At 37.0% G+C, this 72,089-nt stretch overlaps 2 protein-coding genes and 2 pseudogenes across 7 annotated transcripts; 3 read left to right on the forward strand and 1 right to left on the reverse strand.

Annotated features, from left to right (window-relative positions):
- Positions 1 to 8,856: 8,856 nt before the first annotated feature.
- Positions 8,857 to 9,798, forward strand: LOC127689408 (olfactory receptor 7D4-like). Its single transcript, XM_052189053.1, has one exon. It carries the CDS (start codon positions 8,857 to 8,859, stop codon positions 9,796 to 9,798), a length of 942 nt encoding a protein of 313 aa, XP_052045013.1.
- A 6,281-nt stretch (positions 9,799 to 16,079) lies between these two features.
- On the reverse strand, positions 16,080 to 42,728 carry Znf317 (zinc finger protein 317). 6 transcript variants are annotated; one of them, XM_052189047.1, is made up of 8 exons: positions 42,532 to 42,728; positions 31,764 to 31,894; positions 25,965 to 26,171; positions 25,098 to 25,234; positions 24,470 to 24,596; positions 23,474 to 23,569; positions 21,572 to 21,654; positions 16,080 to 20,161 (listed from the first exon to the last, which is right to left on the reverse strand). In XM_052189047.1, exons 3-8 carry the CDS (start codon positions 25,993 to 25,995, stop codon positions 18,809 to 18,811), a joined length of 1,827 nt encoding a protein of 608 aa, XP_052045007.1. In that variant the 5' UTR covers positions 25,996 to 26,171; positions 31,764 to 31,894; positions 42,532 to 42,728; the 3' UTR covers positions 16,080 to 18,808. The 6 variants fall into 6 exon arrangements, with proteins under 6 accessions (XP_052045007.1, XP_052045006.1, XP_052045008.1 ...); XM_052189046.1 differs by lacking the exon at positions 31,764 to 31,894; XM_052189048.1 differs by lacking the exons at positions 31,764 to 31,894; positions 42,532 to 42,728 and adding an exon at positions 41,461 to 41,679.
- An 18,617-nt stretch (positions 42,729 to 61,345) lies between these two features.
- LOC127690143 (putative gustatory receptor clone PTE38) lies at positions 61,346 to 62,289 on the forward strand (annotated as a pseudogene).
- A 6,785-nt stretch (positions 62,290 to 69,074) lies between these two features.
- LOC127690144 (putative gustatory receptor clone PTE38) lies at positions 69,075 to 69,985 on the forward strand (annotated as a pseudogene).
- The last annotated feature ends 2,104 nt before the right edge of the window (positions 69,986 to 72,089 follow it).

Consider the following 72,089-nt stretch of genomic DNA (forward strand, 5'->3'; position numbering starts at 1 on the left):
ATCAAGAACCTCCACATAAAACCAGACACACTGAAACTAATAGAAAAGAAACTGGGGAAAACCCTTGAGGACATGGGCACAGGGGAAAATTTCCTCAACAGAACACCAATAACTTATGCTCTAAGATGAAGAATTGACAAATGGGACCTCATAAAACTACAAGGTGTCTGTAAGGCAAAGGACATTATCAAAAGGACAAAACGGCAACCAACAAATTGGGGAAAGATCGTTATCAACACTACATCCGAGAGAGGGTTTATATCTAAGATATACATAGAACTCAAGAAGGTAGACTCCAGAGAGCCAAATATCCCTCTTAAAAATGGGGTACAGAGGTAAACAAAGAATTTTCACCTGAGGAATATCGAATGGCTGAGATGCACCTAAAGAAATGCTCAACATCATTAGTCATTAGGGAAATACAAATCAAAACAACCCTGAGATTTCACCTCACACCAGTCAGAATGGCTAAGATCAAAAACTCAGGAGAAAACAAATGTTGGTGAGGATGTGGAGAAAGAGGAACACTCCTCCACTGGTGGTGTGGTTACAAGCTGGTACTACCACTCTGGAAGTCAATCTGGTTGTTCCTCAGAATACTGGGAATGATATTTCAAGGGAACCCCGCTATACCACTCCTGGGCATATACTCAAAGGATTCCCCAGCATGTAATAAGGATACAGGCTCCACTATGTTCATAGCAGCCCTATTTAAAATAGCCAGGATCTGGAAAGATCCCAGATGTCCCTCTATGGAGAAATGGATACAGAAAAATGTGGTATATATACACATTGGAGTACTATTCAGTCATTAGAAATAACGAATTCATGAAATTCTTAACCAAATGGATGGAACTGGAGAACATCATCCTAAGTGAAGTAACCCAGTATCAAAAGAACACTCATGGTATGCACTCACTGATAAATGGATATTAGCCTAGAAGCTTGGAATACCCAAGACACAATGCACATATCAAATAATGCCCAAGAAGAAGGAAGGAGTGGTCCCTGCTCCTGGAAAGGCTCAGTGCAACAGTGTCAGGGAATTTCAGGACAGGGAAGTGGGAAGAGGTGGATTGGGGAACAGGGGAGGGAAGAGGGCTTATTGGACTTTCAGGGAGCAGGAGATCCAGGAAAGGGAAAATCACTTGAAATATAAGTAAAGAATATATCAAATAAAAAAGTATAATTTTAAAAAGATTAAAAACAAAGCCCCAACTGGTTATCTGTTGTCTCCAAAGGAAGTTTCCAGTACTGAAAATGAATTATATTTAATTGTCTTGATGGCAAAATGTTTACCATGTAATCCCTTAAGTATCCAAGGTTTTGTCATTGATATAGGTTGCTCTCAATAGACTAACAATAAGCCATTTTGCTGAAGACAACACCTATTCAACAGGGTAAGTTAAGCTGCTATCTACCTAGAACTTTTACCACATATGGGCTAATGTTGTTAATATGGGAAAATACTGCACAGGAGAAAGATAAACACCAAGTCATTTACAAGCCCTTTGATCTACAGTTCTGTCCTGTCTTCAATGGATGCTAGTGAAATGGTGACACATAGCTTTTCAGAGGGACTGAATTTTTAAAATGATCTCAGGTTTTATTAAATATTTTGTATTTTTTTAAAAATTGAATTTAAAGTATTTGAGTTTTTAAAGAATGAGAATTTTTAAGTTTGAAAAACATTTTATGTTGTGATGTCGATGTTAATGTGTGATCTTGGAGATGTACAAGGAAAGAAAAGCTGTGGCTTAACAGTGATATGTTTGGATGTCAACTTTGCAAGGTATCAATTATGCTGGTTAGTTTTATGACAACTTGACACAACCTAGAGTTCTGTGAAAGGAAGGAACCTCAAATAAGAAAATGACTTCATATGATCAAGCTATTAGACATCTTCTTAAGTCATGATTGATTGAGAAAGTACATTGTGGGTGTTACTATTCCTGGACTGGTAGTCCTGGGTTCTATGAGGAAGCATTCAGTCTAAGCAATACATGTGGAATGAGCCAGTTAGCATCTCCTGCCTCCAGCTTCCTTCCTGATTTGAATTCATGTATTGAGTTCTTTCAGTGCTGGACTATAAGATGTGGAAGTGTAAGGCAAATAATTTCTTTCCTCCTCACATTGCCTTAGGTTATATTGTTTCATTACAGCAATAGAAACAATGACTAGGACATCTTTGGAGGTTCTTTATTTCATAATATTTTATCAAGGTTTTACTTTTTGTTGCCCCCTTCCTGAGATCTTTTATGTGCATATTATGGCTTCCAGTTTTGTGTTTTTGTGTGATTCCTCTGTTTGCAAATGTGTGATTCCATGTTTTTATGTGTTTCTTCCATTTTTCCTTTGGCCTTTTAATTTCTGTTTTTGTTCTATTATAATTGTTTTTGTTTATTTGTTAATATTGCCTATTTTGATTTATTATATTAATTATATTATAATATTAATTATATTATTAGTTATTATTTTCCCGGTTTTATTAAATGATACAGAAATGGGTAGATCTTTATTGGAGAGAAGGCATGTAGTAAATGGGAGGATTTGGGACAGGAGAACCTATTGTTAGGATTTTTCTTTCCCTCAGTGACTTAGAGACCAGGTTAGACCAGACTCAAGGTAGATAAAGGCAGGCTTTATCTTTAGGAGACAGTTCTCTAGCAGATTCACCAGTCTCACAGGGGGAGGTCAATGAAGTTGCCTATTTGGGTTAAAGCAAAAGGGTTTTATAGAGCTTAGGCGAGTAGTGATGATGTGTCAGCTAGGAGCTGGAACTACTCATACATTGTCAAAATCTAATCCCCTGAATGGGCACTCTTTGTGTGAGTTGCTGGGAATGTGGAGATGATGAATGCTGATGAATTGCTAGCCCAGAGTTTTCTCTGTGTGAGTTAGAGTCTTCTCCATTCTGGTAGAGATGAGAGAAGGATGGTAGATGAGGTTTACAAACTGGTGCAGGGGAAAAAAGGCATTCCAGCTTAATGATTATTGCTAGGATGCAGTGTTTGAAAAAAAAAAAACATTTGCAATGATTTCTAAAAGCAGCTATCACTTTTCAAATGACACTATTATTAAAAATTAGTACTTAAAAGGGGGAATAGAAGGTGTCATCTAAGAAATGACATCAACAAAGAACAGGATGTCCCCAAATTCCACATTAAGAACTAGAATTGAGAAATTTATAAAATTTGTATTTTTGTTACTTGCATCTTAATCATTCTACAAAGCTCATTTTTATTTATTTATTTATTTATTTATTTATTTATTTATTTATTTTTAAGATTTGAGCCCCAGTTCAATAGTCCAATATGGGGCATTCTGGAAGTCTCCAGATTATAAAGATTCTGACTTTATCAATTGGTTGGTCTATGGATATGTGCATACAGCAAGTTTTTAGAAACTATGGAATAAGTGACATGATTGGGAAAGTGAGCTGCTTGGGTAGACCTTGTAAAGTTATCTTATACTCTCCAAGTTACTTTCTCTTTTATCTGGCAGGAAGTGAACAACTTGGTTCTTATAAGTCCTCTATCATACTATGGTGTTGCACCATAAACTAAAAGCAATTTGTCAGCTACCCAAAAACTACAGAAAGAATACCACATAATCTTTCTTCCTTTATTTAAAACTATGTCACAAAAGGAAGGCTAAAAATTTTGTTTTAATCATGTATAAATATTCAGGGCCTGTCCTTTTATTCTGAGTTTACTTGTAGATTTCATAAAATTTAAATCATATGTTTGGTGTTTATTATAATTTAAAGAAAATTATATATTTTTGTCTTAGTTATTTTAGAAAATTCTCTAGGATCTTGATGTCAAAGGCTTTTTATGAAAATGGTTAGCATTGTAGAGATTCTAGAGACAGAATGGATGAGCTGTTCCTAAGGGAGCAACAGGTACTCCAGAGGCCATATGCAAGAAGAAAATTACTTTAAAAAGAAAAAGCTTAATTGAACTAGACTGAGCCACTGGAAAAGGTGGATCTTCTATGTGGTTCAAACTCCACTCCCCCAGGGAAAACATAGAAGAATAAATCACTTCCCCCACTTCCAAGTATGAAACTATAGAAACACACAATCAGTGATTTATTTAATGAGAGAAAATATAAGTAATTTTCCAAATAATACCTCTGTAACTATTTAAAGGGATAATAGCTGTGTCCAGGTATCGGTTTCACCCAGAACCTTTCTTGTATCTTCTCTGCAGGGCATATAATGCTATCCATTGAGAAAAAGGAATGATAGTAAAAGTCTAGTTTTCAGAATTTCCAAGATGGCATCAGAGCTTTGAAAAGAAGCAAAGGTAAGAAGGTCATCAAAGCTTCCACATGTACAGTTTCCTTATAGATTTCAAGAGATATTGAGGTAGATAACTTGCACCAAAATCAAATAAGCAGCAGTACAGGAATCTACAAGCTCAACTACTTCTACTATGCCAAACTGCCTTGTTTTTTTCACCTTCTATTTTCATATGACACACATTTTATTATCCTTTCTGATCCTGTCCATTAAGAGGTTTTTTTTTGTTTGTTTGTTTGTTTTTTTTTTTACTTTTCCTCATATGAATTCCTTTCTAGTTTCATGGACTCTACACACATGCACCTATACAAACACACACACACACACACACACACACACACACACACACACACGGCTAGGATCCTCATCTCTTTCCACTTTCCACAAGAATTTAGGGCCTCCTTTTTAAACTCTGTGTACAAACTCTCTTGAATGCATCTGCCTGAGGGGACATTTTTGTGAGCATAGTTCTATACTCTTCAAAGAACAATGGGAGTCAAATAGTCCTCCCTGTTAATTAGGAGTATCAACAAAGTGTAGCTGAAAATGTAGAAGGAGTGCAGGAATATAGCTCAGTGGTTAAATGCTTATCCTAGGTTCTATCTTCAGCATTGTAATAGTAAACAAAATTGAAATTATCCAGAATTTTTCTAGATAATTTAAGTGGAGACTCCAGAAGAAGATTGTAGGTAAGCACTGAGTTATGATACTGTTTACATTCTAGGATTGTGGATACTGAGTGTGGATTTTTTTCCTTAATTGCTTTATAAAGTAGTTATTTGTGGCCTTTTTGATTACATAAGTTGTTTCTAGTATCTACCTCTCTATTTCTTCATTTCACAATCTCCCCTCTAACTTATGCATTTCAACTCCCAGTATTTTGCATTCTGTTTTCATATGACATGCATTTTAGTACCTGCTCTGTTCCTTTCCATTAGGAGCCTTTTATTTTTCCTCTCACAAATTCCTTTATAGTTTCATGTCCTCAACAGACATGCACTCATACACACACACACACACACACACACACACACACACAAACACATGTCTAGTATTCACATATAGCATTATAGGAAACATGGAATACTTATCTTTGGAAATTTTATTACCTAACTTATTTTTTTTCAAATTCCATGTATTTTTTAATAATTTTATGATGAATGAAATCTAGTACTCAAATGCACATTTCTTCTTCCCTTTCATCAGTTGATGAATGCTGAGTCTGCTTCTATTTACTGGATATTATGAATACAATAGCAATGTGCACTGATATACAAAGATCTTGGTAGTGGAATCTAGAGACTTTTAAGTGCATGTAAGACTAGTATAGTTGATATGTATTGTTCAATATTAAGTTGAGAAATTTCCACATTGATGTCCATAGTAGACACTTAAGGTAAAGGTTTTGCTTTCCTCATGTTCTTTGTGAACATTTGCTTTCCTGATAAAAGATAATTTTACTGGGGAAGAGAAAGAATTTTAAAACAATCTTAATTCTGATTTTCAACAAGCTGATACAGAATTTCTTCAGGCTGAACAATTACTATTCCTAACATAATTAAGATTATTATTGTTAAACTATTCAGATAGATCTTGACCAGAACTACTGAAAACAAGTCAAAGACTATATTTATGTCACTGAAAGCTTCAGAAAGGCAGAACGGGCCAAAGTATCTTCTTCTGTTTAAGCCAGTGTCTATGGCTATGCTCAAACTTGCTATTCTCTCACTTCAGCACTCCAAGTGATCTGCCACATATGTAGAGTGAGCCATGGACTGGTCCATAGCTACTCTCTCATTGGCGGTTTAGTACTAGGAAACATGGAGGGATTTGGTTAATTAATACTCTGGTTATTTGTATGGGGTTGCAATCCCCTTCAGTCCCTTTTCCCATTCCCCTAAACCTTCCATTGAGGTCCCCAGGCTCAGTCCAATGGTTGGCTCTATCTGCATCTGTCGTAGTCACGTGCTGGCAGAGCCTCTCATAGGAAAGCCACCTAGCTCCTGTCTGCAAGCACATCTTGGAATTAGCAATAATGTAAGGAGTTGGTGTCTGTGAATAGAATGGATCAGACAGTGAGGAGGTCGCTGGATACCCTTTCCTTCAACCTTTGCTCCCTTATTGTTCCTGATCTCTTATCTTACTATCCATTGTGTTATTACATGGTCTGGCATGCAGTGGTGAGTCCAATAATTGTCAGTTACGAAAAAGAAGAAGAAGAGCCAGGCAGTGGTGGTGCATGCCTTTAAACCCAGCACTTGGGAGGCAGAGGCAGAGGCAGGTACATTTCTGAGTTCAAGGTCAGCCTGGTCTACACAGTGAGTTACAGGACAGCCAGGGATATACAGAGACACCCTGTCTCAGGAAAAGAAGAAAAGAAAAGGAGGAGATAAAGAGATTAAATCTCAATATATATACTACCCAATATATAAAGACTTTTATCAGTCAAGAGAAATGTTCTTTATGAGGGTTGAAAGTAAGACCATGTATTTCCAAAGGGCATTTTAACCCAAAGGAAGAAAACTCTTATATAATTGTTGGATAAAATTGAAGACAGTCATACTGATATTAAGAAATCTCATCACAATCCAATAATTATCTAAAGACAAATTAAGAACTTCAAAATGCAGTAAATTGATCAGAACTGCCCTGCCCTTTATGCTCAACTGAAAATCATAACAATATATGTACCTCTCTGGCTAAACAGGTTTTCATGATGGGTTTTGTTGTTGTTTGTTTGTTTGATGGGTTTTGTTGTTGTTTGTGTGTTTGCTTCCATGAAGCTAAAGATTGAACTTAAAGCCATACACACACTGAATACCCAGTAATACTGAGCTACATGTCTAGCACTACTAAAGGGTTTTGTCAATAATAATGGCCTCAGTGGGAGAGATATTCCTAGCCCAGTAGAGACTTGATATATCAGGGTACGGGGATACCCAGAGGGAGCTCCACCCTCTCAGAGGATAAAGGGAGGGATTGCTGGAGATGGTGACCATCAGGAGGGGCAGTGAGAAGGATGTAATGCAAATTAGTGAAAATAAAATAAAATAAAGTAAACATTTCCTCTAACTTTGAATGTAGAACAGAATTAGCTGAAGTGTAGAACTATCATCCAGTGTACAGATATTTGTTGAATAAGTACTTTTCTATAGCTAGTTTTCTGTAATTGCCGACATGGGACAACTTTAAATCTGTGGTCTTTAAGCCCCTTCTATGAAGTGATACAGTATTTCTGTAAATTTTCATACTCTTTTCTGTATATATTAAATAACTTTTAGGTGATATTGAGATATATATATTAAATAACTTTTAGGTCATTATATCAATAGGATATATATATATATATATATATTGATATAATGTAAACATTATGGTGGTATTACTGTGATTTTAAGGATGAAAATACAAGAAATATATCTATTACAAAAGAAATAATTTATTGTATATAATATATAATATATATTGTATATATGCTGTTTGTGGTTGTTCTTTGCTTTTACAAAGCTAAGATTTGAATGCAAAGTTTTACACATGCTGAGTACCCAATAACACCTAACTACATCTCTAGCCATACTAACCATTTTTTTTTAATAAGAATGGCTTCAGTGGGAGAGGATGCCTACACATATCCCCCATGTGTGTGTATATAATATATATTATGTTCGGGGCTTTTTCATTTTTATTTTTCTTGGAGATATATTTTTGAGAAGCCCTTGGCTGCCTCACATTTGAGATCCTTCTTAATTCTTTTCAGTTACTGCAATTAGCAAAATGTATTATCATGCCTATGTTTTTCTCTTCTTGTTTTATAGTTTTATTTTTGTTTTATTTTGTATTTGTCCTCAAATTGCTGAAGATCAAAATGAAGTCATGTGCATGATAATCAAATGAGATACTTTTGATGTGTAGTCTATGGAATCCATGAAATATATCACTCATTGTTTAATACTATATGCAGTGCATGAGATATGACATGAAATAAAGAAGACACAGTCGCATGAATATAAGAAAAATTGAGAATATAAACATGCAAGGGAAATGTACATGTATGGTGTAGAGCTTTTTAATTGATCCTTGGGATTAAGCATATTATAATTCAATGGATGAATTAGAGAGGACTAAAAACTTCTACATAACAATAGTGGCATTTCCTATACAATATTTTCAAGAAATCCTTCTTTGAATCAAATTAAAAAAGATAGTCTGGCAATAGCACAAGGTAATAAAATATCTTCAAATTCTACAACCAAAAATAATTGCCTGTCCTACAATTTCCTGGGACTCTAAGAGGCATTTACTACAAAGCAGAGGGGAGATGTTCATAAAAGTGGGTTCTATCTCAGAAATTATACAGAAGATATCACTTACTATCAGTCAGGAAAGTTGCAATGGGCAAAGCACTGTGGGTAGTGATTGAAACAGCAGTTTGGGGCAGTAAAGCAAATAAAAACTGAGGTAAAATATAATGCTCCATGAATGATTTTGAAATGAATGATGCATTCATTGTAACTATGCTTGTTTATTTCCAGGTAAAGGCTGTAAATTATATGGAGCCAGAAAACATCACATCTACCTCAATATTCATCCTTCTGGGACTTTCAGAAGAAAATGATGTCCAGCCTCTTCTATTTGGGTTGTTCCTGTTCATTTACTTGGTCTGCATCATAGGAAATCTGCTTATCATTCTGATCATTAGCTCTGATGCTCACCTAAAGACACCAATGTATTTCTTTCTCTCTAACCTATCTTTTACAGATATTGGCTTCATATCCACCATAGTCCCCAAGATGTTAGTGAATATCCTGACACAGAATAAATCCATAACATATGAAGGCTGCCTCGCTCAGATGTATTTTTTCATGATTTTTTCTGGATTGGATAGTTTGTTACTGACAGTAATGGCCTATGACCGGTTTGTGGCCATATGTCACCCCTTGCATTACATGATTATCATGAACCCTCACTTTTGCAGTAGTCTACTTCTACTGTCTTGGCTAATCTGCCTGGCTTATTCGTTGTTGCAAACTTTAATGTTTTTGAGGGTGTCTTTTTGTAAGAAAACAGAAATACCACACTACTTCTGTGAACTTGCTCAGATCCTCAAACTTGCCTGCTCAGACACATGCGCCAATAATGTTCTCCTCTACTGTGTAACGGGTCTGCTAGGTATTATTCCTCTGTCTGGAATTCTTTTCTCATATTCTAAAATCATCAGCACTATAGTGGGCATTTCATCTGCCAGGGGGAAGTATAAAGCCTTTTCTACTTGTGGTTCTCATCTTTCAGTGGTCTCATTGTTCTATGGCACAGGCCTTGGGGTCTACCTTACTTCTCAAACACCCTATAAATCCAGAGAGGGTTCAATCACCTCAGTGATGTATACTGTGGTTGCCCCCATGCTAAACCCCTTCATCTACAGCCTGAGGAACAAGGACTTGAATCAGGCTCTTAGAAGAATTTTTCATAGCATAGGAGACAAGTTTCATTAAGATAATAGAATCAAGAGGGGTGATGATTAGAGTATTTTTAGCACAAGTTACATTCTTCTATATTCTTAAGACACAGAGAAGAAATATTACTCATGAAGTACAAGAATAAAATATTTCATGACAATAGAATTGAAATAACAAAGTGAATGATGAGCAGTCAGTAACTAATAATAATTTCCAGTATATATATTTACGAGAATGGTGAGGGACAATGTAGAAAACAGTAAAAGAGATATAAGGGGGCTGGAGAGATGGCTCAGAATTTAAGAGCACTGACTGCTCTTCTGAACATCCTGAGTTCAAATTCCAGCAACCACAGGATGGTTCACAACCATCTGTAAAGAGATCTGATGCCCTCTTCTGGTGTGTCTGAAGACAGCTACAGTGTACTTTCATTATATAGTGTACTTAACACTTTATAATAAATACATAAATCTTTAAAAAACTTAAGATTTAAAAGAGAGAGAGAGAGAGCGAGAGAGACAGAGAGAGAGAGAGAGACAGAGACAGAGAGGACATATACTTAGATATCATTGGCCCGACTCCTTAAGTCACTGTCTTCAGGACAATGCTTGATGGATATTTTCGTTGGTCTTTGTTTGTTGGGGAAAAACTATATTAAAAATGCCTCAAATGACTTCACTTTTCCCTCACAAAATGTATTTACTCAGCTTTGCATTGATCATTATTATTAATCACAATGGTGTAGTTCAATCACAGGCTTTTGTATACTGTGTATTGTATACAGAGTCTCTGAGCTTGATCTGTAATACCTCAAAATAAAAAAAAAAAGTATTGTTACTCACCTATGGTTAGAATCTCATGGGAATTTTGCTTTACAATAAAATTCTAGGACTGGAACCATTATAAGCAACTCTCTCTTTCTCTTCTCCCCCCCCCATATATGTTATATAAATTTATATATATCAGCATAATAGATATGAAACAAAAGAACAAACTGCCTATTAGTCAGAAAGTAGAGGCAGAAAAATCAGGAATCAAAGTGGTTACCTTTCACGAATATGAAATAGAAGGTGCCTTGCATTTATTAACTTACAAGAGCTTTGATTACCTACAGATCAATCCAGTTAAAATTCCACCATGGATTGGAGATGAACGTTTGAGTCTCTAACCCAAATTCTAGAGCCATTGGCAGTTTATAGCAAGTATGATCAGGAGAGTTTTCATCTTTCTTTGGTGGTTCAGGCATTAAAACTTTGCTCAAGGCTAGGTGGCTCCATACACATGGGCATGTATGTAATACTATTTGAAGTCAATGAGTTATTTTTAAAGAGACTTGCACGTGTGTGGAAGACATATAGGGGAAGATTTGGTGGTGTGACTGAGACAGAGAAGTTGAAGATAGTCTAATCAAAAAATAATTTACAAATGTATGAAATGGTCAAATAATAAAATATATTTAAGAGCTCCATACAAGAATTCCTCTATACTAACAAGCTGACAGCATCTTCTTCATATGACTTTAACATCATAGAGGAATGCTCTGGAACTCAGATCACAAAAATTAAACTTATCTTGAGTTTTACTTGTACCCTTACCATTTATTAAAAAGAAATATGACTATGCAATAATTACTGGATTGATTAGAGAATCAGCAGTATGTGACTAATACACAGCCATCTGCTAAGTGGTAGGTGTGTGTGTTTGTGTGTGTGTGTGCACAGTGCTTGTCAATCCTCCTATCCCTTGTCAATAAAGGGGTTATTCTAATGGAAGACCCTCTGCTCCTGAAAGCTGGGCCCAGCTACATTCCCCATGAAACACTTGAGAGTAAGACATAAACTTACTGGCCCTCATAAGTTTTATTCAGCACAATAATATCTTACCCTTTATACCCAGATCTACAGCATTAGTTACCTGGCTTGAAATTGGAGGTGTGTGTATGGGAGGGTATCTGTAAAATGTAGACCTTCATGAATATGGATCAATAGTGAATTTCCCCACTTATTATTCACTTTCTGTTTTAGAAGTTATTACTATAATACAACGTTTATGAACTCTATGGGTATTTGAAGCCAGATCACATTTTTTTTCCATGTGGTGCAGGCTTCTCTGAGGATTCTATGATATTTAGCTATTGAACAGTTTATAGTCTCCATTCATTTTATGGCATTAACAAGGTGCTCTTCTCCCATTAAGTCATGGCAATTCACCCAAAATATCTTTAGAGTACTCTCAGAATAAAATCTCCTTTGATAATAACTACTGATCTATCATGAACCAGAAGTCAAGAAAAGGGAAAAGTAGGAAAAAAAAAACACTCAGAGGACGTCCAAACATGAGACCCAAAACTGGTCTTCAGTCATGGAATCCTTGCTTGGAGAAATGCTGAGATTCAGAAATAATAGCAAAGTGTTATAGAATGAATGTGCCTTCCCAGTGAAAAATCACTTATAGAATCTAAGAGCTTAAGATAGAAAAAAAAATAGCTGGGCAATGGAGTCACATGCCTTTAATCCCAGCACATGGGAGGCAGAAGCAGGTGGATTTCTGAGTTCAAAAGCCAGCTTGGTGTACAGAGTGAGTTCCCGGAGAGCCAGGGCTACACAGAAAAATGTTGCCTTGAAAAAACAACAACAACAACAACAACAACAACAAAAACAAAGAAAGAAAATAAAAAACAATCAAAAAAAAGAAAAGAAAAAATAAAAAAATTATTAGTAGCATGTGACTACTGGTTAAAAGAACACTAGCTAAAAGAACTAGTTCTGGCACAAAAGAATACCAGCCTTGGACAGGAAAATTAACCAGCATATGTAGGTCTTAGTGTTTACATACCACATATGAAATTATCTGTAAACCTCATTCAGGTCTTAGTCCCATACTATACTTTGAGCAGAGTCATCCTGCACTTTCCCCCTTATTCTGAACATCAGTCTTGCCTTCTTCTATTATGGGAATGGACATTATCTAGCAGTCAATGTTACCTATCAAACATTAGAAGAAACATTTGCTTGGCATTCCGAAACTTAAATTATGGTACATAATTCTCTTCACATTCTAAAAAGCCTGTTAATACAATGCTTATCTTCCAGTCATGAAAGAAATGCTCCTATAACTAAATTTTATTTTTTGTAACAAGTCCTAATTAAGATTTCACCCTGTACTGAAAAAGTATTTTTTTAATATATCATATTTTAAATGTCATTTCCCCACCTTCTATTCCTTACAACCTGCCCTCATAGCTGAATCCATCCACACTTTGGCATATAAGGAATAATGATATAATAATAATATAAAAATATTGGAGTAGTATAAAACAAACAGAAAAAAAAAGATCAAGAAAAGACACAAGGAATGGATACTATTTGCGCATTCAGAAACACCTCTCTCTCCAAAAAAAATACAAAACTAGAAAAATACCAAACATACACCCTGCTTTGTGGTAGCTATTCTTATTGCAGTCTACCATAAATCAGTTTGTCTACATTGTTCATGTCCAAGTAAGAGTGAATAATTTTACTGAGAGATCTTTGGCAAAGAAGAAATTGCACATAAATTTGAACATCTCTATTCCATAAAAACATCACTACCATTAAGATAGTCTCCAAAAAGTTTTGAAATTTGTCTATTATTTCTCCCCATTGTTCTCTGGCAAACCTACCATTTGTTTGAATACAAGCAAATTATGCTTCTGTTAGGGAATGTGTGTGTGTGTGTGTGTGTGTGTGTGTGTGTGTTTATGCTTTTTCTGAATGAGGACAAAGAAATATAAAAATAAAAAAAAGAAATATATATGCCTAGATAGAACATTGTGAGACAAAGACCTTTCAAAGATGTTGAGTCTGTTTTCTGTTTCCAAATATGCACTAAGCCAATAGTTACAGCTTATAAAATTATTCTGTCCAGAAATAAAGATAAACCAGTAACATTCACTAAATAACCTTGATACCTGTAAGGCATAAACTAGTTAATAGCATGGTTGCAATTTCTTTGCCAAGGTATTATGTCTTATGAAGTGGGGGGTTCTGGCCTCCTGGACAACTCTATCTACCTGCTTAGCATCACTTGCCAAGTTTCTTTCCAATAACCAATCTGACAGTCTCCAAATTCTGGACTCTAATTGTTTCTGCAGATCTGCTCTTTTTGCCTGTGGCTTGCACCAGAGAAACATATGAAGCTATATATAGGATAGGAGAGAAAGTGAGTTTCTGAAGCACGTCTTTGTTTCTTCACTGAAAAATACTGAGACTTTCCCTTACAAAATTCAGCATAGAAGCTTGATCTGCTTGTACTCAAGCAAATGGTTGGTTGGCCAGGGAAAACGGAGCAATAATAGGCAAATCACAAAACTTTTTGGAGACTATCCTGACAGTAGTGATAATTTTATGGGCACGGAGACATTAAAATTTATATGCAATTTCTTATATGATAAAGGTGTCTCAGTAAAATTATTTACACTTACTTAGATGTTCATCATGTAAACAGAATGGTTTATGGTAGATTGCAATAAGAACAGTTGCCACAAAGCTGGGGTAGACTAATTATTGCATGCTTGACACTTTGAGTTATATCTCAGCATTGTAAATGGTCATAGAGACAATGGGCTTGTCACCTTGGCACTTGTGAAGTGAGGGTGAAGGATCATAAGTTCAAGAACATCCTCTCCTCTTTAGCCACAAGTTGACCATTAGAAAAGAAAACAAAATAAAATCTTTATCTACACTACTTCCATGAAACTGAATAGAGTTCCATTCTGCAGTCAGTCAAGTGAGTGGATGACTGATGGGGTATAAACAAACTGACAGAAAGAAACATCAGAATAGCAATGTAGCTTGTTATATTCTGTAGCTCTTAACCAAAATGTTAACAATCAGAGACCACACTAGCACTATCATAGATATGTGCAAGCTGTTCCACATCATTTTAACTATACATTACAATTCTTTCCTTATTTACACCAATAATGTGATTTCCTTAAAATCTTCCTGTATCTCTGCACTCAACACTGCCATATTTATTTAACTGTTTCTGCTATTGGTTTTTGTTTTGTACTAGTACTGGTGAATGAACGTCAACACTGGCATACTTATTCAACTGTTTCTATTATTGGATGTCTTGGATTTTGTTTGTTTCCACCAGTGGTGGTGAATGAACGCAGGGCTACATGTATGCTAGGAAAGTTCTTTATATATTTATTCCTCAGCCATATTTCTTTAATTTTAATAAGCATTCTAGACACAATGTTTGCATAATCTTTCCATGAGCCTGAAAGCTCCAAGTTCAACATCTCCTTTCTTGGATCTCCTGAGTACTTCCTCAGAGATACCCTATTGGCATCATTTTCCCAAAGCTTAGTTAAGGATAAAGCAATGCTTTATTGGCATTTCTTTTCCCAAAGCTAAGTGTAAAGAATCTAAGTGTGTGTTCATACTGAAGTCCCAAGAGAAGGAAAAAGTTCAGCCTGACTAAAAGTTGGACTAATGTTACACAAGACAGAGAGGCTATGCTAGAGTGGTCTCAGGAAATAAAAAAATACACAGCAAGACTATATTAGTCCTCAATTAGATGTTCCCCCTTGAGTAAACATGTACCTTGTTTTGAGAATTGGCAGGGAAGAGCAATGAGCTGCAAGAGCCCTGAGCCACTTGTATACCCATGAGAATTCATTAGCCTAGCCTACCCTTACTGATGTGAGAAAGGGAAGAATTGGGCACAAGGGAGAAGTACTGCACTCCCAAGTCTCCTAATTAAACAAAAGCTAAGAAAGTTTTTTCTTCCATTAGGTCAAGCCTCTGGGATATGCATTCTTTTCTCTAACATTAGGCAAGAAACAGTAAGTGACAGTAATTCTTTCACTAATGAGCTTAGGTAAACTTTAGACTGAGGGTCACTAAATAGCATTTTCATTCAGGGAGATACACGTACTCAAGAACTGTGGTAGAATGTTCATTGGAGAAGAGGGCATAAAGGGACTCCAGACAAAAGAGAATTCTGAGTGGTGTTAAAACTCCTGCTCACCACACAGTAGCCCAAGTGCTCTAATAACTGGAGAACATGAAGATCAAGTGTGAACACTTGTTTGTCTTTCATTTCCAGTTAGAAGACTGTGCATCCATCTCTTCCTGTCATGTAAATGGTGAATGACATTCTTGCAGAGTTCTTTGACAGAGACCAGATTAACTCACACAAAGAACACAAGACTGCCATTTTCTTCCTATCATATTTTAATAATGATCATTTTAGTGGAGACTGTTATCAAAGTCCAAGGTCAGAATTTGTCTGAAAGGTTTGCATATTTATTTAATATACCCACTAAATTCATTTTAAAATTGGCTTTTATTCTTAAATCAAGACAGTTGGTGTTACAAAACTGAAAGACCATATACACTGCTTAAACTTAAGGCTGTTTTTTGTTTGTTTTGGTGGCAGTGGCGGTGGTGGTGGAGGGGGTAAAAAAAAAGGTATGATTTAAGATACCAAAGTAAAACACAGTGCAAACACTTATGAATGAAGGTCTGGGCTAGGCTGTCACTTGAGGGTACAGTGCTTACTCCGTATGCCCACAACCCTGAGCTCTATCTCTAGCACTGGGAAAAAGGTAAAGGAATTATAGATTCAGGTACTTTTAAAAACAGCAAGGACACCTTTTTTGACATGGTTAAGCAAACCTTTTCTAATCTCTGCAACAACAGAAGGAAATAAATGCAGAACTACAGAGAGCTGGAATTGTGTTGCCATAGCAAAATAAAGACATATACCATTATTCAACAGGCATAACAAGCTCTCTTCCTACATGATGTATTTTTAAAGACCATGAAGCTGAAATCCAGCTATTTTCTGAGATCTTTTGTGTAACAATTTTTCCTGATGAGGCAAGTCAACCAGGTATATCTATTACCCATAGCAGAGATTTTATGGTACCTTAACTCAGAGCACTTATCATTATGTTACTATGTATACCTGCTTGTATTCGGAACCCAAAAGCATAGTGTAGATTCATGTGCACATAGTATCAGATATCTTCTGGCCTCCATCCCCATGCACAAACATACCAGAAATATTAGGATGTACTGAGGTTGTTACTTTGTTTCTGACTAATGACAGGTTTATGTACTTTATTGGAATATACTCCTGCAGTAACCTGGAGTGTATCTATATACAGCTGTCAAAAGCATAACACATCAACTTGAAATGTCACATGAATACTTAATTTAAAATACTTAAAAATCTGTATCCAGTAGGATATACACTAAACTTGTACATAAAGATAGCAGTGATTAACTATTCAGAGAAAGGGGTCTATCAGTTTTGGACAGAATCCAACAGGGGAAGAAACTCACTTCCAAGCAATAAAGTAAACAGGGAAAAAAATACCCATCTGATTGTAAACTTGTAATCAATATGATTATTTTCTCAGGGAACAGAAAGTCTATTTAATAAATTGAGTACCAATGTAAATTCTTTCAGAAGCCACAATACAGATTTGGATGTGACTTTTCTATTCTGTCCTCTTTAGACTGTGGGTTTTATCTTCAGGGCCACAGAATGAATTAAAAAACAGAAATCAGACCCTTTTTCCAAGAGATTTTTCTCAGAATACCACACATGTATCTCTGTTTACAAGTCAATGGCTAGAGTCATAACATGTAGAAAATACAAGTTTCACGAAAAACTGAAAAAGATTTCTTATAGTGACACTATTTGATAATCAGCTAAAACCTTGACTCTTCTGCTATAGAAGGAGTTTAAATGGATATGGGAAATCCTATAGGTCTTTGTTATTCTTTTGACTAGAAAGCCAAAACCAATTGAAGGATCTGTAAGGAAGCTTCATGCTTTGACTACAATGCATGTGACACAGGTACTCAAAAATATCCACATTACCCAGTACATAACATCAAAGAATTATGGTCAGGATAAGGTTACTAAAGTGAAATAAAGATATAATTTATAAATTTCTAATAAAAAATACTATATTCAATTGTGTATGATAAGGACTAAGAGTTATTCAGAGAACCATAACCCTAAAAAAAAAAAAAAAAAAAAAAGACAAAGAAAACTAAAGAGCTAGAATAAGTTGTCATCAAAAAAGACTTGTGAATACAACCCCTCATTTATATACCAGGAGACTGTGGCTAAAATCATTTTCATAGAGTTATCAGCAGTGTAAATTTTCATACATTTTCAGAGAGAACTGAATTGCAGTTTTTCTTTTAGAAAGCTGTAAAAATTTCTCTGTGAGTGTTCACAGGAATCACAACAACCAAGGAATGAATAAGATTATTCTCAAACTCAGTACTTTTATACTAGTACACATAATTCCTTGATATAAAAGATTTCTGTATATCATAGGCTCTTTGATAGCATCTGTGATGTCATCTTTCTATGTCAGTAGCACATCTCTCTCCATTCTCAAAACCAAAATCTTCCCAGACACTGACAAATACCCAGGAGAGCAAAACTGATCCAGGTTGAGAGCCAATGCTACTGACCAAAGCTTTAAAAGAATATGTTTATAAACATCATGTGTACCAGAATTTGAGTGCCAAGTACTGCCTCTGCCAGATTTTTCTTTTTAAAAGAAGAAGCATCTTGGCTTGTGAGTCAACCAAAAACAATAAATAGCTGGTCAATTTGCTCTCCACTTTTTAATGCACTTTTCCATGTTTCTTACTTTTGAGTTTTTTGTTTTTTTTTTAAACCCTGCTTTTTCTCAGGAGGAAGAAATGTGAGATGAGGAAAGATTTCCCTAATCACTGTATTGATGGGATTCATTCTGGTGTGCTCACAAAGTGTGGCTGCCTTTAACACTAAATGTCCAGGCTGAAGACTTTCTTCCTAAATTCTTGTGTGCTAGAGAGCATGATGCATGTTGAAAGTTTGCTACTCAATTCAAATTTTTCCCAATCCTGAGATTCTCATAGAGTCCCAATTGCTGAATAACAATTTAGGTCTTCTCAATCTTTCTACAAACTGGATTTCTCTTAAGTTCCATGTGATCCTTTGCATTCACTATGTGGAAAGGTCATGGAAGATTTGGGATTACTTATGTTTGCCAGGTTTCCTCTGCATCTGAGTATTCACTGAAACCTTTCCCACAAAGATGGTGTAAAGAGCTTCTCCCCCGGTGGGTTTTCACATGACTCCTAAGGGATGAGTGGTCACTGAAGGCTTTTCCACAAATAAGACATTCATAAGGCTTTTCCCCGGTATGGATCCTCCGATGTACATTAAGGTTAGACCCTATGCTGAAAGCTTTTCCACACTGGTCACACTCAAATGGCTTCTCACCTGTGTGGCTTCTCATGTGCGTCTTCAGAGTGGATTGGTTTCTGAAGGTTTTTCCGCACTGTCTACAATCCACCCGCTTCTTGACAAGATGGATGCTCATATGCCTCCTTCGTGACAGGTAATCACCAAAGACCTTCCCACAAGAAGTACATTCATAGCGTCTCTCTTGAGTGTGAATCTTCCTGTGTGCAGTGAGGTTGGAACTAGCACTGAAGGCTTTGCCACAGAAATCACAGCCATAAGGTTTCTCACCAGTGTGAGAGTTCATGTGTGTTTTCAGGATGGACTGGTTTCGAAAGGTTTTCCCACATTGAGGACACTCAACAGGTTTCTTTACAATATGAATTTTCATGTGTTTCCTTCTTGATAGGAGGTCACTGAAGGATTTCCCACATTCTTTGCACTCATAGGATTTTTCCATCATGTGGTTCTTCCTATGTAAATTGAAGTTGGACTTCCATCGGAAGGCTTTGCCACACTGTGTACACTCATAAGGCTTTTCCCCAGTATGGTTTCGAACATGTTCCTTCAGGTGGGAGGGGTGCTGGAAGGCTTTTCCACAGTCCTGGCACTCATAGGGCCTCTCTCCAGTATGTGTTCGCTTGTGGGCAATGAGATGGCAGCTCCTGCCATAGGCTTTGCCACACTCATCACACTTGTAGGGTCTTTCACCAGTGTGAACTCGCATGTGTATCTTCAGAGCAGAGAGGGTCCTGAAGGCATTACTACACTGACTACAGTTAAAAGGCTTTTCTTTCAGGTGAACTCTTGTGTGGCTCCTTAGAGCTGAGGGATCATTGAAGGCTTTTCCACAGCTGCTGCACTCATAAGGCTTCTCCCCAGTGTGAATTCTATGGTGCCTTGTAAGAGAAGCACTGGTGGTGAAGGATTTCTGGCACTGGTGACATTCATGCAGTTTTCTCCCATCCTTCATGTTCATGTGCTGAGTCAGGTGAATCCTTTTCTGAAAAGAAGCTCCACAGCTGTGGTGCTGATAGATTCTCTGGCTTGTGGGGCTTCCTACTGTCTGAGTAAGGTGAGGGCCAATACCAATGACTTCAAACAAATGGGTGAATTCAGAAGATGTCTCTAAAAGATGAGATGTTTCCTGTTGATTAAGAGATGAGAGCTAACTTTGACAGTTATCACACCACTTATTTCATTTAATGTTTTTGGTGCTGATGGCTGAAAGGAAGGCCTGATAAATATACAAAATTGGGCTTTAGCATTACTATATAGCCCAGCTTCTTTAATTATATCCACAGAATAAATTTGCACCAATAAAAACACATTATTAAAACTGTGCTGAATAGTTTTATGACCACTGACAAATGATACAAGCTAAATTCATCTTACACAGAAACTTAATTAACAAAATGCTTCCATAAGATGGGGCTATAGGCAAGCCTGCAGTACATTTTCTTGGTGACTGATGGAGGGAGGGGATAGCCCATTGTAGATGGGGCCATCCCTGAGCTGGTTATCCTATAAGAAAGCAGACTGAAGAAGGCAAGAAGTAGAAGTCCTCCATGGTCTTTCCCATCTGTACCTGCCTCCAGATTTGCACTCTGAGTTCCTGTCCTGACTTCCGTCAGTGATGGCCTATGGATGTGAAAGTGCGGGACAAATAAAACCTTTCCTTCCCAAATTACTTTTGCTCATGGTGTTTTTTTAGAGCAATAACAGCCCAAACTATATCATTGTTCCTGTTTCATTTGAGCTTCATCAAAGAGAAAAGGAGGCTTGAAGAGGTTGTAGACACTCACTTGTAATACCAGTTCAGAAGGCTAAAGCAAAGCACAAATTTTGGAGTACCAGGCTAGCCTGGTTTATACAAGCTTTTGCCTAGTTAAAAATAAAATAAAAGCAGAATATTGGCTGCTGTACTGTAAGGACCCATGTGTACTACGCTATAATGCTTTTTCACATGCAGCTTTGATTACTGTTTAAAACTAAATTTAGCCCTGTCATGCATTATAGAAATATTTATTTATCTGAACTCAAAAGGAGAATGTCTGGGGCTGGGATCCTGCCCAAATTCATGATATAGTGGTTCTGAATGGGTTACATATCAAAAATTCAGCAATCTCAGTCACAAACAATTTAAAGCGAAAATAATCTATATCAAACATATGCAACCTTTTGTCATTATTATCTAGACAATACAACAATAAAACTGTTTACACATTTTATATATTACACTATATTATGTATTACGGGTAACATAATAATAATGTAGTGCATATAGAAAGATTATGTACAGGTTCTATGCAGACAATACAAAGTGCCATTTTATATTAAAAAAAAAACTAAGCACTTGTAGATTTTGGTATCTGTAGGCAACTCACTAAGTCTAGCTCATTGGAATTCAGATGCTAAGGAATAACTGTAACTTAGCACTTGTGGAACTCCTGTTTCCTCTAGAGTATGTCACTTGACTGGTCCTTGAGTGGGCTGACTAATAGATACATTGACTTTCTCCAATGCAGAAGACATATTTGGCCTAAGGAACTCTTACCAATCTTATATCATCAGATGCTTCCTTCCCAAGAATATCTTCCATAAGAATAGACCATTTGATTTTAGATGTAGTTCCCCAATCTGAAAGAAAAAACTGGAAAATGTGACACATTCAAAAGAAAGTAAGATGATGGGAATGCAAAGCAAACTTCTATATAGGTTCTCATGATACACAGAAAAGGCATGGCAAAGAGAACATACAAATGAATAAAATGATGGTGAATGTCAAATTTAAGTTAAGGAACACAGAGATGAAATCTACTGATTAAAGGGTTTCTGAAATAACTGGTGGACAGTAAGACAAAGAATACTTCATTTCCTAGTTCTCATTATCAGATAGAATTCCATATTAATGTTCTGAATGTATTTATTCAAGAATGCACATGTTAAATAGTTGGTCCAGTGATGCTGACATGTCAGAACTTTTAAAGGGGTGGGACTTATTGTGAGGTGCCAAGGACCAGCCTCAGCTTGAAGAAAAATTCTGATAGAAGGGTATCTGGGAGAGATAAAATGAATGAATCAAAGTCAAACCAGGGATCCATACTGAAGACCTGTGTTCTGCTTGATACAGCTTTTCCAATCTGTTTTTTCTTTGGAGATTTCCCTGTCTACATTCTGCTTGCTTGCTATTTTAAGAGAATTTTCCATCCATGTCCTGCTTGCTTGTGTGTGTGTGTGTGTGTGTGTGTGTGTGTGTGTGTGTGTGTGTGTGTCAGTTTTCTCTATCCTAAAAAATTCTCAGGACAGCTCAGTCCTGAAAAATTCTCAGTTCTCTGGCAGAACACTGGTCCTGTCTTTTATTTTACATATCAATCCAGTCATGTATTTTTTTTTATTACCTTATGAATCAGCATCCCATGACCCCAGCCCTTTGATTCTTAGAAAGACAGCAAGAACACATTATTTTTCTTGATATTGAAAAGAATTCAGAGATCAGTCTGCCTTTGTTAAGCACTGAGGATAAGCTGGGTGGGTGGGAACCTGCCCTGAAATTATTATTTCTACCACACTTGGGCCTAACCTTGCTGTCCTAGGCTAACCTTAAACTCAGGAATCTACCTACCTTTGTATCTTTTTGACAAGCTGGCTAATAGAATAGCTGCCTTTGTTGCTTTAAATTCATGAAGCCCCTCATATAATCCATATTACATTCTTACTTTTTGCATTGTTGAGAAACTATTTATTTTCAAACATATATTTAGAGCTCTTACCTACAGCCTTAAGGGCTGTCCTGAATGTCTCAGCATTTATCATTTTGCTGAGACATTAGCCACACCTTCATCTCCTAGACTAGTGTTATCTCTGATCATCATGGAATCATTAAAATTAATAGAGAGGACATCCCTTGAAGGAATGAGAAAATATGTACATTATTATACAAAGAAGTCTTACAACCATTGCAGACATTGATATTTGTGGAGGCCTATGTCCCAAGCTCTGCTCCATGGGTGGAAACAATGTCATTCCATCCCCATGAATGCCATGCTGGACCCAGGAAACCCATCCTAAATGTGGGCTGTAGCATCTCATGGACTAGGTGGAGATGGGAGCATATACTGGATATAAAGGACAAGTGAGCTGACTACAGAATTTGTATAGCTTTCTCTACATCAGGAAGATACATACCAAGTTATCAGTCACTTCACTTCCTGCCATGATGGACTTTAGCTTGAAACTGTGACTAAATAAACTCTTTCTCCTTTAAGTTACTTTCTACCTACTGTACAAATACAACATGTTATGGTATAACACAGCCTACAACAGGATGAGCTGATCCAAAGCCATTTGAACCGATACAAATGTGAGCTAAATACACATCAAAGGTATTTTGTAACAGAAAGTCACTGAAAAAGAACTGACAGACAAAATTATCCCTTTGTGCCTAGTGCTCACTCACCTGGAGTAGGACCCTGCTGAATACCTCTGTCCTCCATTCTCAGATCTTCTTCTTGCTCTAGGTGTGAGATGAGGCGGGGTTTGCCAACCTGATAACCTACTCATGGGGAAAGGCACATGTTGAAAGAGGACCATGCAGAAGACAAGCCTTCCATTAGACTGGGGTCAACAATTTGGTCTTCAGGGTTTTCTGTAGGTGGATAAGGCTGACTTAGGAGCAGGAAAACGACAGTGCCACTTTTCTAAGGAATAAAGTCTTCCATAAAAAACAAACCCACAAAGACTCATACATTTTGCTATCCGAAAGAATGTGGATTTTTTTGTTCTAAGTGCTAGGAATGAAAACCAAGGCCTTGCATTATCTAGAAAAGCAGTCTACTACTGAGCTATACCTCAAGACAAGAATGAAAACTTTTAAAATAAATTAATTATTATAATTTTATTTTTAAAATTAATTTTAATAAAATAATTCCTCTGTCTTCCCCCCTACCCTCTCTCTCTCTCTCTGTGTGTGTATGTGTGTGTGGTCATCAGGCATTCTGATCTATAACTCTACTTCATTCCCTGGAGAAAAAGCCTCTCATTGAACTTGAAGCCAGGCTATCATCCAACAATCTCCAGCACTTATCCTATTTCCACCTCCCATATTGCTTGGCTATCACATGCTATCTACAAAAACACCCACCTTTGCATGTGACTGCTAAGACTTTGACCTTTGACCATAATACTTTTACAGTAACTTCCTATACTCACTGAGCATTCCCTGTAGACACGAATGGGGACCTTTTATTTTAGACAATTATGGTTAAGCTCAGTCACACACTTTAAAACCTCTGAGATGAATGTAATGGGCAGGACCAGAGTACATGTGAGAGTAGGTACCTGTTTTGCTTATTCTCAAATTTGTTACAAACCCCATGTAGGTTTGGGTCACAGCAAGTACTACTACATAAAACTTCTTATTCCGGAATAGATGAGGGAAAAATGATATCCTTACCCAGTGAACTTAGATTGCTATAATTCTCCAGCATTACATCTCTATAGAGTTTTCGCTGGGAAGAATCTAGCAGGGGCCACTCTTTCTCAGTAAAATCCACAGCAATATCTTGAAATGTCACAGACTCCTGGAATAACATACACATTTGAGTTCAATGAGAAACCAGATCACAGGAAGACAATGGAAGCAGAATATGGGCACAAGGGATATGATGTGGTTTTTCCAGATATGGTCTTCTGAAGGTTTCTGTACATGTGTTAGAAGAATATTCCCAGAGAGTGTCTCTTCTGAGTTGATCTTAACTTGTCTCATTGTTTTAAATACAACTCTAACAAGAAAAACATTCTTTCCATGCCTAGGGTATCAGAGAACTTATAGACTTACTTCCTTTCTGTCTCTACAAGTTGATTCTGAGCACTATGCAAACATGAAAGTAGCACTTGTTATACAAATAACCTCTAACTTCCCTAATAATGATTACTGCCTAATAATAACTTTCCTTGGTGTGCTTGTCCTTGACTAGGCATTCATTGACCTGGATAAATATCTGTAAGAATTCTAACACACAGTGGCGGTGATGTCCTAAAAACATACTAATCCTACCCTTGGGCCTTGTGATCTTATGTACCTGAGAAGAAATGTGACTTGGTATATCAGGCTCTGGAGCATGGCAAGCAAACCAACCCAAATTCTGCTGACAGGAATATTTTGATGGAAGAAGAAATTCTGATTCCTGGTGATCTGCAGAGCCCAGAGAGGACATAGCTAAAACAAGAAAATAAAGTCCTTGAGATCTATCTATCCATACAGTAAGCATACACCAATAAGTGCCAACACTCACACAATCTTGTCCATATTCACAAACAAGAACAGAGAAGAAGGTGTATACTTTAACCATGAGCAGCGATATATCCTACACATGACTTGCTTAGATCCATTAAGTTGTAGGATCTTTACATAAATATATGTACTTAAGGGAAGCTATTGATGTTTAAACACAAGATTCATTTATGCTTCACAGTTAACATGCATAGCTGAAGATCATTTTAGGTACTTTTACAACATAATTAATTTGACTAACCTGCCTTATGATATAAAGTTTAATTTTTTTCCTCAAGTGGCATCATGGCTACCCTCATAAAGTTTCAGATTTTGGTTTCAGATTAGTGATACTCAACCTCTATACACTCTGTGTTTCAGAGTGAAGAAACTGAAGTCCTAAGAGGTAAAGATGCTGCCTTTCTCAAATTTATGAAAACAACAAATCACATAAGGTTAGCATTCACCTTTACCTTCTTCACTATATATGCCAGCTATACACATGCTCTTCTTTGTCTCAAACCCACACATGCCCGTAGTCAATAACATTGACTACAAATGTCCAACTCACTCATATGTTCAGCTTACATATATATATATATATATATATATATATCTTATGAGTGGTAGAAAACATACAAGAACATTTATTAAGGGCAAGAACATAAGAACTTACCAAACTTGGGAGATATACTGATGGTAGCCATTTATGGGGCACAGGTAGCTTAGCTGAATGTGGGAGCACTTGAAGAAGCACTGCTTTCCTAAGCTGACAACTGCCACAAAGGGGTCTTCAAAGGCTGTCTCTCTTACTTAGAGAGAAGAACACTGAACTTTGTTTCTTGACATTTCTTCTTGACTTATAATCAGACAGGCTCTCAACCTAAATGAAGAGAAATGCAAAGCATTTCCACTAATATCAGAAACATGGCAAAACTGGTCATTGTATCCATACCTATTCAATACAGTATTGAAGTTTTAGCTAGAACAAACAGAAAAAGACAGAGTTTATGGATTTTTGATCACAGATATTATGATTATATATGCAAGTGATCCTAAAAAACTCCATTTGGAAATTCCTACAGCTGATACACACTTTTAGTAAAGATGTAGAAGGATACAAAATCACTACACAAACATCAGTAGCCTTTATATACAGGAATACAAATGTATTGTGAAAGAAATAAGGAAAACAATATCTTCTATAACAGTATATATATATGCACACACATAAACATATATACGATCATGAATATATATACATATACACATATATGTAAATATGTATATATTAAATTCTGAATATAAAATATCCTGAAACATAAACTGCTGGAAGTATTACCATCCTCAATTTTCAAACTATATTACAGAAATATAGCTATAAAAGCATCATGGGTTGACATTAAAAGAGGCATGCTGATAAATGAAATCATATTTCCCACACAGTCATAAGTCCACACACCAATGGGCAACTGATTTTGGGGGAAAAAATTGGAAAAAAGATAGCAAACCAATGGGCAACTGATTTGGGGGGGGGGGAAACGGGAAAAAAGATAGCACCTTCAATTAATGTTTCCAGTCAAACTCGATGGCTGCACTAGAAGAATGAAAACAGGTAGATACTTTTCACCTCGCACAAAACTCAACTCTACATGGATCAAAGACCTCAACAGAAGGTCAGATAGACTGAATGTCGTGGAAGAGAACATAGGGAATAGTTTGAACTCCCTAGCATGACAGAAAGTTTCTGAACAGAACAACAATAGCAGAAGCAATAACAGACAGATTGATCAATGGGATCGATTTGAAGACCCAGAAAGAATGATTAATAAATGCAACCTCATGAAATTGAAAAGTTTCTGTATGACAAAGGACACCATCATTTGGAAAAAGTAGCAGGCCACAGAATAGGAAAAGATTTTTGCCAACTATAATTCTGATAGAGAGCTAATATCTAAACTATATAAAGAACCTTAAAAAAAAAAAAACAGACATCAAGAAAACAACTCGAGCTGGGCGGTGGTGGTACACGCCCGTAAACCCAGCACTTGGGAGGCAGAGGCAGGTGGATTTCTGAGTTCAAGGCCAGCCTGGTCTACAGAGTGAGTTCCAGTACAGCCAAGGCTATATAGAGAAACCCTGTCTCGAAAAACCAAACCAAACCAAAACAAAACAAAACAAACAAACAAAAAAAAAAACCAAAAAAACCCCACCTCAATTTAAAAGTAGGATACAGATCTAAACAGAGAAACCTCAAAAGAAAAATCATCAAAATGGCTGAGAAACAGTTAAATAATGGTCAACATTGTTAGTCACCAGGGAACTATAAATCAAAACTACTTTAAGAATTCCCGATCCATCAGCCAGAATGCCCAAGATCAGTAAAATTAATGAATGCTCATGCTGGTGAGGTTGTGAGTAAGAGGAACACTCAATAATTGCTCAGGGGAATGCAAGCAAGTATATAGCAATGATGGAAATCAATGTGGTAGTTCCTCAGGAAGTTAGAAGTAGATCTATCTTGAGATCCATCTAGAGCACACTGGGGTATATACCCAAAAGATGCTTCATCCTATTACAGAGACACATGCTCAACCATGTGCACTGCTGCTCTATCCATAATAGCAAGAAATTGGAAACAGAACTAGGAGGGAAAGTGTACATAAATCCAATCACTAACCCAGAAGCTATCTTCAACTGGTAACTGCATACATATGAAAATTAGTTTTCTCCAATGGTGTCTCACTGAAAAAACAAACTACTCTAAAGGTTGGCCTCAGCAGTAGAAAAAGGAGAAAAAGGAGAAAAAAAGTAAATAATTATTAGTGTGTGTATGTGTGTGTGTGTGTGTGTGTGAGAGAGAGAGAGAGAGAGAGAGAGAGAGAGAGAGAGAGAGAGAGAGGTTGCAAAATATTCAGATCTCTAAGAACAAGCAAACACAATCCCAGACTTTCAGTATGAAAAAATGACTGAAGTATACACAGGAAAGTCAAAACAAAGATCTAAGAAGAAATCTGATATATGTAGACAAACAATTTCCAATAAAGGCACAAAGCAATTCATTATCAAAGAACCATTATGATCATTGTTTTAAAATTCTTAATTTACAATATAAGTTGATCTTTATTTTCATTATAGACACAATAAATGGTCTTAAGTTAAAACAACAACAATAACATCAATAACAACAAACAAATTAAAACACCTTTATGGATGAATTGGATACCAAGAATATAATCATAAAGACTAACTTCAACAGCCTTGTAAGGTTTAAGTAACTGTGTGTGTAACTTCAGATTTTGAGGAAGTAAAGGCAGGAGGAAGGAGAGAAAGCAAATAAGATAAGGAAAGAGACAGAGGAAGGGGCAGGGACAGAGAGGAAAACAGAGGGAGAGGAAAACAGCTTATAAGAGCTAGCAAGAAGTATGGATGGGAAATGTATCGAATATCAATCAGCCTTAAAAACAATGAAGTTCTGATACATGCTACAATGCATCTAATGAAGAAATTGTGCTAAAAGAATTAGCAAATCAACAGAAGGGCAGAAATGTGATTTCATTTACATGAGGTCCAAAAAGTCAGATTTATTCACAAAGTCAAAAAGCAGAATGCTTTTGCCAGGTTCTATGGACAAAAGAATTGAAGAGTTATTCTTTAAGTGATTTTCAGTTTCAGTCTGAAGTTATAGAAAACTTGAGGAGTTACACAGGGGTAATGTAGGACACTATGAATGTCTGGATCATCATTGAATTGGTCAAAAGGGCCTAAGTTTTGTTTTATTTCATCTCAATTTTAAAATGACTGATTTTCATGTCTTTTAGGTGTGTGTGTATGCATCATGTGCGTTCCTGGTGCATGTAAAGATCAAAAGACAATGTCATATCCTCGAGAAATAGGAAACAACTGTTGTGAGCTGCCATAAGGTTGCTGTGAACCAAATGAAAGTCCTCTACAATACCAAGTGTTTTTACTGGTGAGCTATACTTCCAGTTATTTATTCTTATCTCAATACTTCAAAGCATTAAAACTTACTGCACAGGAGAATAATTAGACACAGAAAAAAAAAGATGGCACATTTCAAAACCTAAAAGGAAATCTTTCAGACATTTCAGAATTATTACAAATGTTGCAAGAAATACCAACTTAGGCATAAATTCCCTTCTGGACATATATCATGTTGACCTGATGATATGTTCAATGGTAATTGAATATCAAAATTTAATTTTTTGAAATATTAATGTATTTGTATCATTTCCCTCTTCCCACAACTCCTCCTATTAAATCCCCATTCTTCTTTCAAATGTATGGCCTCTTTTGGGGAACTATAAACCAAAACAGAGCAGGAGTCCACAAAATTATTTTGCTTCACCACTTAATCTTTTTGTATTTTCTTTTTATTACATCTATCTATCTATCTATCTATCTATCTATCTATCTATCTATCTATCTATCTATCTATCTATCTATCTATCTATTTTATTCATTATATGATAGCTGTAGTTTTTTTCTTCCTCGATGTGGACACTAGGAATCTAACTCAGATCTTTGGGAACAGGCAAGTTACCTAATCTGAGCTACCTCATTGCCATCAAACTTTCCTAAAGTCCCTTAACTCTTTCCTAACTGATTTGATACCACAGTGGCAAAAACAAAAACAAACAAAAAAAGAACAAAAACAGAAAAAAAATCCCACAAAACCCTTAACCTGTTGGTGTTTTCATAAGGCATCCACACTGACATATGATTTTTAAAATTTTCACATATACATGAAAAGCATCGCCTACCCGAATACCTGTGCAATCACTGTAAACTCTATTTCACTGTGATACTTTATAGAGATAGAGAGGAGTATCTACCTAAATGATTAATACTTGCAATTCCCTGAGGAGATATATACAGAGAGGTATAAATTTAAGAATAGTTGAAGTTCTGAAGATATGAGCTAGAAATGTAAAGAACCACTTAAAAAGAGTAAATTCTAACATTAACGAGTACATAAAGTATATATTGTGCTCAATTATCTACATATCCATAATCCCACTATTTGGGATGGTCTCATTGAGAACTACTATTCAAAACTATTGTCTCGTGTGTGTGTGTGTGTGTGTGTGTACATGATTCATCCTTGGACATTATAAAAAAGGCACACTTTCATATTTAGTAGCTTTAGTGTGCTATGGAATTACATAGTAGGGATTCCTTGTAGAAATTTTCTTGTAGAAATTACTTGCCAATATACAAATTAAAAAAAAAAGGATCATGCATGGATTTTATAATAATTCATTAAGTTGCAGTCAAAACTTAGCAAGGTAGCCAAGCTAGGTAATGCATTCCAGTAACTACTCATATACAGATGGCTTGAGGATTGAGAACTACAAACCATCTTACAACGAGACATCTTTTTTTTTTTATTGTTTTTCTTTTTTTTTTATTCGATATAATTTATTTACATTTCAAATGATTTCCCCTTTTCTAGCCCCCCCCACTCCCCGAAAGTCCCGCAAACCCCCTTCTCTTTCCCTGTCCTCCCACCCACCCCTTCCCACTTCCCCGTTCTGGTTTTGCTGAATACTGTTTCACTGAGTCTTTCCAGAACCAGGGGCCACTCCTCCTTTCTTCTTGTACCTCATTTGATGTGTGGATTATGTTTTGGGTATTCCAGTTTTCTAGGTTAATATCTACTTATTAGTGAGTGCATACCATGATTCACCTTTTGAGTCTGGGTTATCTCACTTAGTATGATATTCTCTAGCTCCATCCATTTGCCTAAGAATTTCATAAATTCATTGTTTCTAATGGCTGAATAGTACTCCATTGTGTAGATATACCACATTTTTTGCATCCACTCTTCTGTTGAGGGATACCTGGGTTCTTTCCAGCATCTGGCAATTACAAATAGGGCTGCTATGAACATAGTAGAACATGTATCCTTATTACATGGTGGGGAGTCAACGAGACATCTTAAAACACACAAAATAAAGAAACAAAAAATGTTATAAATCATTCTTGGGTAACCAGGAGTAAATATGGTAGACATAATATTGAGTTTTGAGTACCAATTAATATACATGTACTGTAAGGGTTAAATGTATATCTATGTATGTGTACACACAAATACATATGTATATTTATATATACATGTAAATATATATGTGTGTGTATATGGAGAGAGAGAGAGAGAGAGAGAGAGAGAGAGCGAGCTAGATAGCTCTCTCTAGAGCGGGCCCCTGGCAACTCACCTGGGGTGCACAGGAGAGTAGAGCTGAACCTCATGACTTAGGGAGAGCTGGCCATGCCTCTCTGAAGCTGAAGCACTGGCCAGAGTGTGGTGGGAGTCGGGGATGGTTATCTCTCCTGGGCACTGCTGAAGAACCTGGTGATACAGGCTCAGGAGAGCTGGTGGGCTGAACAACACAGCCACCAACCAGGTCCTGATCCAGGATTTTGAGTTAGGCCACCCCAACACCTACTATACCTATGAACTGCTGGAACACAGGAAGGGGGGCTGTCCTGAAGAACTGCAGGATCCATGACACAGGACAACAGCAGGAAATCTTGAGAGGTGCCCGAGTGAGGATCTAATATTGAACAGCAGAAGCCAGAGCCCTTGAACCAAAACAATGAATCATTGCAGTGAGCATTTGCAAGAGAACTATTTGGGCTAAAAGGTACAGGAAATCTTGAGAGGTGCCCAAGTGAGGATCTAATATTGAACAGCAGAAGCCAGAGCCCTTGAACCAAAACAATGAATCATTGCAGTGAGCATTTGCAAGAGAACTATTTGGGCTAAAAGGTACATATAGTGACACACTGCAGCTTCCTTAGAGATTTTTCTTCTTTTAATTCTTTTTTTTTAATCTTTTGTTTTCTTTTGAGGGGGTGCATGCAAGGGAGGGTTGGGGACATGTGTAGGATATAGGTGAATGATGTGAAATTCACAAAGGATCAATGAAAAAATTTAAACAAACAATAAACACACACAGTATATGAACCAAAAGACAAGAGTTATGCAAAGATGCCCCAGACCATCAGTTTCACTGGGACTGTGGCATCCCCATTTGCTGTCAGAACCTACTGTGAGCATCTCTACCTGTGACCATTGTGGAGGATCTTAAAGTTTTCTGACTGGTACCCTGGAACTGAAACCCTCCATGGCCAATTGCACACTTGCCTCCTTACTTTCTACCAGGATCCCCTGTCTCTAGCAGCTATAGGCAACCTCAAAGAAATTCTGATTTGGGTCCTCAACAAGGATATCTGGAAACTGGATTCCAATCTTGTCTGAAAGGCAACAGAGCAGTGCAGTGGCATTTAGAATCAACAAAAGTATTTATAAAATAAAACATTCTTCCTTTAATCCCAGCACTTGGGAGGCAGAGGCAGGCGGATTTATGAGTTCAAGGCAAGCCTGGTCTACAGAGAGAGTTCCAAGACAGTTAGGGCTACACAGAGAAACCCTGTTTCAAAAAAACCAAAAAAAAAAAAAGACTAAAAAATAAATAAATTAAACATTCTTGATGGGTCTTATTTTTAATAACATTTTATTATTTCTTTGAGAATTTGATCTATTCACTCCCACACTACCCAACAGCCCCTCTTCCCTACCCACCTCTAATTCTTGTCATACATTTTAAAAAGAATACACTATCTTGAAGCAAGTGCCCTTTTTTTTCTGGCTATTATACTCTTCTTGGTCCATCCTCTCCAACCGTCCCTAAGCCTTCTACTTTACTAAATGCTCTATGTTCTATGCTGCAGTATTTAGAATGTTTCATTTTTGCAAATAAACTACATCTCCAACAATTTCTTAAAGCTAAAATTATGTAACTCTTTTCTCCACTGAATGAATTTCTTGATAATAAAAAAGCTTGACCAAAATTTATGAACATGCTTAAGCCTTTGGTTAAGTGTTGGGAAATTATTTTTTGGAATCATTTGATTTGCAGCTCCTTTAGCTATGTACATATTTCTTACACATGATGGAAAACACTTTGATTTGCCAAGCTGATGAATTACAGTTTTGGAATCATTCAAACTAGGCAAAAAATACAAAACAGACGGTTAAAAGCAGAACGGATTTTTACAGCTAGCCTATTAATATGAAAAATAAGAAAGGACATGACTGGAAGATGTAATTCAATGATAGAGAACTTTCCTGGAATGAGTAAAGGTTCTAGCTTTAATCTTCAGCAGTGCAAAAGAGATGGCTGGTACAACGCATAAGGACATCACTTCATATCTCACTACTCACGTAAAACACTGGTCATGGCAATTCAAGTCCATGACCACATCACAGGAAGAGAAGACAGGGCGATTTTGAGATCTTGCTGTCTAATTGGCCAGATAGTCTGGCCAAATCAGCAAACTCTGAGTTTAATATTAGACCCAGTCTCAAAAGAATAAAGGCAGACACCCAAAAGCAAGCTATTGCATACACACATATGAGTGAGTATATCCATATATAGACATGTGCACATATGCACATAGCCATAGGAGGAACAAGAAAGAAAAGGAAGAGAAAAAAAAATGGAGCTATTAAAATTAGGTAGCCAACCTTTTTCCTCCTCTTTCTTTCCTACATTCTTTATCCAAATGGTCAAATCCTGTCACTTCACACTCAACATAGGAAAAGTTCTGGCTATTCCTCTGTATCTACAATATAAATGCTTTGATCACTAATTGAGAAAATGCCCCACAGCTGGATCTCATGGAGGCACTTCCCCAACTGAAGCTCCTTTCTCTGTGATACCTCCAGCCTGTGTCAAGTTGACATATGAAACTACCCAGTACAATTGACCCCTTGTCAACTTGACACACAAACACATCACTATTAAGCCTCAACCCTTACTTTCTTATTCATCCCCAAGATCTAAATTACTTTAAAAGTCCCACAGTCTTTACATATTAAAAGTTCAATCACCTTAAAATATCCAACATCTTTAAAATTCAAAGTCTTTTAAAAATTCAAAGTCTCTCAACTGTGGGCTCCACTAAAATACTTTCTTCCTTCAAGAGGGAAACATATCAGGGCACAGTCACAACCAAAAGCAAAACTCAAACTCCAATGGTTCAATGTCTGGGATCCAACTCACGATCTTCTGGGCTCCTCCAAGAGCTTGGGTCACTTCAGCTCTGCCCTCTGTAGCACACAGCTTGTCCTCTAGGCTCCAGCTGCCTGTATTCCACTGCTGCGGCTGTTCTTGGTGGTCATCACATGGTACTGGCATCTCCAAAATGCTGCTATCTTCCACTTAGGTTTCACCAATAGCCTCTCATAGGCTCTCATCAGGGTGACAAGCCTCTGCTCCTATGCATGACTCCTTCAAGTCCTGGGCCATCAATTGCAACTGAGGCTGCACCTTCACCAGTGGCCTTCTGTGCCCTCTCACTGTGCCAATAGCCTCAGCTGCTCTTCATGACCCCTTCATGCCTTCAAAACCAGTACCATCTGGGTGACTCTTACACAGTACCAAGTCCTGCCACAGCACAAAATACAACTGTGGCTATTTCTGGAACACACTCTCTGTGCTCTCAGAAAACACTTCCAAGAAGATTTCATCTCAGTGATGCTGGTCTCTTCTTAATCACCGCTAATTTCTTAGCTCCAGCTAACCAGCATCAATAGTCCCAGTAACACAAAGGTTTGCTTTAGTGGTTCTGGTATCTTGTTACTTACAGCTGATTCTTCAGCCCCAGCTAACCAAAACCACAGAATCTTCACAATCAAAACATGGCCACTGTAAGAGTCTTTAATCTTCCCTCTGAAATTTCACAAGCCAGGCCTCAATCTTCTGCACTGTTCCTAACATTGTCTTCCAAGCTCCTACAGAACTTTCCACAGCTTTTCTAGCTCAAAGTTCCAAAGTCCTTCCACAATCCACCCCAAAACATGGTCAGGTTGTCACAGGAATAGCCCACTACTGGTACCAATTTGTCTTAGTCAGGGTTTCTATTCCTGCACAAACATCATGACCAAGAAGCAAGTTGGGGAGGAAAGGGTTTATTGAGTGTACACTTCCATGTTGTAGTTCATCACTAAAGGAAGCCAGGACTGGAACTCAAGCAGGATTGGAAGCAGGAGCTGATGCAGACACCATGGAGGGATGTTGCTTACTGGCTTGCTTCCCCTGGCTTGCTCAGTCTGCTCTCTTATAGAACCCAAGAGCACCAGCCCAAAGGTGGAACCACCCACAAGGGGCCCTCCCCACTTGATCACTAATTGAAAAAATGCCCCACAGCTGGATCTCATGGAGGCACTTCCCCAACTGAAGCTCCTTTCTCTGTGATAATTCCAGCCTGGGTCAAGTTGACACACGAAACTAGCCAGTACAACCCCTTACTTAATCAATCTAAATCTTCTAAATCAAAAATCAATCTCCTAAATTCTTTGCGGCCATGAATTTTGTTTAAAAAATATATGTAACATCAAATCTTTGCTGAAAACATTAAGTGTCAAATTTTTCTCAAAATTAAGTCCATTCACTTATGCTAAAGCACAATGAATTCTTCACTGAGCTCCATGCCCAGAAATGCACACAACTTAGGGCCCTGGCACTTGCTGTCTCTTGCTTCCAAAGTTCTTCCCTACAATCTGTGTCTGGGTGGCTTTTCTCTTTATTTTTTTTTCTATTAAACTTTACAGTTTTTGAAATAGTATTTTCTATCTATCTACTCCAATAACTATACAAACCCTTGCATTTTACATATATATCCACTTAATATACTTCACTATATTATGACAGGCTATATTTTACTGCAAATAGATAAATGTGGACCTGAATAAACAATAAAGCATAATTTAGAAGTAGTAATAGAGCTTAGTAGCAGAATGTTTATGAAGCAGTCTAAGGGTTTGGATTTGAGCCTTAAAATCACACAATAAAGAGGAGGAATGGGTAGAAAGAGGAAGGGATGATACAAAGGCTTACAAATATTGCTGTGCCTGAGATTTCACCTTACACCAGTCAGAATGGCTAAGATTAAAAATTCAGGAGACAGCAAGTGTTAGAGAGGGTGTGGAGAAAAAGGAACACTCCTCCACTGCTGGTGGGGTTGCAAATTGGTACAACCACTCTGGAAATCAGTCTGGCGGTTCCTCCAAAAACTGGGCACCTCACTTCCAGAAGATCCTGCTATACCACTCCTGGGCATATACCCAGAGGATTCCCCACTATGTAATAAGGATACATGCTCTACTATGTTCATAGCAGCCCTATTTATAATTGCCAGATGGATGGAGCTAGAAAACATCATACTAAGTGAGGTAACCCAGACTCAAAAGGTGACTCATGGTATGCACTCACTAATAAGTGGATATTAACCTAGAAAACTGGAATACCCCAAACATAATCCATACATCAAATGAGGTACAAGAAGAAAGGAGGAGTGGCCCCTTGTTCTGGAAAGACTCAGTGAAGAAGTATAGGGCAAAACCAGAACGGGGAAGTGGGAAGGGGTGGGTGGGAGGACAGGGGGAGAGAAGGGGGCTTATGGGACTTTCGGGGAGTGGGGGGCTAGAAAAGGGGAAATCATTTGAAATGTAAATAAAAATATATCGAATAAAAAAAAACAAATATTGCTGTGATCATCCTCACAGAAATGAAGATATCTTAAAGGGCCCCCAATACCATTCCCTTTGCTACCAGACTGCTGAAAGAATTTAATCCAGAAAATAAAATGTTCCCAGGAATCTCCCTGGGCAAAAAAATAGGTTGAAGTCTGGTGTCACTCAGAGGGGAAACTTATATTCCATGAAGAGGCTTCTGACAATTTATCAGATTGGTGTCTTGCAAGAGACACCACATGTTCACTGAGACTGCTAAGTATATAAACTTTCCCCTCTGCTTAAGCTGAAATCTCATGTCAGTACCAGCACATGTACTTGGAGAATCATTACAATACTTTCTTTTGTCATTGCGGACTCACTAAATCAACTCCTTTTTCCTAATTTTTACTTTTATCTTTTTAATTGCCTTATTGAGAATGGTGACCAAACCTACTCTGCCAAAGCTGATAGGACCTAAGGTCTGACCCCAATTACAGCAACATTATTCCAAATTTAATCTGCTACAGTAGTGAACATTTTGAGTTACCCAGAAATATATTTTGGTTCCTGAACCACTTAAACCTATGGGCATTTTGAACACTTGGGGAACAATGCATTCTTTCTTCTATGCTTTTGCCTACAAATGCTTACAGAAAACTGGTCAGAGCTAGCCTCCTGCTACTGTTACTCCAAGGAGTCACAAAAAATGGCCAGTAGGCATTGCTGTCTACAATGGCTAATTTAAAATGTCACCTTTCCACAACTAATAATCACCTGGGAGAAAGTCTCAATTGAAGAATTTTCTAGCCCAGACAGTCCTGTGGTCATGCACAGGGAAACTAACTCAACTGTTAATTGACACATGTCACTTTGCTCTTGATTATGCATATCACGTGGCTAGCTGCATGGCCACTACTGCCTCTGTGTCTTCCCTGAAAAGCCTTTCTTCCTTTATGAAGCGTTTTGTTATTTTATCACAGCAAGAGAAATGAAATGCCATACCTCCACAAATTACACAGTTTACTTGGCTTTTTCTTTTTCTACATTTATAACCATACAATACACTCCAAGTAAGATTTCAACTTCTCTGCTCTATTCACTGTCCTTAAGCTGGAGTGATAACGCATAACCGAAAAATAAAGAGTCTAGTAGTAAATGAACAGAAATCAATGCACATTAATTCTTACAGCAAGACAGCCTCTATAAGGAAAGTGCCTTGAAAGCATTACAAACAAAAGACTTATAAAGAATTCAAACACTTAGAAATATTCTCAAAGTTTCTGTTATATAAGCAGCAACCATGGTGCTAAGACAGCGTTACAGTTTAGCACAGTACCTTAAGCCTTGTCGTCTAATTCATGGAGCAAATTTCCCAGCTAGCTCAAGCTGAGAGAGTGCCCCTATATCCAAGTTAGAACTGTGGAATTTGTCCAGTGTTGTACAGTAATACAAATGCAAGAGGTATGTAAAAGCAGCACAGAGATTATTAGTTTTGGCTGAAGGCCACAAACTGGTGATCTCACATACAGATGCAGCAAAGATTAGCTGTGTGAAGCACATCAGAAACTCCTATAGAGAATATTAATTCTGAAGTTTTCTGCAACATACACAATATAAAACAGTGGTAACAGAGGGACAGCACCATGGATGAAGAGGGATGCAGGGTTTTCTGAGATACCAGATATTGAATTCTATGGCACCTGCCTTTGGAACACCATGAATATTATCCCACTGCATATTGTTTCCTCAACACTATTCATACACATTATTCTCCTCATTAGGAATCGGACTATGAAAACAACTGGATAACAAGGAGTAGTTGCTACTATTCCAGCTGGCAAGCACAGAATGAGGAGGACATTAAGTTAAAGTACTTAGGTTCCTTTCACTAGAGTGCTTAACCCAAACAGACATGGGGATACCATGTGTTGGCCCTAAGAAGGGCTTCCATGAACTAGCATCTGGAACATAGTAGAACCTATGCTAGTCCCTGCCTTCCTTCTCACAAGGCCAGAAGTTACACCTCAATTGCCAAGTTTAGGATTCAAATGTGGTTTTGTGTGTCCAAAGTGTCTACTGCGAACTCCTTTTCTATACTGCAATTCTTCCAATGTTCAACTTTCTTTCCATATAAGTCTTCACAACACACTAACAGGGCATTCATATGTAATTGCAACTATTACAAACAAAGCAGCATTTTAATTGAGTGTGCCCTTGTTGGGCTTATTTCAACTCAGGATATAAACATATACAAAGCAATGTGTATTATTGCTTCTGCAGTTCCACTCCTATTGAGATCCATTTCTCTCTTCGTTATAGGCCATAAACAACATGAGTTGTATTCTCAGTAAATCAATGTAAATATTTCAATATACCTCTGCTGTCTAGGCCATGCTCCAGGGGCTAGAAGGGAAGGGTGATATTTATTTCCAACAAAATGTGGAGGAATGACATTCAGAAGAAACCTCTATACTAATACACATATCAAAGGAGCCATAATATATGATAATCATATGGCAAACTGTACTTGACTGAGCTGGTGAGGCACTAATTTGATTGCAACACTGAAGAGGGAGAGAGGGGGATATCTTTAAGTTTGAGGCCAGCCAGGTCTATACAATAAATTCAAGGCCATCCAAGGATGCATAATAAGACATTTCACAAAGCAAAAAAAATTAAACTGTACAAAAACCCCAACACAGTACTTCCATTTGAGGAAATACTACAAGCATCTAGCCTAAGTCAGGGGAAAAGAAATACTGTTACAAAATTAAACAAAGAAAATGACAAAGAAGCCATAGCAGTCTATAATTCCAGCAATGTACAGTTAGAAGTAGAAGTATCTGGAGAGTTGAAAGTCATGCTCAGCTATCTGGGAAGTTCAGTGTAGTTTGGACTTTCACGAGACCCTGTCTCTCCCACACAAAACAGACAAAAAGCCAGAAACCTATAAAATGAAAAATACATATTAGAAAATGAATTATCTAAAACAAGCAAAATTATGTTTTTGTTATCAATCAATCAATCAATCAATAATCAGTATCTAAACCAGGCATGGCACACACACCTCTATAATCCCCGCACTGAGAAGTCGGAACACAAAAACTATATGTTTGACAAGCCAGTCTGTACTACATAGTGAGAACCTGTTTAAATAAAAAATAATAATAAAAAAGATTAAGTAAAGAAAAATATTAGAAATGTGTAGGATACATTAAGACATAAGTGACTGTGAACAAACACTATATAACTTAAGCAGTATGAGGAAATAATAACTTACAAAAAAAATGTTTACCACAACAAAATAGAAAACATGGATGCAACATAATCCTCTGTGAACTCAAGCACAGCATTAAATAAAATTCTCTAGAGCTGAGTGAGATGGCGAACCCCTTTAACAGCAGCAGGGCACTCTACCCTCTGATGTAGAAAGATTGGGAGATTACAAAGTGAGATTGTACTTAAAAATAAATAAAGTATGTATGTGCATGTGGCCACACTCAAGAAGGTCAGAGAACATCCACTGAGACTCAGGTCTACTTCTACCAAGTTGATTCAGGGTCTGTTATTTCTGGAGTATTGTGCTTTCTAGAACAGCTGCATGCCCCATACCACTTGCTTCTAGTCCATATTTTACTGTTTGTGCCTTCCATTTTCCTTAAAGCAGTGATGGGATCTGACATGTGTACTCAAGTCATAAGTGAGACCTGCTCTGTAAATGATTTCATCCACTGAGCCATCTTACTGGACCTCTTTTTAGTTCTTATCAGATAGGGGCTAATGCAGCCCAGGTTGGCCTACAACTAGACATGCATATAGCATACATTGGCCTTGAACTTCTGATTCTCCTGCTTCTACTTACTAAGTGCTGCAATTATAGGCGTCCACAAACATGTCCAGTGATATTCTAACCCAAAATATTCCAGAATTTAGAGAAAAAAAAAAGCCGCTGACATTTTGAGAAGACGTCTGGCATGAGCCTGAAACAGAAAAGGAAAACTTAACAGTAACACACACACACACACACACACACACACACACACACACACACACAAGCAAACTCAGCAAGAAGTCCCAATCCAGTCAAGCACAAGATATCTCAATTCATCAGTCCCTGAAAGAAAGAAGGGAAAAAAGAAAAGGGGGATAAAAGCAAATGAACAATAACAATTAAAAGCAACAAACAAAAAACAAAACACCTTCAAAAAGACAAGTTTATTGACATAAAAAGGGAAAGAAAAAATTCCAGCACATGGGAAGTCAATTTTACTTAAGAGTCAGAAGGAAAACAGGATCATCTATGATTATGTTAGACAAATTCATTACCAATATTTCAAGTCTCCATCCAAACCAGGATATAGCAAGTGTGTATAATTCAAAGGAAGCATACATATTTACTTATTCAGGTGACATATCAGCCTATGAATAACATCCAAACACTGTACTAAATTAGTAGAAATATATATTTTAGCAAGAATTTTGATCTCAAATTCATAAAGTATAGCAGTTGGAAAAATATAATTGAACACTCAAAATCAAAGTTCTCAAAAATATAAACAGATTAACTATAAAATTTAATGGCATAAATATGTCAATATTATAAGACTTAAATACAAATCCAACATACCTTGAAAAGAGAAATGTAGTATCTGGGTTTTATAATCTCATTTTTAAGTATAAGGTATGACTGTACTGAAAAGCAATGACTCCCTTTTGAGTTCAAGATACTTGATGCAGTAGGATACTTGTAGCAGTAGAAAAATGATTTTAATACAACACATAATAGTGCAATATGTATTTAGGGAATAGTAAAATCTATATATTTAATTATAGGGGAGAGAAAAATACGCACTATAACAAGAGCACACAAGTCTTTAATAATCTCCATTATAATATAGCTTATAAATTCACTAAATGGTCACCGTTTTAATTTTTTATAATATGAAAATTGTCATTTGATTCAAATTTAAGTGTACAATTTCCCTGGTACCTAGTATGCTCATTACTGTGTAACCATTATTATTGACTTCTAAAGTCATGTTTATTATTTACAGATAGCATTGTCACCTGACTGACTGCAAAAAAAAAAAAAAAAAAAAGGCCTCTGCAAAGAACATAGCTTTTGCTATCTTCAATTACATGTTTAAGTATTAAAATTGTGGCCTTTATTAAAAAAACATGGAAAAATATTATGGGAAATGTTCAAGGTAGAACATTAGCGAATACAGTATTTAATTGGATTAAATTTCAAATTAAATTAGCAGTATGTTAAACTGAATTACAACTATTTTTACAAGTAATTTATACGCATGAGGGTTGTCTGCTAACAAACGCATAAAGAAACTGGTGATTTAACATAATAGAAAAGGTATTATGCAAGTTTAACAATAACAAGAAGTTAAACAAGAAGTTAACAATAAGAATTAACAAAAAGTGTGCACTTATCAGTGATAGTTTTAGAAAGAAAACCCGTGCTTAGGCGAATCCCTGTCATTCTGTCACCGATGAACATCCTGTTCTACGTATTTTAAAACCAGGTCAGCAGAAGCTCCCTGTCACCAATGCAGAACCCAAGTTCTCCTCGGTCGCCAGGTATGGGGACCAAAAGGCACGCCTCCTAAAGTTTCCGGTGTCCTCATCGGGACACAGCCCTCTGCTTCCCGGAGCTAACGGGTTAAGTGATGAACCATGGTCTTACCAGACTGAGGGCGGAATCCAGGAAGCGGAAGTCTCCGCGGCTAAGGCGGAAGAACTAGAAGTTCGCGTAAAGGCCCCCAGCGCTTCAGATCGCTTCGGGGAACAGAAGGGTCGCGACCAAACACAGGAAAAAACCCAACCATTCTTTCGCACATTTGTCTTATGACAATAGCTCCCTGAGAATAATGGCTTCGACGTCACTGCTACCTTCAAAATCTCGCGAAACTTCATTAGCCATTTATAAAATAAAACCTTCACGGAGTGCATCTTGGGAAATGGAGTTTGATCGCCGTAATGAGCCCGGCATTCTTGGTGAACTGGAAACTCTCGCGAAACCAATTGACAGCTTCTAAATGAGAATTTACAGTCGAAATGATTTATGGGAAATGTAGTTTCAAAGTTTGACGGCCTTGATAGGGATGCTAGAGTATGTATGTCATAAGTATTTTTCCAAGTTCTAATTGCACCAGAGTATATTACGGGCCTGTCTTCAGCTTGTTCTTCTTTCTAAAATAAGCAACCTGTTAGCAGTAACTCTTCCTACTTTTTAATATTATGTATGCAATCACTATACTCTACTCACAACCCATATCTCTACCCAAAAACTAGACTGCCTTACTTAGATATTTTAGACACATATTAAAATACTGTAAACATACCCAACCTAACCTCAAATATAGCAGCTTTATTGACTTCTTCATTTCAAAATCGGTGTGAACACAAAACGGCTCTTTCTGCAGACAAATTTGTTCTGAAACAAATACTAAAGAACATGACCCGGAAACATCAACTGAGGGAGTCACAAAAGACAAATTTTTACCACAGTACTGCACACGTGTGATTTTTATTAGTTGTAGAATGAAGAGAGTAAAAGATCAAGACATTTAATAAATATTATGGGTGATAGATAAGTATCTTGCAGAAAAGCAAGACAAAAGGCTCTGCCGTGTGCCTCTTGCTATCTGATAGTATTGCTAGTTTTTAGGATTGATTGAGATTATTCATCTCTTATTAATAAGTGTTAAAGAATTTCATAAAAGGTTGTTCAACCAGATACAGGGATGGGTGATGAAATGAACTGAGGATATCGAAAATTGCCCAAGGTAATTTGGCTTTTGATAGTATTTGAACTTCACATGAAATCATGAATTTCTCATAGCTACAGTATTTCTGCATCATCAACCTCCCAGCATGAACCATGACCCCAAGCTGAAAATAAAGATCTTATCAAAGATTGAAGAATCTTCAATGTTGGTATACATTTGTATGTTTCTTTTCTTTCCTTTTTTTTTTTTTTTTTTTTTGGCAGTAGGGCTATTTCAGATAGTAGCAGTCAGCAATTTTATACTTCTATTTGTCAACCTGCATTCAGCAATTCACAAAATATTACTCATTATGCCTTGAATATGCCCATTAAACACTAGCATATACCACACTGAGAGGCAAAAAATGTCATCAGGTAGTATCTGAGACCTGCAGTAATGATTTCCTTGCTCTTGCTATAACTTTGCTGCTGTTTAAAGGTAAAATGGAAGTCACATGCTTACATAGTTGACCAATACAGGAACATCTGTTTAGGAAACCTATGTAATCTTTAGGAACTGGAGCTTTGATAGTGTCACTAGAGTGGGTGGACCTTGAGGTTTGAGAGTCTGATTCCAGCTCTATTTGCTTGCTGCTCTTTAACAGCAGATGCAATATGAAAAGTTGTCTTTGTTGCCAAGATTTCCCAACCAGAATGGTCTGTATATTCTCAAATCTTAAGCCCAAATAACTCAATTGTATGTTACTTCATGTTATTTATGTTACAATAAGGAAAGTAATTAATAGAACTGTGTAAAAATAACCATCCTACCAAATACAAACATTGGATTCAATGTAAAATACCCATCACATTTCAAACAAAATTCTTCATAAAATTTGAAAGGACAATTTTCAGCTTTATATAACACACACACACACACACACACACACACACACACACACACACACACTTATAGCTAAAACAACCCTGAATGGTAAAGAAAATTCTGGTTTAATGATAGCTAATCTCCAATTATACCATAGAGCTCTAGTAATAGAAACAGTATGAAATTGGCACAAAATCAGGAACATTGATGGATATAACTAAAGACCCAGACATAAGGCCACACTATTATGGACAAGTAATTTTTTATAAGAAAGAAAGAAATACACATTGGAAAAAAGTTGCAGCTTAAACAAATGGTACTGGTCAAACTTGATGGCTTTATGTAGAACAAGCCAGATATATCCATATATATAACACTGGACAAATTTTGACTCCAAATAGACTAAAGATCTCAATCTAAGGCCAGAAGCACTGACTCTCATAGAAGAGAAAGTAGAGCATATTCTTGAACTCATTGGTGCAGGAGAAGACTTCTGAACACAGCAACCATAGCTCAAGCAATAATAACAACTAGAACATGAACCTCATGAACTGAAAAGCTCCTGTGTCACAGAGGAATATAATCTGGAGAAAGTCAAAGACTACAGAATGGGAAATTGTTTAGCCATTTAAACATCCAAAGGGTGCTTCATATATGAAATATACAAGTAAATAAAACTGAAGAAAAAATCTGGACATCAAGAAAACAACTTACATACCCAATTAAAAAGTGGTTCAGATTTAATCAGAGAATTGAAAAAACAGGAATTATGAATGCTGAGAACAATTTAAAAGAGAATTTTAACATTTTTAGTTATCTAAGAAATGCAAATCAAAACTCCTTTGAGATTCCATCTTACACCTATGTGAATAGCTAAGGTCAATGAAACAAATCAAAGTTTATGATACAGAGAATGTGGAGTATGGTGAACACTTCTCCGTTGCTGGTGGCAATACTAACTGTACAGCCACTGTGGAAATTCAATGTACCATTTCCTCAGAAAGATGGGGTCTGAGCTAGCTCAAGACCTAGATTTTCCATACTTGCACATATACCTAAAAGAGTCTTTATCCTACTACAATCATGTTAATTGATTCTTTATTCATAATATCCAGAAGTAGAAAACAGCATAAATGTTCATTGACAGAAGAATGGATACAGAAATAGTACATTTTCACTATTGTATACTGGTTCACTATTTAAAAATGTATTCAGGCATTTTGCAGGTAAATGGGTGAGCTAGAACAAATCATCCTAAGTCAGGCAACCCAGAAAGACAAATGTATTATAAATCCACTTATGTATGGGTGTTAGTAGACTATAATTCATATGATCACAGAGAATAGGTGTAGATTAAGGGTCTAGCAAGAAGGGATGGGTCTCCTTAAGAAATAGTTACAATGATGTACATGGATGAGGGAGAGGAATCGGAATAGGATATTCAATCTTGGAGGGAGGTGAGTAGAGCGAGTATAGAAAAATAGAAGTAGAGCTAAAACTGAGGACCATTTGAAGGAACATATGGAAACCTAGTATAGTAAAGGCTTCCCAAAATATATACATATATAAAGGCCAGGTAAATAGAATTGCCAAAAAAAGAAAAGATAGAGCCCCAATGTGACATCTTTCATAATCAAATCAAGCCTCCAATTTTGTGTATAGGTTACAGTTAATTTTGGTTTTGGACATAGGGGTCCAGGGAAATCCCTAAACAACCAAGGCTATTATCAAGGTTGTTGGTTGTTATCAATGAAGTGATAGTAAGGCCCAATTGCTGAAGACAACATCTACACAATTCATTGAACACAGAAATGTCAAACCAGTACCTACCTTGATACTTCCTCCTTACTGACTAGTGCTCTTGGGACTGGTAGGTAGTCTGCACATTACCAAAGGAAAAAGAGAACACCAATGAAGCTGTAAGCCCTTTGCTGTGCAATAATGACCTGCCTGCAAGATGTGCTAGTGCAATATTGGCACTGTTTCCCCCATTATACTCCTCCAAGCTCTGTGGAGAGTTTGGGGACAAGCTAATAGTCACAGTACATACAAAGAGAATGTGGTGCAGATTCAAGATTGTCAGTTCAGTCTTTGTGTATCCATATGAGCCCTGCTTTACTGATTCAGTAGGTGATGGTCTCCTGGTTCCCATTATCCCCTCTGACTCCTATAATATTTCCTCCCTGTCTTATGTGGGGTTCTCCAATCTCCAAGTGAAAGGGCTCTGATGGAGACCTCAAATTAGACTCTCTGCATAATGTCTAGCTGTATGTCTCTGCCCCCTCTCCTTTACACTGCTAGAGGATGCCTCTCAGATGACTACTGTGCAAGTCACTGATCTGTGAGTATAGAAGACTATCATTAGGAATCATTTCCTTGATATTTTTGGGGGGTCCAGATTTATTTGGCTCTACCCTAAATCTCTGAGATGCCCAATCTCTGGTATCTGGTTATCTGTGCAATATAGTGTATAGGTTAAGCAAACATAGGTTGGCCACTGCCAAGGTTCAGCAGCAACCAATTCTCCAGTACCCTTTTCAGGCAGAACAGATTATATATAGGTGGAAGGTTTGGATCCAGCTTTTCTTTCCATAGACTTCTGAGTACCTTTTCATGCTGAAGAGATGAGAACATAAGAGAGAAATTTCTATGACTACACCAGCTTGACCTCCAAACATTTAATGAGATATATGGATATTGTCCCCACCTTCAGTTTTCAGAGAGTGACCTTCTCAACTAAATGTAACCAAGCCTACCACTGGAAACCTTGGCTGTCTACAAACAAGGCTAGTTCAGACTATGTTTCCTTTAATACTAAAAATCCTCACTCCCATTACCCTCATAATTCTAGGAAGTTTTTACTGCACTAAGTTTCCACAACCTTCCAGTGTTCCCAATGCCAACTGTATATGACCACATTCATCATCTGTTCATCATTTTAAGTCTTTTATATAATACAATTACATCAGTCCTTACTGTTTAGTACTGTTTAAAGATAATGATTTAGACATTATTTTGTTTTATAACTTATCATTAACCATTTCTTCTGACAGTATGAATATTCATTTATTATGCCTTGGTGAAGATAAAAACCAGGATATTTTATGAGTTAAATAGATCTATAAATTCATATAAAGAAATTTTATTTTACATAATTTGGCTTTTATTCATATAAAGAAACTTAACATTGAAATTAAATCTCATGTAACACAATTTTATCAAGGAATAATAAATCTGCAGTTAATGTAATGTATCAGACTTGCTAATTTCATCATATTGAAGAGACACAGGGAGCCTGCCTTTCCAATTCCTTTTCATGTGGGGCTAGAGAAGTTAATGCACCTTTCCTCCTCCTCACGCCTTTGGAGAGGGTCCAGTTTGACACTGTATTATTACAATCACTCTTTTCCCCATTCATGGTAGTGCTCTTTTTCCTCTAATGACCTTCCTCCCCAGGAGGGCAGATGCCAGCCTTGAGACAGACAGAAACCACCATACCCAAGGCCATCACCACATTTGATTGATAACTAGGATTTTCCTAATACAGATTGCTCTTGCCCTTGAAGGAAGCAGAGACCAATATCCTTGAAATGATACCAATCCCACTCTTGGACTATTGGACATTTCCATTATTTAGGGCATATTGAATCAATGTGATCATGTTCACTTGTTTGCTTGCTTTTAAATTTATATAGTGATCAAACAAATCACATTAGTCTTCAATACTAAATATACTAAAGTCAGATTCTGTCAACATCAGCAATGCAAAGAATTATATTCATATGCATGTATTTTATAAATAACTTTAAATATTATAAATATAAAATGATTGTATACTCATGTACACACATAGAATTTCTTTTACAATTAAAATAGTATTCAGACTAAGTATATCCTAAAGTAGATTTTAAAATTCATAGTTTGTAATTATGAAAATTTTGGAATTTAGAATGTGTATGGTATTATGTATATATGTATATATGTGTTTCTTTAAAACATAGGTGAGTACACACAAGAAATGAAATTCAATGCAATAATAAAAATATAGTTGAATAATATAAGAGTCTTCAAATTTGAGCTCATAGGAATATAGAGACATAAGATTTGGCTTATTATATATTTAACAGTTCTTCACAAATAGAAAGAAATATATTGGATTCAACTGAGATAATATCTCATAGTCAAGGAGTCATATTTGTTTGCATATCTACAGCATAGCTCATTCATCTTCAGTTTTCAGGTGAGATATCTTTATCATTTCTCTTAAAGTTATAGAGGTAACTAAATTTATAATTCATAGAAGGGGAGAGGTTGTGGTGAATGTCATCCTCTAAAAGCAGTATGGAGAAGGCATAAATAAGAAGCCTCCATGACATCCCTTTTCTGGAGTTATCTTACAGAGTCATTAGCATCTATCTTCACATTGATTCTTACCCAACTTGCAATTTTCTGTTGTCACTACCACAGCAGCAAGTGGAATGTATTCATAATAGAAATAAGCCCATTCACAACTATAATGACTATCATAAGGTATGATGAGATGAAAATGTATTCTTTTGTTGGTTTGGGGACTATATTTGCTGATAAATTTCAATAATCAAATATCAAAAATTAGGTGATATAACAACAACAAAAATTTTACTTGCACTCTTGAAGGCTAAATTAGAATTACCAAGGCAACTACTTGAAAGCTTTCTGAAATATGACATATTATATTGCTGCTATGAGTTTATGTGCTTTCATAACTTTTTACTAAGTCTTTTTCTTCAGAATCCTGGGACCTAGGAGCAATGCATGTTTTTTCTGATTTTTTTCTTCTGATAATGACAGGTTACAAAAATTGTAACCTGACATCTTCATCAGGTTTTGTTGAACATATTTACATGGTAACCATTTGGGGAAATGTTCATATAATTTCGATCATTAGGCATTACTTTTATATTCTCATTCTCAAGTACATCTTTGTACTCTGTTTTTAAAGGACATGTTGAAGCAGCATCACAGTTCTAAATCTATGGCCAAACATAACACATAGGACAAGATCATCAGTTAAGATTTTGTCTCAGACAAATATTCTCTGATGTAATGTGCAGTGTATCAGGTAAATTTTCCCTTGGAGTCACAGTTCATGGTTATTCTGTGGACTTTATTTACCCTTCAATGTACACAGTAATCATGAGCCCTGCTTAAAGTGCATCATGATTTTTGAAACTCCTTTGACACCAGGCAGAGTACCTCACTGTACCATTAGACATTAACACATACGCATGAAGACTCTATGTAGGTACCATGTTCAATGAGTTGTGTAGTTGTTGTCTTCAGTAATAGGGAATGTAATCTTTGTATCAGCCTTGTTTGGGTGTTCCAATAGGAACTCTTTGGTCAACAACTCAATTATATAAACCCAAATCTTGTTACAGAATGTCTTGTTTGTGGCAAGAGATGTCCAGTTGAGGCAGGGGGGTTCTATACTCTCCATTATTTGGCAATTTCATTTAGTTGACCTTCATATATTTGTAAATTTTAAGAACTTCTACTCTATTTGGTTCCAATACTACCCCTCAATGGTCCTACATTTTATGTATCTCTCCTGATATTCCCTTCCCCATGCCCTCTCCCTTCACTCTCACTTGATCCTCCAATCATCCATCATCATCCATGAGTAGTCTATTTTTGTCTGAGGGTGATGCATTTATTCTTCTCTCATATATTACATACTGGCTACCGTTTTCTCTTGATCCTCTTTGACAAGCCCCTCCTACCCATTTATAGCCACTCTTCCTGCGTTTCTTTCTTTCTTTTTTTTTTTTAAAGGGCAGGTCTTGATATCAAACAAACAAACAGTAGTAATACTAGGGAACCCCCTACACATTAAGGCTAGAAAAGGGAACCCAGGAGGAAAAGGGTCCCAAAAGCAGGCAAAAGAGTCAGAACTAGCCTCTGCCCCCACTGCTAGAAGTCCCACAAAGAGTAACAAACTACACACCTTTTATATGTAGAGGGCTTAGGTCTGATACATGCAGGTGCCCTGGTTCTCTGTTTATTATCAGCCAAGTTTAGTTGATTCTATGAAATTTCTTGTAGTACAAGACTGGCTCCTACAATCTTTCTTCCCTCTTCTTTCCAGGACTCCCCAAGTTTTGTCTAATACTATGGGATTCTTCATCTGCTTTCATGAGTTGATGTACATAGCCTCTCATATGACAATTGGGATAAGCACCAATCTATTAGTATAGCAGCATATAATCAGGAATCACGTAATCAACTTTTCCCCAAAATTTTTAACCAGTTTTAATGTCTTTTCCCCATTCTTTCTGTTTTTACCCAGTGATCATTCACTAGAGAGTTGCTCCTTTTCCATGAGTTTGAAGTCTTTCTGTTGTTTTTGTTTCTGTTGCTATTGATACTAACTTTATTCTGTGTTACTGATAGCATACAGGAGGTTATTTTGGTTTCCTTGTATCTCTTGAGAGTTACTTTGTGACATAGTATGTGCTGTCCAGTTTTGGAGAAGGTTTTGTGTAATGCTGAGTAGAAATTATGGTATTTTTTTTTTTTTTGGTAAATGTTCTATAGATATGCTAGCTCAATTTGAGCTAAAACTTCAGTTACTTCTATCATTATTTTATCCCAGCTTTGTCTGGATAACCTGACCATTGCTGATAGTGGTGTATTTAAGTCTCGATCTTTTAATGTGTGGATATGATGTATTGTTTAAGCTTCACTGACATTTCTTTTATAAACGTGGGTGCCCTTGCATTTAAGGCATAAATGTACAGAATTGAGATATCACCATGCTGAATTTTTCATTTGATACATATGAGCATCCTTCTCCATCTCAACTATTTTTTGGTTTGAAGTCTATTTTGCTTGAATATTTCAAGGGCTCATCAGCTGATTTCTCAGGTACATTTGCTTCAAAAATCTTTTTCCAACCCTTTACTCTGAGGCATTATCTGTCTTTGATATAGAGATATGTTTTGTGTGTGCTGCAGAAGGATGAATCTTGGTTTTACAGTAATTCTGTTACCCTTTGTCTTTCCATTGTTTAATCGAGTCCATTGATATTGACATATATTAGTGACTAAATATTGTTAATACTGTTAGTTTAATTATTATTTTACTTTGTATTAATTAATTACCTAATTTTGCATCCTAATCAAAGCCTCCAATCCCCCCTCCAATTTCAGTCCTTCTTTCTCAACTCTCCTTCTAACTTCTAACCTCCCTTTCTGCTTAGATAAAAGGAAATATCCCAATGAAATAAACTTTCCTTGGTAAAACAAATTGTTGAAATAGGAGCATCTTTTCCTATTGAGCTTAGAGAAAGCATTCCCGTGAGGGAAATGGGTCCAAAGGCAGGCAATAGACTTAGAGACAGATCCAGCTCCATTTGGTAGAGATCCCCCATGAAGACAACGTTGCGTATCTGTTACGTATGTGTAGGGGACCTAGGTCTGTCTCATGCATGCTCTCTGGTTGTATGTTCAGTCTTTGTGAACACCTATGGTCCCAGTTAGTTGATTCTGTAGAATTTCTTGTGATGTTGTAGATTTTCTGTCTGACTCCTTCAATCCTTCCTCCCCTTCTTCCACAAGATTCCCCCAGCTCATACTAAGCTTTTTCTATGGGGTCTCTGCATGTGCTTAGATAAGCTGCGGGGTGATGTTGGGCAGTGAGAGGAAGCCTGGTCCTTGGTTGAGCTAAAGACTTTGAAGCCCTGGGGACCCTGAATGGATGATTGGAGCTTCTCTTGCTCCAGGGCACCAGGAACCTGTCACTAGCCTCAGCATCTCATAGATTTGTGTCCATGAGTCACATAAGGGCAATGCCCCAAGCTCCCCTCCTCCACGTGTAAATGAGGCATCTCGGACATCTCAGACCAAGGCAATAGGAAAAGAGACAAGACATGACCTATGGCCACTTAGGCTCAAGACACAGAAATCTACAATAATGATATACATAGAGGCCTGGTGGGCATACCTAGCAGGTTTTCCTTCCCAAACATTCCTTCCTGCAAAAGGTATTTAATCTCAGGCCCACACTGAAAAGTGGAGTATGATTTTAGGCACCCACTTTTCACCATGGCAATAAATATTTTTGAACCAGAGACAGTCTTTTTTCAACTGGATCCACTGACGGGAGCCATGGAGTAGGCCTTTAGGCCTGCAACTCAATTCTCAGCTCTTCCACAGCTCTGAGAGGAGACTCCATATCTGTTGTATGGACTTGATGTGTGTGTATTTCTTTTGGTCTCTGTCTCTCTCTGCCTTTTTCTGTCTGTCTCTGTCTCTGTCTCTTTGTTTCTGTGTTTCTCTGCCTTTTTCTCCCTCTCCCTGTCCCTTTCCCTGTCCCTCTCCCTGTCACTGTCCCTTTTCCTGTCCCTCTCCCTGTCCTTCTCCCTGTCCCTCTCTTCTCCCTATCTCTCTCCCTCTCCCTATCTCTCTACCTGCCCCTGTCTCTCTCCCTGTCCCTGTCCCTCTACCTGTCTTTCTCCTTCTCCCTCTCCCCTTTCCTTCTCCGCCTCTCATTGTCTTATTGGAAGCTTGACTATTATAACATCATCAAATTTGTCCTGACCACTGATTCTGTCATGAACACAATTGTAGACAACATCACACTTGTGTTTGTTGTAAATGTCAAAGCCAAGTACCAGATCAAACAGACTCTAAAGAAACTCAGCAACATTAATGTGGCACAAGACAATATCCCAATAGAGCCTGATAGAGAAAATAAGGAGTATGTTTGGTTGTTTCCTGATTATGAAGCTCTGGATGTTGCTAACCAAACTCAAATAATCTCAAGTGGGTCCTGCTGGGCAATTCTCAATATATACTATTATTTCCTTCATGCTTAAAGTCTTGGAGAGAACAGGAATTCAAGGCCCATACCTAAACATAGTAAAAGCAATATACAGCAAACCGGTAGCCAGCATCAAACTAAATGGAGAGAAACTTGAAGCAATCCCACTGAAATCAGGGACCAGACAAGGCTGCCCCCTTTCTCCTTATCTTTTCAATATTGTACTTGAGGTACTAGCTTGGGCAATTCGACAACATAAGGAGGTCAAAGGTATACAAATTGGAAAGGAAGAAGTCAAACTATCATTATTTGCAGACGACATGATCGTCTACCTAAGTGACCCAAAGAACTCCACTAGAGAGCTCCTACAGCTGATAAACAACTTCAGCAAAGTGGCAGGATATAAAATCAACTCAAGCAAATCAGTGGCCTTCCTATACTCAAAGGATAAGCAGGCTGAGAAAGAAATTAGGGAAATGACCCCCTTCACAATAGCCTCAAACAGTATAAAGTATCTTGGGGTGACTCTTACCAAACATGTGAAAGATCTGTATGACAAGAACTTCAAGACTCTGAAGAAGGAAATGGAAGAAGACCTCAAAAAATGGGAGAACCTCCCATGCTCATGGATCGGTAGAATCAATATAGTTAAAATGGCCATTTTGCCTAAAGCACTATACAGATTCAATGCAATACCCATCAAAATCCCAACTCAATTCTTCACAGAGTTAGAAAGAGCAATTATCAAATTCATCTGGAACAACAAAAAACCCAGGATAGCTAAAACTATTCTCAGCATCAAAAGAAAATCTGGGGGAATCAGTATCCCTGACCTCAAGCAATACTACAGAGCAATAGTGTTAAAAACTGCATGGTATTGGTACAGTGACAGACAGGAGGATCAATGGAACAGGATTGAAGATCCAGAAATGAATCCACACACCTATGGCCACTTGATCCTCGACAAAGAGGCTGAAAACATCCAATGGAAAAAAGATAGCCTTTTCAACAAATGGTGCTGGTTTAACTAGAGGTCAGCATGCAGAAGAATGCGAATTGATCCATCCTTGTCTCCTTGTACTAAGCTCAAATCCAAATGGATCAAGGACCTCCACATAAAGCCAGACACTCTGAAGCTAATAGAAAAGAAACTGGGGAAGACCCTTGAGGACATCGGTACAGGGAGAAAGTTTCTGAACAGAACACCAATAGCGTATGCTCTAAGAGCAAGAATTGACAAATGGGACCTCATAAAATTACAAAGTTTCTGTAAGGCAAAGGACACCATCAAGAGGACAAATCGGCAACCAACAAATTGGGAAAAGATCTTCACCAATCCTACATCAGATAGAGGGCTAATATCCAATATATATAAAGAACTCAAGAAGTTAGACTCCAGAAAACCAAACAACCCTATTAAAAAATGGGGTACAGAGTTAAACAAAGAATTCTCACCTGAAGAACTTCGGATGGCAGAGAAGCATCTTAAAAAATGCTCAACTTCATTAGTCATTAGGGAAATGCAAATCAAAACAACCCTGAGATTTCATCTTACACCAGTAAGAATGGCTAAGATTAAAAATTTAGGAGACAGCAGGTGTTGGAGAGGGTGTGGAGAAAGAGGAACACTCCTCCACTGCTGGTGGGGTTGCAAATTGGTACAACCACTCTGGAAATCAGTCTGGCGGTTCCTCCGAAAACTGGGCACCTCACTTCCAGAAGATCCTGCTATACCACTCCTGGGCATATACCCAGAAGACTCCCCACCATGTAATAAGGATACATGTTCTACTATGTTCATAGCAGCCCTATTTATAATTGCCAGATGCTGGAAAGAACCCAGGTATCCCTCAACAGAAGAGTGGATGCAAAAAATGTGGTATATCTACACAATGGAGTACTATTCAGCCATTAGAAACAATGAATTCATGAAATTCTTAGGCGAATGGATGGAGCTAGAGAACGTCATACTCAGTGAGGTAACCCAGACTCAAAAGGTGAATCATGGTATGCACTCACTAATAAGTGGATATTAACCTAGAAAACTGGAATACCCAAAACATAATCCACACATCAAATGAGGTACAAGAAGAAAGGAGGAGTGGCCCCTGGTTCTGGAAAGACTCAGTGAAACAGTATTCAGCAAAACCAGAACGGGGAAGTGGGAAGGGGTGGATGGGAGGACAGGGGAAGAGATGGGGGCTTACGGGACTTTCGGGGAGTGGGGGGGCTAGAAAAGGGGAAGTCATTTGAAATGTAAATAAAGTATATCAAATAAAAAAAAAGAAAAAAAAAGAAATGAAAGAGACACAGTAAACATTAGAATGGCTGAGGAACTCTGGTTAACCTAAGAGGTCAGAGGGGAGAGGAAACCATGTTCAGAATATATTTTATGAAAAAAAATATTTTCCATAAAAATAAAATACTTAAAAATTTAATGTTTTATAATTTGTGATAAATTTATAAATTAGTTGTTATATTGAGAATTTTAAAATGTTCTTTCTAGTTCCTTTAAATCATTTACTTTCCACTGTTTTACATTAGCAATCTGTAATATATCTGTTAATATGTTAATTTTCTTTTGTAAATGTTATAATTTAAATTTCTAAGAGGTTTACATGCCTACTGTATTTATGTCATTATCACCCCACTCTGTCTTGCAGCATCTTCCATGTCCTCCTCAATACCTTTCACATTTGTATATATACTTGTTGAATTATAATACAATTTATATTATAGACAGTAATAATATAATATAATCTGCCATTAGCATTGAATACATGTGGTTGTTTATCTGGGGACCAGGCCATATTAACATTTCCCCATCCATGTTGACTGGTGTTGTCATTATGCAAGCTCTGTTTAATCAACAATAAAGTTAAGGTGTCATGGATGCAACTTCCTTGCCATATGTAGATAATGCTGTCTTGGCAGCAGTCATCATTGTTCTCTGGTATGCACCATATTTTCTGCATATCTTCTGCAAATTTACCTGAGATTCAGGATTAGGAGATGTATTATAGATGTGGTTTCCTTGGACCAAGAACACAGCCATTACTTATTATTTTTCACTACTGTGTGTCTCTATAATGGTCTCCATAAATTGTAAAAGAAGCTTGTTCTCTGGGATGTAAGAACTACAATTTCATTTTCACATGTGTATAAAATTAATCATTATCAGTTAGATAATATATTGGTTTAGCATAATTCACTCAGGAATTAAAGAAAATTGACAAATAAAACCTCATGAGAAATAAACACTGCTTTACCAGAAAGAAAAAGTAAATAAGTGAAGAAGAAATGCACAGAATGAAATTTAATAATTTTGAGCTATACATTTCATATAGAATCAATATACAGAATATATAAATGTTCCAACACACACACACACACACACACACAATAAAAATCTAACAAATCAATAAAAACTTGAGAAGTGTATATATTTAGAGAGTTCTCAAAAAAAAAAGAAAAAAGAAAATGACTCCACACTACCAACTATGGCAATGATACTTTTTAATTTCATGGATTTTGCAGTTATTTCAATATGTGTACATCTGAAGGTTAAATCTAGGGTTCCTTGATGAGTAAAAACATTCAGTGTTTCTCATTAAGGTCTGTGAGTCACTGAATATGATCTCTTATAGTGTAAGTGTATACATTTACCTAAAATGCTCTTGGCTTTCTTATTCTTTAACATTAAATAGTATTCTGTGGTGGTTTGACTGGGAATGGACACAATAGAATCATCTGTGAATGCCTGACCCACAGGGAGTAAGTGTTATTGACATTCTGACTTGGGTAAGATGAAGTCTCAAAGCTGTTTTTATTTTTACTTCCGAAATTGTTGAAGAGGATGTACCATTTAAAGATAGTTATTAATAGTATTTTTTCTTCTTTAGACAACTTACTGGCTACTTCCTTTGGCAATTTTAAAATAGTTTATATGTCTGTTTTTGACCTGTTTGGATATTTTTGAGTTTTTATATATTCTGAATATCAATATTCTGTTAAATATATAGCTGGCAAGGATTCTTTATGATCCTTTGGTTTCCTCTTTACTTTGTTGACTTTCCTTTGTTTTGCAAGACATTATGAAGTCACATTTGTCAATGGTTGGCTTTTATTCTTAGATAAAGTTCTATTCATAAAGTCCTGTAAGGGTTCTTATGTAGGGTACAGACTGTGTTATCTTATAGCAATTTTAGTGTTTTCAGGTTTCACATTTAACTCTTTAATCCACTTGGAGTTAGATTTGTGCAAGGTGATAAATACAAGGCTATTTTCACTTTTCTGCATGTAGACATACAGTTTTCAGAGCATCATCTGATAAAGGTTCTTTCTTTTCTCTAGCTCATATTTTTGGCTTCTTTGTCATATATTAAGTAGCTAGAATTATGTGTGCTCAAAGTTGGGTCTTCAATTTGGTTTCATTCTTCTAGACGCCTGTTTTCTATTAATACCTTATTCTTTTTATTGCCATGGTCTGCAATGTATTTGAAATTATAGTTTCCTATTAATTTTTTGGCTAAAGATCATTTGAGATATCCCAAGTCTTTTGTGGTTCCATGTTAATTTTAGAATATTCTTTAATATTTGTGTATTGAACAAAATGGGGATTTAGATTACAATTGCATTGAATTTGCAAATACATTGTGATAGATATCCTGAAATTTAATGTAAACTTAATGTAAGTTAGAGTCATCTGAATGAAGGATACTTGAACTGAAAAATTCATAAGATCCATCACTACTACCCTATGAATATCTGAATTGTTAGTAGACAAAAATTCTTGGGAAAGGTGAGCCTGAGACTGACACCAGTATAGAAGCATGGGGCCCTTACAAAGAGCAGTCCTGGAACAACCACGAGTCCAGTGCCAGGAGGAGCCAGACAGACTCCCAGGATTTGAAGCAAGCCACAGTCTAGAAGAACACCACCTGGTTCCACAGGACCTGAGCAAGAGTGATCACACAACACATAACACTCACAAGGGGCCACTCTGTCAGGCTTGGTGAAAAGCTAGTCCAAGAGGACCACCAGACTAGTGCCATGGCACCAAGACAGGGATATAGCCTTAGATCATTCTATTCTGGCACCACAGAGGCCTGGAGGCTCAGACCATGTTCCAGATGACACTTCCTGGTGTTATAATATATGAGTAGTATGTAGCACTCCAGAGACCATTCCTGAGATGACCTTAGATACTCGGTGGCCCAGAAGGGAACTAAGAAAAATAATGAAGTTGTTGAGTAAGGGAAGAGATATTGAAGGATGTGGGAACAATGAAGAAAGGCAGAACTAGATACTCAAGGCTAGTAAGGTACCACCTGGTTTAAACAGCTGGTGATGCAATCTTGGTCTTGGTTTGTGCTTTCACTTGGGAAAAAGTCTGGGTCCTTGGCCTTGCAGCAGCATGTTTCTGTTACCACCAAAGACCTGGCAGGTATCCCTAATCTGGGCTGTCACCTGTGAACTTGTTGGTGTCTGAGTGCTGAGGCATCATGAAAAATCTGACCCCCAGACCATGAAAGGAGTCCTGGTCCAGCTCTACACCAGCCTCAGAATTTGTGAGAGCAGACCCTGAACAGTTTCTGACAAATAAGTAGTTTACCTCAGATGTGAGGGTTTGTGCATGAGCCTGTCTTGAGGATCTGAGCACGAGAAAGCTGGTTTTGCTTTTGCCTGCCTTCAGGATTATGGGTGAGTGAGAGATGTCGTCCTGTACACTAAGCCCTTGCCACTTAGTGTATGAGAAGAACTGGCAGTGGGGTCATCAAAGCAAAAGAGCTATCCCTGCCTCCTACCCTGTTGTAGCACTCAGGAGAGCAGGCCTTACACCTCACTTGTGCCATAGAGTAAAGTTGGTCCTGGATGTGGCCCTTACAGATTATCTGGTCACAAAGGCATATGGCACAGGTGACATCTTTCTCTCTATGCTAGTCCTTTACCAGCTATAATAGATGGGAGAATTGACCATACACTGGTCATGGCCTTTACAAGCTGCAACACTCAAGAGACTAGGTTCAGTACCTCACCTGGACAGTAGAGTAGAACTAACCCTAGTTTTAGGGGTTACAGTTGAGCTAGCCCCCAGGGCACAGGAGTGGAAAAGCCAGTGGGCCGACCATCTCTATTGCCACTCTTTCCCAGATTGAGGGCTTTGAATTGGCCCTCCACAAAATTCACCTCATTGACAAATGGCTGCAGTACCTGAATGGAACAGTTCTATACATCCAAAACTACAGGATATCCATGACATATGGCAAAAACAGATATCTGAGAGGAGTCTCACAGTAAGATTTATGTGTTGATAAAGTAGCAGAAGCCAGAGACCTTGTTCCAGACAAATGAGTCATTGCAATGAAAGAAGTATGGACAAAGGGGAATACAGCGGAACAACATCTGACATACTACCACTTCCACAATGAGATTTATTTTCTTTGTTCTGATGGGGATTGCAAGGGTGGAGAGCAGGTACGAGGGAAGGGAGAGAGTTGGATTGCGGTGCATGATGCAAAACACACAAAGAACCAATAAAAACCTGAAAACCCCAAAAGAATAGGAATCAATTCTTCCAAATACAATTATTATATATAACTTCCTTTCTTTGTATCTCAAAAGCAACATAGTGATCCATTACATAAATGGGATTTATATTTTGAATACAAGGTCAATAATTATATAATTAGAAGCAAAAGTAAGAATAGAATGAGAATATAGCCTCCTTAGGGATTGGTTAAGAAGCCATAAAAGCAGATTCTTTTTTATTCAGTAGTTATGAACATTATGCTTTGTACACCTGGGATCACAGTGGCATTGCCTTGTCTAGTATAATTAAAAACCTTGAATATTGAGCCCAGGAGACGAAAAACTATAGAAGTCTATGATCCCTTTCGTTTTATTATTCTAGCCATAAAGCAATAATCAATCCCTTTCCTATAATGGTTCTTAGTGTAGAGGCATTTGATCCTGTGGTGTTTTATGACTGTAACAAGAACATATCTATGACCAACATTCAGGTAAGATGTTAATCCTTTCTCTTGATTCTGACTAAAATATATTTGCAAATGTATGGGACAGTAGTTACAGTTGGCTATTAGTAAGGAGTTTGTGCAAAAAATGGTAGAGAAAGAACCATGCAGAAAGAATTGTAACTTTATATGCTTTTCCCAGCTCTGAATAATGATGCAGAGATTACTTTATTTATTATAAGTTTGGATATATATATATATATATATATATATATATATATATATATATATATATAAAGCCATTAGTACCTGACAATGCTGCTTTGTCATACTTTAGCCCTTCTGTCCTATTTCCTGCTCATTTTAGTCTTGTCCTGTTACCTACTCTTTCATCAATGTCCTGCTGGCCTCTGTCTCTCTGTACTCTGGTTCCCAACTGATATCCTCTCATTCTATATTGAAATTCTTTCTTAATTCTCCAACATAGCTACTCACCATTCAACTGTTTATTTTACCAACCAAAAGGTGATTAATAACAATCTTTACAATATACTAAATCAGGAATTGTTTCAGAATAATGGCAATACCAAAGTCCTGCTTATAATAAGAACATTGCTGGCACAGAAGTCAGCATTTAACAATACATGGATAATACTCACACACTGTCAAGGATGTCCCTACAAAGAATATGGTAAAATTTTTCACCAACTTCTGCTCTCAACCTGACAAGTGCTTATACACATCTACAGCAATGCTGATGACCCACTGGTTTGTTTAGTATCATGTTCTATGCAAGAACAGCACTACTTTCCTGCTGAAAAAATACAATGTATTTTTGTTGTTGTTGTTGGTGGTGGTGGTGGTAGATTTTTCTTTTTTGAAAATGATATCTGCTACTTAATCTTGAAAGTTGTACTTTTGTTATTGTTCAAATGTCAAGGAGGAGTATTTTCATTAAAGTATTAGTTCCTAGAATTGTGAAAGCAAGTGTTAGAAAATAGATGAATTAACAGAAGAAATGCATTTACTAATAAATATGAAGTCAATAATTCAAAGAACAAGGTTATGGAGTTAATGATCCAAACATCTTACCTCTGCAATTCCATTTTCCTACAGAGTACTCAACAACATGGGAGCTGTCAACCAAACAGCTATATCAGAATCATTCTTTTGGGAATTAGTGGTGATCCAGATCTGCAGCCTTTTGTATTTTTCCTGTTCCTGTCCATATATCTGATTGCCACATTAGGAAACTTGCTAATCATTCTGGCTGTTAGCTTTGATCCACAACTACACACACCCATGTATTTCTTTCTCTCTAACCTGTCCTTTAATGACATCTGTTTAATCACAACCACAGTCCCAAAAATGTTGGTGAACATTCAAGCCCAGGATCAGAGCATCACATACACAGGATGCCTCTCTCAGATCTACCTGATAATGAATTTTGGTGGCATAGAAAACTGTCTACTTTCAGTGATGGCCTATGACCGCTATGTTGCTATCTGCCACCCTCTGAAGTACAATATTGTCATGAATCAGTATTTCTGTGTGATGTTGCTGCTCTTCTCTCTGTTCCTTAGTTTTGCACATGCTTTGTTCCACACTTTGATGGTGCTTCTGCTGTCTTTCTGCACAGAAATTGAAATCCCCCACTTCTTCTGTGAGCTGGCTCAGGTCATCAAACTTGCCTGCTCTGATAATTTTATCAATTATATGCTGATATACACAGTCTCTGTTTTATTTTTTGGTATTCCTGTTGTTGGGATCATTTGGTCTTATGTTCACATTGTCTCTGCAATTTTAAGAATGTCATCACTGGGAGGAAAGTATAAAGCCTTTTCCACATGTGTGTCTCATTTATCAGTTGTTTCCCTGTTCTATGGCACAGGCTTTGGAGTATACATAAGTTCTGCATTTACTGACACTCCAAGAAAGACTGTAGTAGTTTCAGCCATGTACAGTGTAGTCACTCAGATGCTGAACCCCTTCATCTACAGCCTGAGGAACAAAGACGTGAAGAAAGCCTTTAGAAAATTAATTAGTATGTACCATATATTTTATAATAAATAATCATTTATATCACAGTTTTTAGAGTAAGGAAAACTTACATAACACTCTGTGAACTGAGAGGAAAAGTGGACACACTTTTCCAATAAACAATAAACTATGCTTTCCAAGCAAAAATCAGTTATCACTGGAAGTTCACTGTATACTAGTACACTTAAGGGTAGTTCTATGTCAAGCACAGAATCAACTTGTTGGCACTTTGTTGACCTTTTGTCACCTATTGCTTTTTTCAGTTACTTGTTTTACTGGTTTTTGATTGCATATTATTATTGTTATTTTATTGTTGTATGGACTTGATATGTGTATATTTCTTTTGGTCTCTGTCTCTCTCTCTGCCTTTTTCTGTCTGTCTCTGTCTCTGTCTCTTTGTCTCTGTTTCTGTGTTTCTCTGCCTTTTTCTCCCTCTCCCTGTCCCTCTCCCTGTCCCTGTCCCTCTTCCTGTCCCTCTCCCTGTCCCTCTTCCTGTCTCTCTCCCTGTGCCTCTCCCTGTCCCTCTCTCCTCCCTATCTCTCTCCCTCTCCCTATCTCTCTACCTGCCCCTGTCCCTCTCCCTGTGCTTGTCCCTCTCCCTGTCTTTCTCCTTCTCCCTCTCCCCTTTCCCTCCCCTCCTCATTGTCTTATTGGAAGCTTGACTATTATAACATCATCAAATTTGTCCTGACCACTGATTCTGCCATAAACACGATTGTAGACAACATCACACTTGTGTTTGTTGTAAATGTCAAAGCCAAGTACCAGATCAAACAGACTCTAAAGAAACTCAGCAACATTAATGTGGCACAAGACAATATCCCAATAGAGCCTGATAGAGAAAATAAGGAGTATGTTTGGTTGTTTCCTGATTATGAAACTCTGGATGTTGCTAACCAAACTGAAATAATCTCAAGTGGGTCCTGCTGGGTAATTCTCAATATATACTATTATTTCCTTTATAAAAAGAAATGAAAGAGACACAGCAAACATTAGAATGGCTGAGGAACTCTGGTTAACCTAAGAGGTCAGAGGGGAGAGGAAACCATGTTCAGAATATATTGTATGAAAAAAAATATTTTCCATAAAAATAAAATACTTAAAAATTTAATGTTTTATAATTTGTAATAAATTGATAAATTAGTTGTTATACTGAGAATTTTAAAATGTTCTTTCTAGTTCCTTTAAATCATTTACTTTCCACTGTTTTACATTAGCAATCTGTAATATATCTGTTAATATGTTAATTTTCTTTTGTAAATGTTATAATTTAAATTTCTAAGAGGTTTACATGCCTACTGTATTTATGTCATTATCACCCCACTCTGTCTTGCAGCATCTTCCATGTCCTCCTCAATACCTTTCACATTTGTATATATACTTGTTGAATTATAATACAATTTATATTATAGACAGTAATAATATAATATAATCTGCCATTAGCATTGAATACATGTGGTTGTTTATCTGGGGACCAGGCCATATTAACATTTCCCCATCCATGTTGACTGGTGTTGTCATTATGCAAGCTCTGTTTAATCAACAATAAAGTTAAGGTGTCATGGATGCAACTTCCTTGCCATATCTAGATAATGCTGTCTTGGCAGCAGTCATCATTGTTCTCTGGTATGCACCACATTTTCTGCATATCTTCTGCAAATTTACCTGAGATTCAGGATTAGGAGATGTATTATAGATGTGGTTACCTTGGACCAAGAACACAGCCATTACTTATTATTTTTCACTACTGTGTGTCTCTATAATGGTCTCCATAAATTGTAAAAGAAGCTTGTTCTCTGGGATGTAAGAACTACAATTTCATTTTCACATGTGTATAAAATTAATCATTATCAGTTAGATAATATATTGGTTTAGCATAATTCACTCAGGAATTAAAGAAAATTGACAAATAAAACCTCATGAGAAATAAACACTGCTTTACCAGATAGAAAAAGTAAATAAGTGAAGAAATGCACAGAATGAAATTTAATCATTTTGAGCTATACATTTCATATAGAATCAATATACAGAATATATAAATGTTCCAACACACACACACACACACACACACACACACACACACACACATACACACACACAATAAAAATCTAACAAATCAATAAAAACTTGAGAAGTGTATATATTTAGAGAGTTCTCAAAAAAAAAAGAAAAAAGAAAATGACTCCACACTACCAACTATGGCAATGATACTTTTAAATTTCATGGATTTTGCAGTTATTTCAATATGTGTACATCTGAAGGTTAAATCTAGGGTTCCTTGATGAGTAAAAACATTCAGTGTTTCTCATTAAGGTCTGTGAGTCACTGAATATGATCTCATATAGTGTAAGTGTATACATTTACCTAAAATGCTCTTGGCTTTCTTATTCTTTAACATTAAATAGTATTCTGTGGTGGTTTGACTGGGAATGGACACAATAGAATCATCTGTGAATGCCTGACCCACAGGGAGTAAGTGTTATTGGCATTCTGACTTGGGTAAGATGAAGTCTCAAAGCTGTTTTTATTTTTACTTCCGAAATTGTTGAAGAGGATGTACCATTTAAAGATAGTTATTAATAGTATTTTTTCTTCTTTAGACAACTTACTGGCTACTTCCTTTGGCAATTTTAAAATAGTTTATATGTCTGTTTTTGACCTGTTTGGATATTTTTGAGTTTTTATATATTCTGAATATCAATATTCTGTTAAATATATAGCTGGCAAGGATTCTTTATGATCCTTTGGTTTCCTCTTTACTTTGTTGACTTTCCTTTGTTTTGCAAGACATTATGAAGTCACATTTGTCAATGGTTGGCTTTTATTCTTAGATAAAGTTCTATTCATAAAGTCCTGTAGGGTTCTTATGTAGGGTACAGACTGTGTTATCTTATAGCAATTTTAGTGTTTTCAGGTTTCACATTTAACTCTTTAATCCACTTGGAGTTAGATTTGTGCAAGGTGATAAATACAAGGCTATTTTCACTTTTCTGCATGTAGACATACAGTTTTCAGAGCATCATCTGATAAAGGTTCTTTCTTTTCTCCAGCTCATAGTTTTGGCTTCTTTGTCATATATTAAGTAGTTAGAATTATGTGTGCTCAAAGTTGGGTCTTCAATTTGGTTTCATTCTTCTAGATGCCTGTTTGCTATTAATACCTTATTCTTTTTATTGCCATGGTATGCAATGTATTTGAAATGATAGTTTCCTATTTATTTTTTGGCTAAAGATCATTTGAGATATCCCAAGTCTTTTGTGGTTCCATGTTAATTTTAGAATATTCTTTACTATTTGTGTATTGAACAAAATGGGGATTTAGATTAAAATTGCATTGAATTTGCAAATACATTGTGATAGATATCCTGAAATTTAATGTAAACTTAATGTAAGTTAGAGTCATCTGAATGAAGGATACTTGAACTGAAAAATTCATAAGATCCATCAGTACTACCCTATGAATATCTGAATTGTTAGTAGACAAAAATTCTTGGGAAAGGTGAGCCTGAGACTGACACCAGTATAGAAGCATGGGGCCCTTACAAAGAGCAGTCCTGGAACAACCACCAGTCCAGTGCCAGGAGGAGCCAGACAGACTCCCAGGATTTGAAGCAAGCCACAGTCTAGAAGAACACCACCTGGTTCCACAGGACCTGAGCAAGAGTGATCACACAACACATAACACTCACAAGGGGCCACTCTGTCAGGCTTGGTGAGAAGCTAGTCCAAGAGGACCACAAGACTAGTGCCATGGCACCAAGACAGGGATATAGCCTTAGATCATTCTATTCTGGCACCACAGAGGCCTGGAGGCTCAGACCATGTTCCACATGACACTTCCTGGTGTTATAATACATGAGTAGTATGTAGCACTCCAGAGACCATTCCTGAGATGACCTTAGACACTCAGTGGCCCAGAAGGGAACTAAGAAAAATAATGAAGTTGTTGAGTAAGGGAAGAGATATTGAAGGATGTGGGAACAATGAAGAAAGGCAGAACTAGATACTCAAGGCTAGTAAGGTACCACCTGGTTTAAACAGCTGGTGATGCAATCTTGGTCTTGGTTTGTGCTTTCACTTGGGAAAAAGTCTGGGTCCTTGGCCTTGCAGCAGCATGTTTCTGTTACCACCAAAGACCTGGCAGGTATCCCTAATCTGGGCTGTCACCTGTGAACATGTTGGTGTCTGAGTGCTGAGGCATCATGAAAAATCTGACACCCAGACCATGAAAGGAGTCCTGGTCCAGCTCTACACCAGCCTCAGAATTTGTGAGAGCAGACCCTGAACAGTTTCTGACAAATAAGTAGTTTACCTCAGATGTGAGGGTTTGTGCATGAGCCTGTCTTGAGGATCTGAGCACGAGAAAGCTGGTTTTGCTTTTGCCTGCCTTCAGGATTATGGGTGAGTGAGAGATGTCATCCTGTACACTAAGCCCTTGCCACTTAGTGTATGAGAAGAACTGGCAGTGGGGTCATCAAAGCAAAAGAGCTATCCCTGCCTCCTACCCTGTTGTAGCACTCAGGAGAGCAGGCCTTACACCTCACTTGGGCCATACAGTAAAGATGGTCCTGGATGTGGCCCTTAGAGATTATCTGGTCACAAAGGCATATGGCACAGGTGACATCTTTCTCTCTATGCTAGTCCTTTACCAGCTATAATAGATGGGAGAATTGACCATCCACTGGCCATGGCCTTTACAAGCTGCAACACTCAAGAGAGTAGGTTCAGTACCTCACCTGGACAGTAGAGTAGAACTAACCCTAGTTTTAGGGGTTACAGTTGAGCTAGCCCCCAGGGCACAGGAGTGGAAAAGCCAGTGGGCCGACCATCTCTATTGCCACTCTTTCCCAGATTGAGGGCTTTGAATTGGCCCTCCACAAAATTCACCTCATTGACAAATGGCTGCAGTACCTGAATGGAACAGTTCTATACATCCAAAACTACAGGATATCCATGACATATGGCAAAAACAGATATCTGAGAGGAGTCTCACAGTAAGATTTATGTGTTGATAAAGTAGCAGAAGCCAGAGACCTTGTTCCAGACAAATGAGTCATTGCAATGAAAGAAGTATGGACAAAGGGGAATACAGCGGAACAACATCTGACATACTACCACTTCCACAATGAGATTTATTTTCTTTGTTCTGATGGGGATTGCAAGGGTGGAGAGCAGGTACGAGGGAAGGGAGAGAGTTGGATTGCGGTGCATGATGCAAAACACACAAAGAACCAATAAAAACCTGAAAACCCCAAAAGAATAGGAATCAATTCTTCCAAATACAATTATTATATATAACTTCCTTTCTTTGTATCTCAAAAGCAACATAGTGATCCATTACATAAATGGGATTTATATTTTGAATACAAGGTCAATAATTATATAATTAGAAGCAAAAGTAAGAATAGAATGAGAATATAGCCTCCTTAGGGATTGGTTAAGAAGCCATAAAAGCAGATTCTTTTTTATTCAGTAGTTATGAACATTATGCTTTGTACACCTGGGATCACAGTGGCATTGCCTTGTCTAGTATAATTAAAAACCTTGAATATTGAGCCCAGGAGATGAAAAACTATAGAAGTCTATGATCCCTTTCGTTTTATTATTCTAGCCATAAAGCAATAATCAATCCCTTTCCTACAATGGTTCTTAGTGTAGAGGCATTTGATCCTGTGGTGTTTTATGACTGTAACAAGAACATATCTATGACCAACATTCAGGTAAGATGTTAATCCTTTCTCTTGATTCTGACTAAAATATATTTGCAAATGTATGGGACAGTAGTTACAGTTGGCTATTAGTAAGGAGTTTGTGCAAAAAATGGTAGAGAAAGAACCATGCAGAAAGAATTGTAACTTTATATGCTTTTCCCAGCTCTGAATAATGATGCAGAGATTACTTTATCTATTATAAGTTTGGATATATATATATATATATATATATATATATATATATATATATATATATATATATATATATATATATTAAGCCATTAGTACCTGACAATGCTGCTTTGTCATACTTTAGCCCTTCTGTCCTATTTCCTGCTCATTTTAGTCTTGTCCTGTTACCTACTCTTTCATCAATGTCCTGCTGGCCTCTGTCTCTCTGTACTCTGGTTCCCAACTGATATCCTCTCATTCTATATTGAAATTCTTTCTTAATTCTCCAACATAGCTACTCACCATTCAACTGTTTATTTTACCAACCAAAAGGTGATTAATAACAATCTTTACAATATACTAAATCAGGAATTGTTTCAGAATAATGGCAATACCAAAGTCCTGCTTATAATAAGAACATTGCTGGCACAGAAGTCAGCATTTAACAATACATGGATAATACTCACACACTGTCAAGGATGTCCCTACAAAGAATATGGTAAAATTTTTCACCAACTTCTGCTCTCAACCTGACAAGTGCTTATACACATCTACAGCAATGCTGATGACCCACTGGTTTGTTTAGTATCATGTTCTATGCAAGAACAACACTACTTTCCTGCTGAAAAAATACAATGTATTTTTGTTGTTGTTGTTGGTGGTGGTGGTGGTAGATTTTTCTTTTTTGAAAATGATATCTGCTACTTAATCTTGAAAGTTGTACTTTTGTTATTGTTCAAATGTCAAGGAGGAGTATTTTCATTAAAGTATTAGTTCCTAGAATTGTGAAAGCAAGTGTTAGAAAATAGATGAATTAACAGAAGAAATGCATTTACTAATAAATATGAAGTCAATAATTCAAAGAACAAGGTTATGGAGTTAATGATCCAAACATCTTACCTCTGCAATTCCATTTTCCTACAGAGTACTCAACAACATGGGAGCTGTCAACCAAACAGCTATATCAGAATCATTCTTTTGGGAATTAGTGGTGATCCAGATCTGCAGCCTTTTGTATTTTTCCTGTTCCTGTCCATATATCTGATTGCCACATTAGGAAACTTGCTAATCATTCTGGCTGTTAGCTTTGATCCCCAACTACACACACCCATGTATTTCTTTCTCTCTAACCTGTCCTTTAATGACATCTGTTTAATCACAACCACAGTCCCAAAAATGTTGGTGAACATTCAAGCCCAGGATCAGAGCATCACATACACAGGATGCCTCTCTCAGATCTACCTGATAATGAATTTTGGTGGCATAGAAAACTGTCTACTTTCAGTGATGGCCTATGACCGCTATGTTGCTATCTGCCACCCTCTGAAGTACAATATTGTCATGAATCAGTATTTCTGTGTGATGTTGCTGCTCTTCTCTCTGTTCCTTAGTTTTGCACATGCTTTGTTCCACACTTTGATGGTGCTTCTGCTGTCTTTCTGCACAGAAATTGAAATCCCCCACTTCTTCTGTGAGCTGGCTCAGGTCATCAAACTTGCCTGCTCTGATAATTTTATCAATTATATGCTGATATACACAGTCTCTGTTTTATTTTTTGGTATTCCTGTTGTTGGGATCATTTGGTCTTATGTTCACATTGTCTCTGCAATTTTAAGAATGTCATCACTGGGAGGAAAGTATAAAGCCTTTTCCACATGTGTGTCTCATTTATCAGTTGTTTCCCTGTTCTATGGCACAGGCTTTGGAGTATACATAAGTTCTGCATTTACTGACACTCCAAGAAAGACTGTAGTAGCTTCAGCCATGTACAGTGTAGTCACTCAGATGCTGAACCCCTTCATCTACAGCCTGAGGAACAAAGATGTGAAGAAAGCCTTTAGAAAATTAATTAGTATGTACCATATATTTTATAATAAATAATCATTTATATCACAGTTTTAGAGTAAGGAAAACTTACATAGCACTCTGTGAACTGAGAGGAAAAGTGGACACACTTTTCCAATAAACAATAAACTATGCTTTCCAAGCAAAAATCAGTTATCACTGGAAGTTCACTGTATACTAGTACACTTAAGGGTAGTTCTATGTCAAGCACAGAATCAACTTGTTGGCACTTTGTTGACCTTTTGTCACCTATTGCTTTTTTCAGTTACTTGTTTTACTGGTTTTTGATTGCATATTATTATTGTTATTTTATTGTTGTATGGACTTGATATGTGTGTATTTCTTTTGGTCTCTGTCTCTCTCTCTGCCTTTTTCTGTCTGTCTCTGTCTCTGTCTCTTTGTCTCTGTTTCTGTGTTTCTCTGCCTTTTTCTCCCTCTCCCTGTCCCTCTCCCTGTCCCTGTCCCTCTTCCTGTCCCTCTCCCTGTCCCTCTTCCTGTCTCTCTCCCTGTGCCTCTCCCTGTCCCTCTCTCCTCCCTATCTCTCTCCCTCTCCCTATCTCTCTACATGCCCCTGTCCCTCTCCCTGTCCTTGTCCCTCTCCCTGTCTTTCTCCTTCTCCCTCTCCCCTTTCCCTCCCCCCTCATTTTCTTATTGGAAGCTTGACTATTATAACATCATCAAATTTGTCCTGACCACTGATTCTGTCATGAACACGATTGTAGACAACATCACACTTGTGTTTGTTGTAAATGTCAAAGCCAAGTACCAGATCAAACAGACTCTAAAGAAACTCAGCAACATTAATGTGGCACAAGACAATATCCCAATAGAGCCTGATAGAGAAAATAAGGAGTATGTTTGGTTGTTTCCTGACTATGAAGCTCTGGGTGTTGCTAACCAAACTGAAATAATCTCAAGTGGGTCCTGCTGGGTAATTCTCAATATATACTATTATTTCCTTTATAAAAAGAAATGAAAGAGACACAGTAAACAATAGAATGGCTGAGGAACTCTGGTTAACCTAAGAAGTCAGAGGGGAGAGGAAACCATATTCAGAATATATTGTATGAAAAAAATATTTTCCATAAAAATAAAATACTTAAAAATTTAATGTTTTATAATTTGTAATAAATTGATAAATTAGTTGTTATACTGAGAATTTTAAAATGTTCTTTCTAGTTCCTTTAAATCATTTACTTTCCACTGTTTTACATTAGCAATCTGTAATATATCTGTTAATATGTTAATTTTCTTTTGTAAATGTTATAATTTAAAGTTCTAAGAGGTTTACATGCCTACTGTATTTATGTCATTATCACCCCACTCTGTCTTGCAGCATCTTCCATGTCCTCCTCAATACCTTTCACATTTGTATATATACTTGTTGAATTATAATACAATTTATATTATAGATAGTAATAAATAATATAATCTGCCATTAGCATTGAATACATGTGGTTGTTTATCTGGGGACCAGGCCATATTAACATTTCCCCATCCATGTTGACTGGTGTTGTCATTATGCAAGCTCTGTTTAATCAACAATAAAGTTAAGGTGTCATGGATGCAACTTCCTTGCCATATCTAGATAATGCTGTCTTGGCAGCAGTCATCATTGTTCTCTGGTATGCACCACATTTTCTGCGTATCTTCTGCAAATTTACCTGAGATTCAGGATTAGGAGATGTATTATAGATGTGGTTACCTTTGACCCAGAACACAGCCATTACTTATTTATTATTTTTCACCACTCTGTGTCTCTATAATGATCTACATAAATTGTAAAAGAAGCTTGTTCTCTGGGATGTAAGAACTACAATTTCATTTTCACATGTGTATAAAATTAATCATTATCAGTTAGATAATATATTGGTTTAGGATAATTCACTCAGCAATTAAAGAAAATTGACAAATAAAACCTCATGAGAAATAAACACTGCTTTACCAGAAAGAAAAAGTAAATAAGTGAAGAAGAAATGCACAGAATGAAATTTAATCATTGTGAGCTATACATTTCATATAGAATCAATATACAGAATATATAAATGTTCCAACACACACACACACACACACACACACACACACATACACACACACAATAAAAATC

Source organism: Apodemus sylvaticus, chromosome 7 (assembly GCF_947179515.1).
Source record: "Apodemus sylvaticus chromosome 7, mApoSyl1.1, whole genome shotgun sequence".
In the NCBI taxonomy this organism is placed as follows: Eukaryota; Metazoa; Chordata; class Mammalia; order Rodentia; family Muridae; genus Apodemus; species Apodemus sylvaticus.

What these genes read in the sequence shown, in the direction of transcription:
- LOC127689408 (XM_052189053.1), top strand. Translation starts at nt 8,857, where the DNA reads ATGGAGCCAGAAAACATCACATCTACCTCAATATTCATCCTTCTGGGA.
- Znf317 (XM_052189046.1), bottom strand. Translation starts at nt 25,995, where the DNA reads ATGGCTACCATCAGTATATCTCCCAAGTTTG. An exon ending in TCAGCAGGGTCCTACTCCAG is followed by an intron (nt 21,655 to 23,473) that starts GTGAGTGAGCAC and finishes TTTTTCTTTCAG; the next exon opens with ATTGGGGAACTACATCTAAA. An exon ending in CATCTGATGATATAAGATTG is followed by an intron (nt 20,162 to 21,571) that starts GTAAGAGTTCCT and finishes CTTAATCAACAG; the next exon opens with GAAACATCTCATCTTTTAGA.